This window comes from Populus trichocarpa, chromosome 15 (genome assembly GCF_000002775.5).
Source record: "Populus trichocarpa isolate Nisqually-1 chromosome 15, P.trichocarpa_v4.1, whole genome shotgun sequence".
Lineage (NCBI taxonomy): Eukaryota > Viridiplantae > Streptophyta > Magnoliopsida > Malpighiales > Salicaceae > Populus > Populus trichocarpa.
In genome coordinates this window covers 8854857-8915804 of record NC_037299.2, presented here as the reverse complement: position 1 = coordinate 8915804, position 60948 = coordinate 8854857, and the positions used below count along the sequence as shown (strand labels likewise).

The 60948-nt window shown below is 32.0% G+C and overlaps 2 protein-coding genes across 2 annotated transcripts; both read left to right on the top strand.

Moving 5' to 3' along the window:
- Positions 1–7826: 7826 nt before the first annotated feature.
- LOC18105802 (ABC transporter A family member 7-like) lies at positions 7827–14774 on the top strand. Its single transcript, XM_024586188.2, has 18 exons — positions 7827–8069; positions 8190–8571; positions 8672–8730; positions 8836–8980; positions 9311–9430; positions 9524–9645; positions 9927–10076; positions 10758–10920; positions 10997–11122; positions 11219–11302; positions 11671–12032; positions 12435–12635; positions 12993–13102; positions 13204–13288; positions 13600–13728; positions 13830–13935; positions 14023–14111; positions 14327–14774. Exons 1-18 carry the CDS (start codon positions 7986–7988, stop codon positions 14624–14626), a joined length of 2817 nt encoding a protein of 938 aa, XP_024441956.2. The 5' UTR covers positions 7827–7985; the 3' UTR covers positions 14627–14774.
- A 36365-nt stretch (positions 14775–51139) lies between these two features.
- LOC18105801 (transcription factor PRE6) lies at positions 51140–52693 on the top strand. Its single transcript, XM_006374414.3, has 2 exons — positions 51140–51727; positions 52333–52693. The coding sequence occupies exons 1-2, from the start codon at positions 51602–51604 to the stop codon at positions 52480–52482; spliced, it is 276 nt and encodes a 91-aa protein (XP_006374476.1). The 5' UTR covers positions 51140–51601; the 3' UTR covers positions 52483–52693.
- Positions 52694–60948: the final 8255 nt, after the last annotated feature.

The window sequence follows — 60948 nt, the reverse complement described above, 5'->3', positions numbered from 1 at the left end:
GGATAGTTTTTTTATTTTATTTTTCTATTCAATATTAATAAGATTTCTAGTATAATTTTTATAAATAGCACAAGTGAGATATAAATAAATAAAAATTAAATATTTTAGATATCGTGTATTAATTATACAATACTCTTAATATTTAAATGTTTTAATTTGTAACAAATTATATTATTATTAGCTAGATATATAATTGTCTTTTTATGACAAAAAAATAGATGGACAAGAATAAGACTTTAGATAGTACTGGTCTTACTTTGATTTAATTAAGAATTATTTTTGCTTCTGTCTATGTTGGTTGATATCATAGTTCAAAATTCTTTCATAATTAGTTGTTATGTGTTGTTGAATAACTAATGTTGAAAAATATTGCAAAACATGACATGTTTGTGTAAAAGTAGAAGAGCAGTTCCCAGCCTCGAGAAAAAAAATATCTAGAAACTAGCGTTAATCAATCAACCAATTTGATTAATCAATTGAAATAGTAGTGATTTTAATTATTCATTTCATTAAGTGGTTCACTAGATTAATCGACTAGCTAGGTTAGTTGATCAGTCGGAGCAGAATCATATATTTTTATAGTTTAGATAATATTTTTTAATATTTTAATATATTTTTTTGTATTAATATTGTAAATAAATTTTAAAAAACTAAAATAAAATATTTTTTAATATTTTTTTAAACAAAAAAACAAATGAATTCCGAAACTAACGATGTCACTCATGTTACTGCTTTTGCTGCTTGTGTGCGATTAGGGTCAGCCGAAGTTGGGAAGCGGGTGGCAGTTACGCAGAAAGTCCAGAGGTGGCCTCAGATGTTGGTGACCTCTGCGGACGTACTACGGACAATGTATTCTATGTTTGTTGTCAGCTGGAAATCAAGACCACAGAACTTTATTCAAATTTATTTTTTCTACTAGTTTAGCAGAAAACGGTGTTTCGTTGACGGTGACAATTAATTAAGAAAAAATAAAATAAAATCTTGAGTCCTCCACCAGAACAAACTGTGAGTTTCTAGCGTTAAAACCAGGTTTATCTATGAAGTTTCTCTCACAGTCAATGGATATCAAGCTGTTGAATAATCCATAGGTTCCTTAGGTAGACACACCAACAAAACTTTATTTTCCTCCCTGTTGTTTGCCTTTAAATTTAAAAATTCGAACTCCTGAATCAACGAAATTTCCCTTCCACCTGCAGCTCAAAATCAAATGAAATAATAATTTACTTTGTTAATTCATTTCTAGATCTTACACAGTTTATTTAATCAATAAGTTAGTCATGCATCTGAAAGGGAGTTTCTAAGCAGCAACATTCTTATCTATACTTGATAGTTGAGAATAATAGGAGGTTTAACCCATTAGTTAACCAATATTTTCTACTTATATATGTAGGGTAATATATAATAGTTAATGTAAAGATTACAATACAAGAATAATAAATCTTTTCTAAATATATACAAGCCTTTAATACGTAATATACTATAACACACCCCCTCAAGCTGAGGGTGGATATTTAACCCAAAGCTTGAACCTAAAAACAGTAAAAGAAGCAGTTGAGAGGGGTTTTGTAAGAACATATGTAAGCTAATCCTTGGAAGAAATAAAGAGAACTTGAATGACCTTTTCAGCAACTTTGTCACGTATAAAATATTAATCAACCTCATCATGCTTAGTACGAGCATGAAAGATAGGTTTGGCAGACAAATAAGTAGCACCCAGATTATCACACCAAATCATAGGAACAAAAGGAGTAATCTGTAGATCTGACAATAAATATTGAATCCATATATATGACCTCAGAAGTGCCATAGACTAAGGCTTTATACTCAGCCTCGGTAGAATAACGAGCCATGGTGCATTGTTTCCCTGCCTTCTAAGATATCGATGTATGTCCAAAGAAAACAAAATAGCCACTCGTAGATTTATGATCATCAACACTACCATCCCAATCAACATCTGTAAAACCATGCAAGGAAAATGAAGAGCTACGAGTAATATGAAGACCAAAGGAAACTGTACCCTTAAGATAACGCAGAATATGTTTAACGACAACCCAATATGTATTTGCAGGAGCATGCATATACTGAAAGACTTTGTTAATAGCAAAACAAATGCATGGTCTTGTAAAAGTGAGATATTGAAGAAAACTAACAATTTATCGAAAACATGTAGGGTCAGAAAACAAACAATCAGACACTTTATCAACCTTTGATATAGAAATAAGAGTATCAACAGGCCTGCAAGAAGACATACTTGCCCGGTGAAGAATGTCAAGAATATACTTATCTTGCTATAGCATGATACTCATAGTAGTAGGATGAACCTCAATGCCTAAAAAATAATGAACAACTCCTAAATTTCAAAGCTTAAACTCCAAGCTCAGCAACTAAATCAATCGGTGAACCAAGACTGAATTGCTACCAGTTAACAAAATATCATCAACGTAAACCAAAAGATAAAAAATATCATCACCCACAAATAAAATGAATAATAATGTGTCAACTTTATAAGCATGAAAGCCAATAGAGAAAAGATAATCACTAAGTCGAGTGTACCATGCCCAAGGATCTTATTTTAAGCCATATAAGAATTTATACAACTGACACACATGAAAAGAGAGATTAGAATTAACAAAACCTAAAGGTTGTTGCATATAGACCTCTTCATCAAGTGTCATATTGAGAAAGACATTATGAATATCAAGTTGATTAATTTTCTAACCATGTGACACCACAACTGTGAAAATTAACAGAACAGTGACTTCCTTAACAACAGGATTAAAAGTTTCAAAGTAATCAATACCTTCCTGCTGACTAAAACCTCTAGCAACTGATCGAGCTTTATAGCAGTCAATGTTGCCGTCGACACAACGCTTGATCTTATATACCTAATGACAACTAACAACATTCATCGAATGATGAAAATGAACTAAGGACCAAGTTTTGTTGGAACGCAATGCCTAGATTTCAACCTTAATAGCATCTCACCAAGCCTCATACCTGTCAGCACTAGAAAAATTAACAAAACCTAAAGGTTGTTGCATATAGACCTCTTCATCAAGTGTCCTATTGAGAAAGACATTATGAATATCAAGTTGATTAATTTTCCAACCATGTGACACCACAACTGTGAAAATTAACCGAACAGTGACTTCCTTAACAACAAGATTAAAATTTTCAAAGTAATCAATATCATCCTGCTGACTAAAACCTCTAGCAACTGACTGAGCTTTATAGCAGTCAATGTTGCCGTCGACACAACGCTTGATCTTATATACCTAATGACAACTAACAACATTCATCGAATGATGAAAATGAACTAAGGACCAAGTGTTGTTGGAACGCAACGCCTGGATTTCAACCTTTATAGCATCTCGCCAAGCCTCATACCTGTCAGCACTAGAAAAAGTAAGTGGTTTATAGGTAAGACTAGAGACTTTCTAAGATTTATGACTGTTAGAGAAGGCTAAAGAAGCAGTCAGATTGACTGTCTTTGGGAACCGTGGACAAAGAACTATATGATGATGACGACGAGGCAAGGAGAGCCGAACTCTGATGATGCTGTAATGAATAAGAAGAAAGGTCAACAACCAAATTTAATCTAGTAGTAGAGGCAAACCGAGAGGTAGAGGTTGCAACAGAGGCATCATTATCAAACATTAGAGAACTAACAACGGGAGACCTGAGACAACCAACAACAGTAGACCTATCATGTTGTAATTTAGAAGAGGGCGAACTTGTACATGTAGTATGATTATTAGAGAAACATGTATGTGGTGATGTTAAAACAAGATAATGGGCTTTTGTGAGGTGGCAGAAACGGAAGGCTAAAAAGCTACAAGTGTAGGATTGTGAAAAATTTATGAGGCGAGGAAATTGGGCAAATTGATAGAATTTTTAAGAGAGGGAATAAGGGCTGGTTGTGCAATCCTTTCATATTTATCAAAAGAAAACACTTGTTCATGAAAACAGGTATGACAAGAAATATAAATTCATTGAGATGCGAGGTCAAGACAACGATAACCTAGATAAGAGGAGCTATAGTCTAAAACACACATGGAGAGGAACAAAAATCTAATTTTTGATTATGATATGGATTCAAAAAAGAAAAATAAAGACACCCAAATATATGCAAAAAATCATAATTAGAAGAACGTTTAAAAAGACAGTCAAAAGGGGACCTATTATCGAGGACAAGAGTAGGCATGCGATTGATAAGATAAACCAAGGTTTCAAAAGCATAATTCCAAAACCATAATGGTGCTTTACACTGGCCAAAAAGAGCAAGACCAATTTCTACAATATGCCTATGACGGCATTCAACTATGCCATTTTGGTCATGAGTATGAAGATAAATTAAACAATGATGAATACCAATTGTCTGAAATAAAATATGTAACTTGTGGTATTCACCACCTAAATCAATCTGAACAGATTTATTTTTTAGCAAAAATTAGAGCTCAACCAAGGTTTGAAATTGATGAAAAACAAAGAAGACACGAGACTTCACAACAAAAGAATAATATCATATATATTTTGTATGCGCATCAACAAAAATAACAAAATAACAAAAACATTAGAAGAAAAAAGAGGAGTAGAGCCTTAAACATCACTAAATATTAAGTCAATAAGAACAAAAATTTTGTGGCCCATAGGTCCCAACAACATATACGATGACTTTTCTAACAGACAAGCTTCAAATTAAAATTGAAAACATCTAAAGGTATAAGCACTTTTATTTCTTGATTCTAATAAAATGAAAATATAGGAAGTAGGATGACCCAATTGATGATGTTATAGGTTAGCAGAAGTAGAGATGCAAAGAGACCAATAAACTTGAGAAATTAACATGGCAGAAGACTCAGACAAAACATAGAGACCATCTTTACTCTGACCGGAAAGGATCAGTGCCTTGGTGTTGACATCCTTAATATAAAACACAAAAGAGTGAAATTGAAAATAAATATTATTATTAAGGAAAAGTTTCTGAACAGAAAACAATGACTTTTGAATATGTGGTACATGGAGAACGTTAGGTAAAGTGAAGGTCTGTTTTAGTGTATGTAACTTAGTATGTCTAATATTAAATATGAAAAAGCCCTTGCCATCACTAACATGAAAATGATCATTACCGAGATATGGTTTGAACCCTGTCAGATTTGCAAGATCAGGTGTGACGTGTTGATTTGCACTAGTGTCGGGAAACCAATCCACATAATTTGTTGAGACAACATTATTGAGCACAAGATTGACATTAGGCTGTTGTCCATGACTTTGAAGTTGAGAACAATGAGGGGCTGAATGATTGAAGGTTTGACATAGCTAGCACGAGACATTAGACCACTATGAAGAGCTATTATTTTGTTGGTTTTGTTACCAATTACCCTGCCTCCAGTTGTTGCTTGAAGAGCTATAAAAACCTCGAAAATCAGACCATACATTAGTGTTGTTATAGTTGCTGTTATAATTGTTACGCCAGCCTCTACGAGATCATTCCCTACCACAACTAAAATTATAATTGCTGTTATATGAACTAGAGGGTTGACGTTGAGCACCATGAGCTGATGGTGGATGAGTTGACATAGGCAGTAAAAAAGCAGTGGCAACAACACTCATAGAGTGAAGAGAGGTCTTGTGAAGGAACTCATGAGTAAGAAAATGACTATGAAGCTCAGGTTACAAAAAAGGTTCTGCCTTGGTCACGAGAGTTCTTACCAAGTCCTTGAACTCACTCCGAAGACCACGAAATAAATACAAATTGAAGTCCTCTAGTGAAACTGGTCGGCTAGCAGTGGCCAATTTGTTAAACAATGTCTTTGTTTTTTGCATAAATATAGTGACCAAATCATCACCCGGATTCACGACAGCAATAGAGAAAGCTTTCAAAGCAGAGAGAGAAGAAGAAGTTTGCACTGTAGGCTGGGATAAAAAGTCCATTGGAGAGAAGTAAATATAGTTTTAAAGTTTAATGACTCTGATACCAAGTTGAGAATAATAGAAGGCTTAACCTATTAGTTAACCAATATTTTCTATGTGTGTATGTAGGGCAATGCACAATAATTAATGTAGAGATTACAACATAAGAATAATAAATCTTTTCTAAATATCTGCAGTCTTTAATATGTAATATACTATAATATTAATATTATTATAAAATGTTGTTGGAACTATATGGATTCAGTCTTTCAATCTTTTTTATATATATATATTCGAACTGATCGTTCGTTGTCTCCTAGAGTAAGTAACGATTAAAAAAATGTGGAGGAATTAATGAAGCAACCGAGTTATTGTGTAAGAACATTTCAAATTCAAACCATGGAATAATTAATTTGTGCTTAATCTTTTGGATGGTCAATGATTTGTGAATTGCTGCTTCGTTTCAGGAACATTTCATTAATCACCTGTAAGGCTTTCTCAGAAATTAATTAATAAGGTTTTCAACTTAATTTTATTTCTCTTGTAATTGAAAAGTCATCACGACATAATATATAGTAGTATAAATATCTTTCTCTAGCTTTGATCCTTGACTTGGAAAATATCTTTTTATTTATTTATTAAATTTATGAGACAAATTGCGGTTATCTTGGCCTTGTCTCTACCTTAATATTTTTCCAACGGTTCAGACATTTTCCATGACTAATATCATTAAGCTTCTGACAAGTGTACTTCAATGGAGATGGATTGACTTTTTCAAATATACTTAATTGTCTGTATTAGAAATATTCTTCCCATGTTTACTTCCTAGTAATTCTTTTTGCCCCCTTTTGTTAGGTAGCAATATATGAAAATATTGTTTTTTTTAATTTATTTTAATATCAATATATTAAAAACGATCTAAAAATATATAAAAAATTAATTTTAAATAATTTTTTTTAAATTTTTATAAAACACGCTTGCATCCGGACATGTAGCTACTATAATTCACACCTCCAATTCAAGAACTGTGAAATTAAAAAACCTGAATCATTTAATACCTATCAGAGCTATTTGTCTTAAATCATTATAAATAACTTTAAGGATTTAAGTTGATGGTCAAGAAGGTGTTTATATATATTGATTTCTTGAATTTTAGAGAAATATATTCTTTTTAAATTGACTACTCTAATGCAGGGGTGGATCTTTGAATCATCTAACAGATAATTTAGTTTTAATTAATATATAAATTAGGGTATGAGTTTGATAAATTAAAAATAATTATTGGGAATGCCCATCGGTCACCCCTGCGAAGAAAATATGGACCCATTCCCCATGGATAACCGTCTCTCAATTATTATATTAAAAATCCCGACACAACGCTTTTGACCCAACGTCCAATGTCTTCAAGCATCTTCTTGCCGCCTTTGATCATTTAATTCTCAAACCTTAAAATCCGAGCTCCACGCAGTTCAGTGCTCCTTAGAGTAAGCTACGGGGGTACTTTCGACATTGCACGTCAACAGCGCTGGACGGTTAAAACGCGTGAGGGGCATTACGGACAATTCAAACGAAGGGCAGTTTCGGTGGCAAGCAAGGATGGGGGGCCGCCCTCAAATCCAAAGTTTTTAATTATTAGTGGTAGTCAAAGTCAAAAGAGCCCCCTTCCATTGCCAATCCCGTCGAGTTTGTTTGTTTTTTTTCTTTGAAAATTGTTTTTAATATTTTGTTTTATATTAAATTAATTTCTTTCATTGTTTTAACACGTTAATATCAAAAAAATAAAAATAAGAAATTAATATTTTTAAACAAAAAAAATATTTTAAAAAACCACCACCTTAACCTTCCGGTAATCCAAAATATTATATTGCCAAAAACGCAACACTGTTAAATGGAAGAGCTCAGCAGCTCCATTTTTATATAAAGCTTAGCTGTGACATAACCGTTGCCATTTTCATTCTGCTGTTATCTTCTGGTGATCGGTTCATAGCCAAGCCAAACAAGGTAAAAGAAAACAAGGGAAGGTTTCTTTCTTGGCGGGAAATAAGATAAAAGCTTGGTTTTGGTTATTTCTAATGGCGGATTTGGATTCATCACCTCACACAGCAGCATTCTGGACTCAAGCTGATGCTCTGCTTAGAAAGAACTTAACTTATCAGGTGAGTTAGTATATATACAAATCTACTTTAATTTGTTCATAACATATTTCCTTCCTCTCCTTTCCTTTCAAAACCAAAAGGCAATGGTTTTTACGCAGTGCTTGCTTGTTTGTTTTGCAGAAACGAAACATTAGTGCGAATTGCAGGCTAATTTCCTTTCCATTTGTGCTGTGTATACTCCTTGTTATCACTCAAACACTGGTTGACAATCAACTAAACAAAAAAAGTAGCAAGTGTGGTTGTCAGTGTATTGATACTAATGGAGATGGGACATGCGAGACAGTCTGTGGTTTACAATTCTCAGATTTGGATCAATCGCCTAACTGTCCTGTTCCTAGTCCACTCAAGTGGCCTCCCTTGTTACAGGTTCCAGCTCCTCAATATCGTGCCGTCAGAAGTGCTTCTGATCCTTTTACAGATTTGCCTGACGAGTCTTGCAGACAAACTGGGAACTGCCCTGTTACTGTTTTTATCACTGGAACTAATCAGACACTTGGACAAAGTTTGTTTTCTTCTTTATTGTTTTTCCTGCCATGGAAATGAATAATCGAATAATATTTCATCTTAATCTTATTTTTGTATTGTAATTTTTATTTTTATAGGTCTGGCTGCGAGTATGTTCTCACCTCCTTCCCCTCTTAATTCCACTAACAGTGTGCTGGTTAGTTGTTTTTAATTCCTGCTGCTTCATTTTGATATAAATTCTTCATCTTGCTCCCTTTGACTATTTTAATAAATGCTCCTGAATTTCTCCAAAATGTTTCAGGGTTCAGATTCGGAAACTAGACAGGATAGTTTTCTTGATCCTGCTTTCTTCGAGGATTCTCTCTATAACATTCAAAGCCAGTGCACATCGAATTCTACAGCCAATGTTTCTGTTTCTCAGTCGCCATCCTTCAACTTCGTAAAGGGTACTATAAATTTACTATCGCTTAGCTGAAAATCCTGCATGTTATTTTGAGAGTATTGCTGGAACATGGAGATTCTAATTGTCACTGAAGGAGATACATGATAAGATCATTAATTATAACTTTTAGGTTCATCCAATCAACTTTTTTTTTAATTTCTTTGTTGGGAATGAGTTTTAGCAAACCAGTACAACGAAACACCAAATTATTTTGTAGTAATGCACGAAAAAACACAAGATTATGGAGCAATGCCTCGTTCTCTTACAAGTACAAAAGATTATTTTCATGTGAGATTCTGATTCTTGTTTACTCCCTTATTGTCTTAAAATACAGAGACAGTATGTGTTCCAAGTCTGAGCTTGTGGCGCAATAGTACTTCAGAGATAAACGACCAGATATTCAGGGGCTATAAAAAAGGAAATGCAGAGAGGCAGTACAACGAGATACTTGGAGGTTGGTCTTCCTGATTTCTATATATATATACCTAGCGTGTCATTACAGCAGTCCTATGCTTTGAGAAATCTAACTACTTCGTTCTTTCTGCAGCCTATGATTTCTTGAACTCCAACGCCAATACTTTTAATGTGAGCGTGTGGTACAATGCCACAAATAAGGATACTGTTGATGGACAATACTACTTGGTGCGGTTACCACGTGCAGTAAATCTGGTATGCTGAGTACCTGTAGTGCTTACTCTATTAAATCTGTTTTCCCTCAAAGAAAAAGGCTTTATTTGTGTATATAATGTGTCCAAGAGTTTGCACTCTTTATAGGATTTTTGTTTAATCTAAATTATGCATCTTCTTTCTGGACTTGGAACCATTCACAGCAACTGTTATGGGATTTCATTTTTTCCATGCCCTGGTTTTTATATTTATTTTCCATCGTTTCTGAGCTTTATATCATTCTCATCAAACAATGATACAAGCTGATGTTTCTATCTTCACAGGTATCAAATGCCTACCTTCAGTTGTTTCAAGGAAGAATGGAATTAGAGTTTATCAAAGAAATGCCTAAACCTGCAACGAAGCAGAAGCTGGATATCGCATCTCTTCTTGGCACTCTCTTCTTTACATGGGTTGTCATACAGCTATTTCCTGTAAGCATATCATCCATTGCATGTCAGCATTTATTTATTTTGAGGGCTACATTTTTCTTGAAATTTTTGCTCAAACCATACCAGTCCGACACAACTAACTTTGTTGGCAAAATGGGTTAGAAATAGCTGAGGATTATTGTATTTGATCATGACAAGTCTGATATTTTAATTAACATAACTTTGTCCAGTTCAGTTTCCTCCTTTGAAAATGATAACCAATTTCTGACAGGAAGCATTTTAATCCATGTAAAGTTGAAAGACTTCATATGAGCAAAAACATTTGATCTATCAGGTTAAAATTGTCCCATGGTGGGACATGTAGTAGTCATGAACTCGTAGTGATGAAATGATACATAGATTCTTTTGTTTGCATGGCTTTTCTTCCAACAAATGCCACATCCTTAATGTGAGCTTTAACTTAGAATTTCATTTTGAAAGTTTCATTTAGAGGTTAATGGCTTGGAAATATATCCCAGATTCGTGATTCTGTTGTCTATAATACATTTTAAATCGTGGATCTTTGCAAATACAATACCACCTTACCCTGGTTTTGTTCAATGATAGAATGATCAAATATGGACATGCATTTGTTACCTAATATCATGGATGGATTATGAAAATAGCGTTTACTTGTATGTACATTTTCCTGAAGTAATCTGATCTTAATTTATTTTGTTATAGGTGGTGTTGACAGCGCTGGTTTACGAGAAACAAGAAAAACTACGAATCATGATGAAAATGCATGGGCTTGGAGACGGGCCTTATTGGATGATTTCTTACATGTATTTTCTTGTTATATCTGCACTATACATGTTCGTTTTTGTGGCATTCGGCTCACTAGTAGGTAGGCATTACTCCAATCCTCAATGCTTTCTAATTTTTGCCTTTGCTTCAAGTTACTAACATGGCTAATTTTGCAGGTTTGAAATTCTTCACACTGAACGACTACTCCATCCAATTTGTGTTCTATTTTCTCTATATAAACCTGCAAATTTCCTTGGCGTTTCTAGCCTCCGCATTCTTTTCGAACGTCAAGACTGCTACAGGTTTGATGCTAGCTGTTTGATTTGTTTGTTAAACGACATTTACTTTTAATATCACCTGGTTTTCTTGTTCCTGACAGTTGAACTTGATGATTACAGTTGTAGGCTATATATGTGTCTTTGGAACTGGGCTTTTAGGTGGCTTTCTTTTCCAGAACTTCGTTGAAGATACTTCATTCCCAAGTAAGTAGAAGAATCTGTGAAACCACTGGCCTTTTAAGTTTACTAATGGTGTTGATGGGAAAGAAACCCAATGTTCGGATTTTATGCTACTGCATGTGCTGATGCAGTTGTTTCATTATCTGAGATTTAACAGATGTGAGGAGGCTAATGATTGTTTATAATTTAATTTGTGATCTTTTTGTGAATGTAAGATACTGGTAGTAGATCAATTGTTTGCTGTGCAACCTATTATGTAGGTCTATAAGTCTTATTGTCCACCAGTTGCTGCTGTTGGTTGTCAATGCGCAATAGTTGTCTAGGTTTTACATATTGTCTGCTTCTACTCTTCGCCAGCTTTACTCTTACGGATATTGTTTCTCTTGTTACAGAGGGATGGGTCATTTTTATGGAGTTATATCCTGGTTTTGCTCTATATCGTGGTTTGTATGAGTTTGCGGAGTATTCTTCCAGTGGCACCTCTATGGGGACTGATGGCATGAAGTGGGGAAATTTGAGTGCAAGTGAAAATGGGATGAGAGATGTGATGATTATCATGCTTCTTGAGTGGCTTGCGCTGCTTTTTGTAGCATACTATGTGGATCAAGTTTTTTCATCTGGAAGTGGAAAAAATCCCAAGTATTTATTGCAAAAGTTTCGGAAGAAGCGTCCATCATCTTTTCGGAAGCCTAGTATGGGCAGGCAGGGATCTAAAGTTTTTGTTGATATGGATAAACCTGATGTCATTCAGGAGGTAACATTTCCTTTTATCTAGTTTTAATCACGAGTAATCATTTCATGCTAGTGCCCAAGTCTCTCTGTAGATTCTGTAGGATGAAATGTAAAACGTCATACGTTTGTTTTGGCTGTAAAAAATTGCAGTCTCAGTTTCAATTGCAGTTTCCCCCCCATAGTAGATTTTCTCTTCTTTCAGAAGAATCAGAGTATTTATCAAACAGTAAGTTTTTAGATGGAATGGCTTATGCCTCTAATCATGGCAGACCTAGTGTTAATACTTGATGGTGTTTTATGAACTCCAATTCACGTGTTTGTCAAATACGGAACTCTATCGTCTGATCTTCAAATACTTCTGCGTCAATAGCTCATAGTCAGTCATGTGTAGATGTTAATTTTGTGCACACCCTTTTGAATGCAGAGGGAGAAGGTTGAGCAGTTACTGCTGGAACCAACCACCAGTCATTCCATCGTCTGTGACAACCTGAGAAAGGTGTATCCAGGAAGGGATGGAAATGCAGAAAAATTGGCAGTGAGAGGATTATCTCTAGCTGTACCTCGAGGGGAGTGCTTCGGCATGCTTGGTCCAAATGGTGCAGGGAAAACCTCTTTCATTAGCATGGTCAGTGTACAGCTCTTGCTACTGTAATTCCATTGTAGAGACCCGACTTTTTTGTTACGTGTGGTTTACCATAGTTCTGTCATTGACGCTAAACAAGAAGAAGAAGAAGAAAAAAGATTAGAACTAGCTTTCAAGCACTTACATTCTTCTCGTTCTATAATAGTAAATATGTTCACGAAAGGTCTTGACCGAATAACCATCCCGGGAAAGGTTTATGTGGCCATTGTCATTCCTTCGCCATTTATTGAGTTTCTTGAGAGTTCTTCTTAACGGGGAAAAAACTTCGGTTTAACTAGTCTTCCTGAGAAAGTATAATCAAATAAATACTTATATCTCTGACTTTATTTTGTTGATTAGATGATTGGGCTCACAACGCCAACCACGGGGACAGCATATGTTGAGGGCTTAGACATTCGGACTGAAATGGATTGGGTTTATACCAGCATGGGCGTGTGCCCGCAGCATGAGTAAGCTAATTCTTGGCTCTGTTTTCTTCAAGAAATACATTTTCATCTTCAGCTGGAAACCTGACCTTTTGTTCTGTTATTTTTTCGTGGACAATTCTTAGCCTCCTATGGGAAACTCTGACGGGAAGAGAGCACTTATTATTTTATGGAAGACTTAAGAATCTAAGAGGCGCTGCTTTGAAAAGAGTAAGCCATTATCATCTCATCTTTTAGCTTGCCAAAGATCATTTACTTTCTTCAAGAAGTAGTTAATTGCTGGGGAATTTTCAGATGGAAATTGTTGTACCCCTATTCCTTGTTCTTTACAATGCATAAAATTGCCTCAGAAAATTCGAATGGAAACAAATTTAACTACTATAATTTAAGAAGTGGAATTTATAATCTTATTGCTGGGGAATTTTCAGTGGATAGTGGAATCAATGGTTTAGTTTACTGGCTCTTCTTATTTGGAAAAGTTTTAAGTCTCTGTTTTTTGTTTTACTATTCTGTTTCTCTAGGCAGTGGAGGAATCTCTTAGGAGCGTCAACCTTTTTAACGGAGGGGTTGCTGACAAAAAAGCTGGTAAATACAGTGGAGGTATGAAGAGAAGGCTTAGTGTTGCCATATCATTGATTGGAGATCCCAAAGTACGTCACCATCTCTCTCAAAACCCTTTATGCATGAATTTTTTGGATTGGTTGTATTCCTTCAATGCTCTTGCTTATCATAATTCTTGGAAATCTTGCAGGTTGTTTATATGGATGAACCCAGTACTGGACTAGATCCAGCTTCAAGAAGCAATTTATGGAATGTTGTGAAGCGTGCGAAGCAAGACCGAGCAATTATCCTGACCAGTACTACTCTCTCTCTATAATAATATTAAAAAAAGGAGATTTTACACCTTGCAGTTTATCTCACAATGCTTGATTTCTTGTTTTCAGCTCATTCAATGGAAGAGGCAGAGTACCTGTGTGATAGATTAGGAATTTTTGTTGATGGAAGCTTGCAGTGCGTAGGAAACCCAAAAGAGGTAACTCCGAGACAATCATTTGTATTTTCTTAGAGATCTCGCATGATTCTTTTGCACAGAGATGCAGTACAGAACAGAGACCCAGATATTCATTAGGTTTACTGTAGAATATATCATCTTTCCATCTTTTTTTTTTCTTCGATAGATTAGCTGTGCTTATTTCTGATTTTCCTTTTTATTTCTTTTGATAAATTCCTAAAAACTGGCTTTAACAGCTGAGGGGAAGGTACGGGGGATCTTACGTGTTCACAATGACCACATCCGTAAACGATGAGCGTGAGGTGGAGCAAATGGTTCTGCGCCTCTCCCCCAGCGCTGAAAGAACGTACCAGATGGCCGGAACCCAGAAGTTTGAGATGCCAAAAGAGGAGATCAGCATTGCAGATGTGTTCCAAGCAGTCGAGGTCGCCAAAAGCAGGTTCCCGGTTTATGCCTGGGGTCTGTCGGACACCACCTTAGAAGATGTCTTCATCAAGGTCGCAAACTCAGCCCAGCATTTCCACACGCTTACATGATTAGATGGTCATGTTGATTGTCCAAATTTTTTCATGCTATTTCCATATATTTGATTTATTTCTAGATGTAATGCCCTACTGTATTTGTGAGTAGATATGACATAAGTTTTGAGCATAAATAATATTTGGTTTTGTTTCCCAGTTTCAATATTTTTGAGTGTCTAAGGGGGAAGTGCTCTCCGAGAAATTGTAATCATTGAGACTCAGACCTTGCTTTAGTGGAGGAAATCATTAAATATACGATCACTAGAATTAATGAGAGCTAATCCCAATTTAGAAAATTCAAAGGGTGTGGTGCTGCTCGTGTTCACCCACGACCTTGTTGCCATACTGGTCCATTTCCACATTAATGAGAGCTAACCCCTTTTGATGAGGATGAGCCGTGCATATATATCACAAGCCGCCCCTGTTTCATGAAGTCTATTATAAAGCTGGTCCACGCGACGCCATTGTTTTCGAAGAAACAAGAAAAACATGACACTGTGATTATTGATTTGATTAAGTTAAATAGACCTTAAACCTAATCCATTACTTTATTGAAGCCTTGTAAAATAAAATAGAAGAAAGTTAAATTGCATTGAAATCACGTGACTATCATTTAAAGTAGTAGGATGGCTCTATTTGTGTTGTTATAAGTTATTAAAGTCATTCCTAACCTCTTAAACCTAATCTTGTATAGATTGTCCATAATAAATAAGGAATTCATATGTTGGATCCTAATACAAAATTGACTCTAACTAAAACATAACTCATTTTGTGATGAATATATGAGTCCTAACTTTTTATGTAATACTAATTAACAACTATAAACCTTGGGGTTTTCTGTTATTTTAGTCGATCACGTGAACCTTTTTTTTTATGATTGATCTCTTCATTTTGACCGATTATGTGGACTCTCTTCCCGTCGTCGGTAATTTCCTCTTGGTTGATCTCTCTCTTGTCTTCTTTGCCCTTGATCATGAAATTCTTGGCCATTCATATTATTATTGATTGATTTAAGCTTATGTTTTCATGTACAATAGTGAATAATTATTGTTTTCATGTGCTTGGCAATGAATATTTATTCTTGGTGTAAACAATGTCTCCATATTTTTCTTATTTATCAAATGAAGAAATATTTTCCCATCATATTTACACTAAAATCAATAAATTGAATTGTTTAAATGATATGATATGATAAATAACACTGTTTATCCAAAACAATGCCGATCATACTTTTATATTATCTAACATGTCAACCAATTATACAATTTCAATCAAAATGTGTTTTGTTTTTTCTTGAACAACTTTATTAATTATTTGTGCTTAATAAAAAAATCAGTTTTTGTTTACTATTATTGAGAATCAACAACAACAACAAACTTAAATCACAAATCAATAATAGCCTAAATATCATACCTTAAATACAAACAATACAATTCTAGAGTAGTTTTACACTTATGATCTCCAAGTTAATTCTTTAGTTTCTTTAAAAAACTAGAGAATGACTTGAAACATCTTAAAACTATATGTGAAGAGTTCTGTAAATACGTTTTGATCTCTTCTCTCCAATGTTTCTTTGGATCAAGAACACTTGTTTTATTGAAATCCTCTACTTGAGCAGAGGATCTCAATAACAATTTTATTTTCTTTTTTTTGTGTGTTGTCAATCATAGATCCTACACTCCTTTGCTCATCTCTTTGGTTTGTGGTCACTATATTATCGATATTTGGATTACTTAGGTGTTTTAGCCAATACCCATACTTCTTTAAGTTATGGTTAGTCACCTTGTTTTTCAGGTTTAAGAGATATTGATGATGGTAGCCAATTTTCCATTCTCATTAATGAGTTTGGATGATTTTTTTTTGTGGTTGCTTTTTATGTCATTCCTTATTAGGAGGCTTTTTAGGCTTAAAAGACCTGACCTTCCATCATGTGCTAATATACAGCTTTGCCCCTAAAGAGAGCTTGAGATTTTATCTTTTTTCTAACTTTGAGTGATTTCTTTTTTTCTAAAATTAGTATGTTTAGGGCGTGAAGGGTGGATTCTAAAGAAGAAACACCATTAATATAAGAATTTAGGGGAGAGTTTGAGAGAAAAAAGGTTGGAAGCTTGAGAGAGAAACGAAGGAATTGGGAGAGAGAATATGTGGAGAAGGATAAACTTGCAAGGGAAACCATAAATTAAGTGCAAAACAACTTGGTAATGTGTTCTTAACCAATTATTTCTTGTTGTTTTGAATTTGGGGTAATTTTGGGTGAAAACCCTAACTTTATAAAAGTTAGGGTTATTGAACAAAATTTGGAGAAAAGTGTGTTTGACTGTAGAATTGTTATAGTGACATGGAATACATGTTAGCTAGAGTTAAAATTGAAGAAACATAAAGGAATGAAAATAAATCTTATGGCCAACCATGTTGAATGTGTAAGGGAAAACGATAATTTAATGGAAAGTTGGTGAAATTGTGTGTTAACTTAAAATAAATATGTGAAAGATATATTGTGAATTAAATATTAGTCTTAATCTTATAATCTATGTTATAAGTAAGTTAAGGTAAATGATTTGCATGTTATGGACATAATGAGAAGTGTTGAATGGTTTAAAATAATAGCTATCAATTTGTAGTGTGAATGACTCCCTATGAAGTTTTGTATGGAAAAAGGTGTTGAACTCCAGTCTGTTAGGAAGAAGGTGTTGAACTCCAGTATATTAGGAAGAAGTAGATGGTATGAAGTTAATTGACTCGAAATTGGTATAAATTACAACGGAGAAGGTGAAAATCATAAAAGATAAAATGAAAGCAGCTTAGGATAAACAAAAAAACTATGCAGATAAAAGAAGAAGGTCCTTTGAGTTTGAGGTACGAGATCAAGTGTTCTGAAAAGTTGCATCATAGAAGCATATTATGCGGTTTAGGATGAAAGGAAAATTGGCCCTGAGATACACTAGTCTTTTTGAGATAGTCCAAAGGATAAGCCCAGTTGCATATAGATTGGCCTTACCACCGCACTTGTCAAAGATACATGATGTATTTAATGTATGTTACTTCGAAAGGTTGAGATGGATCCCATTCAAGTGTTGCCACAAGTTCCACTGGAAATAAATGAGGATTTGACTTTGGAAGTACATCCAATCAATATTATTAGATAGAGGTGAGAAGAAACTCAAAAATAGAAGAATCCCCATGGCAAAGATACTTCGTAAAAGTTCCTAAATAAAAAAGATAACATGAGAAAGAGAGTCAGAAATGAAGAAAAAGTATCTAGAGTTATTCCCAGATGCAAGTATGAATTAAATTTTGAGGATGAAATTTTTGTAGGAGGGAAGAATGTAAACCCCAAGATAAATTAAAAATAATAATATAATAGAAAATAGGGTGTAATGAAATGAAATAAGAAAAAGAAAAGAAAAGGAGTTAAAAAGGTAAAAGAAGAAAGGTTTATGGCTGAAAATATCCATTTTTTCAGAATAAAAAATGGTTTAGCTGTTTTGAGAAATCACTAGACTGATTTAATAAAATAGATGAACCATTTCTCTAAATGGTTAGACCGTTTTGGCTGCTATCCTTATTATAACCCGATAGTGCAACAAGAAAAAAAAAGCATTTTCATTTCTTCTTCCTTCCTTTCACATTGAAGGGTTAGAGAGTAAGGGTTAGGAGTGAAAATAGAGGATTTTGAAAGAGAAAAACACATTTACACTAAAAATCAAGAAAGATCAAAGAGAGGAAAAACAATTGAGTAAGAGAGAGAAAATGAAGAAATAAAAGGAAAAAAAGGGGAAGCCTTGGAAAATTTCAATCGGTTGATTTTCAAAATACATTTTGTAACTAGGTAAGATGTTTGGAATCCTTTTATATCAATTTGAACAATAATTAATTGATTTTGAGCAAAATTTACCCAAATTGAATTAGAGTTCTAGAGATGAAATTGGGGGAAAAGTAAATTTCTTAGAAATTGAGTTTCTAAGACCTTTGTACGTTGTTGTAGGAGTGAATTTATGTAAAAAAAAAAAAATTTGGGTTGGTAGGGAAGCCCTAGGGGCTGACCATTAAGAGGCAAAAAAAGAGGATTTAATGCAATGGTGTTATTCTTATAAGTTTTAGGCCATGTTTGTTTCCTGGAAAGTGGTTTCCGAGAAACTACTTTCCAAACTTTCCTGTGTTTATTTGTCATTAGAAAAGTTGGTCAACTGAAAATATTTTTCAGTCAAAGGAAAATTTGGCTTGGTTTTCAGGAAAGTATTTTCCTGAAAAATTTGGGCGGAAAACACTTTTCAGAAGTTGTGAAAAATTTAGAAATGTCATATTATTTGCTAATTATATCAAATTCGGTCCTCAAACTTTTGATTGCTATATATATTTTGTTTTGAATATTTATTTTTCAATTTCATCTCTTAAAATTTAATTTTTATATTAACTTTGGTCCTCATTTTTATAATTGTTATTTGCTTTTCCCTTATCATTTTTTTATTGAAATTTTTTATCTATCAAATATGATCCTTATTCTTTTGATTGTTACTTATTTTATTTGAAATAATTTATGAAATGTTAATTATTATTATTTTAATTTCTTCATCTTTTATTATTTTTTAGATTTAATCTCTATTATTTCGATTATTATTTATTTTATTTAAGATAATTTATGAAATTGTTTTTTTTTTCAATTTCATTCTCATTCAACTTTTTAATTTGTAAGATTTTGTTCCTCATTATTTTAATAAACTTGAGAAAAATAAAACATTAATAAGTTATTTTCCAGCTCATTTTCCATGACATAACGAAATACTGGAAAGTATTTTCCAACTTATTTTCCATTACACTACCAAACATCAGAAAATAATTCACTTTCCCGGAATTCACTTTCCAAAAAGAAACTACTTTCCAACAAACAAACATGACCTTATTGTAATTTTGATAATTGAATATATGGATAACAATTTTCATAAATGATTCTAATTCTATGTGACAAATATGAATTTTCGATGTTTTATGAATTTAATGCCTTTAAGAAATTGTTGAATTAATAATTAGTTTTGGTTGTGTTTGAGATTAAGGCAAGGTGAAATGGAGTTTGTATTTATTAGATGTAATAAGAACTTTTATGTGAATTAAATGAGGATATTGTAGAAAGTGAATGGAGAATTGAAGAAAATGTGAATTAGCTTGTAATTAAATTGATTTTTGTTTAATTAATGATTTAGGATATATTAATGATGATTAGAAAGGGATATATATCATTTTTCAAAGAATGATATAATTAAATTTATAAGAAAGAGTTAGATATTGAATAATTATATGAAAATCAGAATTGTATCAAATAAGTTGAAAAAAAAAGGAATTTAGTTGTGGACGAGTAACTGAGTGGAGTTATAATAGATGTTACGATGAATAAGGAATATTTTTGGATACAATAATAATTGATTTAAAAACCTATTGATGCAGGGGAGACCGTTAGGGTGATTTAGCGAGCTAGTAAAGCCGCTCATAGTAAAAAAAATAGGTAGGTACTTCGTACTTTATGGTAATGTTTTTTTTTATAATAATTTTCCACAAATTTTACTTGTGAATTAGTTAATCCATGAAAATACGGATAGTGATATTAATAGTTTATACGGAAAGAAAGATGTGTAAGTTAAGAGGATTGATTAACAACCAAGATGGGTTAACCAAATTGATGAGTATTCATTAAAAAATACTAGAATATTGGCTTACGAATAGGGAATGCTAGATTGATTGGCAACTAAGATGAGTTGACTGGATTGATGATGGGTATTTCGTTAAGGACTTCCAAATAGGAATGCCAGATTGATTGACAACCGAGATGAGTTGGCCAAATTGATTGGTATTCATTAAGAAATACTATAATATTGGCTTTTGAATAGGAATGCCAGATTGATGGGCAACCAAGATGGTTGATCGGGTTAATTGATATTCACGAAGGAATACCAGATTATTAATTTTTCAAATGTAAATGCTGAATTGATTGGTAAATAAGATGAGTATGTTGAGATAATGAGTACTTAAGATAGAATATTGAAATGTTGGCTAAGTTATAGAAATGTTGGAACGATTATTCAAGTTATAAATATTATGAGATTTGTTTACCTTTGAATGAAATTATGTAAAGAGAAATTGGATGATTATAAAAAATGAATTAAATATTATCTATATGAAAAATTGATAATTTCCTTTAAGTGTTAAATGAAATATTAACTCGTCACTTAATAAATATTATTGATTTTGTTACATGTAACTCATAGGTTCGCCAAGAGTTATTAGTAGTTGTTATTTTTATATTGCTTTAGGAAATTATGGATTATTAAATTGTATTATCAAACTTGTGGATTATAATTTTGGACACTCTATTTTGAAATGTAATTTAAATATCCTTGGATTAAATTAACAATTGTCATCAACCAATTTAGGTGACATTCAAATTGGCCGAAAAAGTAGATAAGAGCTTGAGAAGACTTTGGATCTCGGGTTGATTTTTTATTTTTTGATCGATTTTTGGAAACTTTACAGGAACAATTGGGTTTATTGAGTTATGTATGTTGTTTTTCATGTCAAAAACTGGTGGAAAAGCAAGTTATCTAGTCCTAAAAATGAAACAACAATTTCTACCTAGATTCTATTAAGTTGGACTACTGGAAACTAGTCAAGAGGACAACAAGTTATTCAATTTAGTTATTTATCTTTTTAAAATAATAAGTGGATGACATGTCATCCATTCTTTTAATTAAAAATAAATAAAAAGCAAGGTCAAATGCATGGGCCTAACCTCTAGGCCTGCGTGCACCTAGCCTGCTACTAGAGGGCTAGGAGATGGGCTTGACTCTTCTATTTCTTTTTCTTTGTGTTTTTTTGGACACTTAAAAAAATTAAAATTACCATATTTAGTCACTTACTCTTTATTTTGACTTGGACTTGGTTCTTAAATAATATTATAAATTCTTATTTGAATTTTATTAATTTGTATTTCAATTATTATGTATCTAGTATGAAAATAATAATACAAATAATAAATTGTTTAGGAAAAATTGATTCAAATTTTTTTAAAACAAATTTAAATAGATTTTGAACACTATTTTAATATATTTATGATTTCTTTTAGCTTTCAATCACATATGAAATATGAACATAATATTTTAATTTTTTTTAAACTTGTTTTAATAATTATATTTTTTTAACGGAAACAATGATTTTAGTTTAAAGTCTTAGATTATAAACAAGAAAGATGTTAATAAGAAAATTGATTTTATACTTGAGAAATATACATTTTATGATTATTTAAAATGATTTATATTTTTTTAAAACAACTATTAATTGTTCTATAATTAGATTTTTTTTCTTCTAAAGCTACATTCAACATGATATTAGATATCTTAATATGTATTTATTCTATATTTTGTTTAGATCAATAAATTTATTATAATTTATTAACACATATAATTTTCAATTTATTTTGTTAAATTAATCTTATTTGTCAATGATTTAATAATAATAATAAAGAATTCTCCGAGATGGTGATTTTTTTTAATAATCAAAAACAATTTTGGTCCCAAAAAGTCATATAAACTAGTTAAAAATTTCTTTGGGCTCCTGGACAGAAAGTCAGAGCTTCGCCGATGCATATTCCTGCGTTACAAAATTCTCAAGTGACGACATTTAGCAGAGAGTTGGTGTTGTCCATTGACCAAAATCATATATAAAGTTGAGCGAGTCTGTCTGCATTACTACTTCGCACGTACATTTGATTTAACAAAGCATAAGATCAAACATGGTCGGTGTTAAATTTCATCACAGGTGATTAAAATATCTCAATAACAAAGCCAAGAATCTCTCAACTTACAGCTTGAGAGGGAAATATATCTGATACAATTAGATCTCGAGATATATATCTTTATTGGACACTGTCAACTTGGACTCGTCTTTAAAAAAGAGGAAGAAAAACAGCCCTCTGGATGTGAAAGAATTTAAAGAAATGGGGGAACCTCGTGACTTCGAACACAGTCCTGGCTGTCTGTTCGATCAAGCTCATGTGCTGCGAGATGCACGCCGAGCACTCCTTGTGTTCTTTATTTGAATCCTCATGCCCAGATATCTACATATATAAAACCTCGGCGACTCATTATCAGTACTGATCTCACTGTCATTTCTTTTGTTAATTAATTACCTGAACGATCGTCATGAATCTTTCTTTCCCCCCCTTTTGCATCATCAACACGTATCAGCCAGCTTATTCTTTGCAATCTTGTCAGTATATACATGGCCAACTAGCTAGGTAGATCTCATCGTGTTTTCAAGATATCCAACAAGAATCCTTTCAAAAAATGGCCAACAGACACGTTTCAAATATTAACCAGCTGCCATTCATATCTCTGTCTATGGTGAAGATAAGAAATGGAGGTTTAAAGATTTCCCAACAATATTGCATTTAGTGTTATTCATCTGTGTGTCTGTGTGTGTGAGTGTGTGTGTGTGTGTGTGTGTGAAGTTGATTTTTTGAAGTTCAGTTGGGCTAAACATGGCTTCAAGAAACAGTTGGCTGAATATATTCCAATTAATCACCCTCACATCAAGTGCTACTAATATCTTTGCGAAAATATAGCTCAGTTTGTACATGATTTAAAATTGTTCCAAACAGTATTTTTTTTTAAATATTTCTTTTTTATTTTAAATTATTTTTTTTATTTTTTTAATTGTTTTGATAGGATGGTGTTAAAAATAAAAAAATATTATTTTAATATATTTTTAAATAAAAAAATATTTTAAAAAAAACTGCTATTACAATTACAGCTACACTTTTAATATTATATTGAAAATAATTATTAAATCTATAAATATGTCATTATGACAAATAAAAGAATGCATACAGGACAAGACGTTTCTCTCATATAGAGTATGTTCGTTTTCTGAAAAGTGGTTTTCGGGAAATCATTTTCCAAACTTTCTTGTATTTGTTTACTATTAAGAAAGTTGGTCAACGAAAAATACTTTCCGGTCAAAGGAAATTTTGGCTTGGTTTCCAGAAAGTGTTTTCCTTTTATTTTAGGCGGAAAACACTTTCTGGAAGTTGTGAAAAATTTAGAAATATCATATTATTTGCTGATTATATTAAATTTGGTCCTCAAACTTTTGATTGCTATATATATTTTGTTTTGAATATTTATTTTTCAATTTTATCCCTTAGAATTTAATTTTTATATTAATTTTGGTCCTCATTTTTATAATTATTATTTGCTTTTCCCTTATCATTTTTTAATTGAAATTTTTTATCTATCAAATTTGGTCCTCATTCTTTTGATTGTTACTTATTTTATTTGAAATAATTTATGAAATGTTAATTATTATTATTTTAATTTCTTCATCTTTTAATTTTTTTATTTTTTAGATTTGATTTCTATTATTTTGATTATTATTTATTTTATTTGAGATAATTTATGAAATTATATTTTTTTTTCAATTTCATTCTCATTCAACTTTTTAATTTGTAAGATTTGTTCCTTATTATTGTAATAAACTTGAAAAAATAAAACATTAATAAGTTATTTTCCAGCTCATTTTCCATGACATAACCAAACACTGGAAATTATTTTCCAACTTATTTTTCATTACACTACCAAACATCGAAAAATAATTCATTTTCCCGGAATTCATTTTTTTAAAAAAAACTAATTTTCAGCAAACAAATGGGTTCATAATCTCTCTCTTCTTTCCTTTCTTTTTCTGTCTGTGATCTACTTCTTTATTGATATTGTCATTCTTTATATAATATTAAGTAATGTATTATTTTAATTTGAATGAAAAAATTAACAAATTGTCAATTATATCCAAGGATGGCATGTTAACCTGAAATAATTTTTTTTATAAGAAATAAAATAAAATTATATACATGTATAACTTAGGGGTATTTTCAAAATAAAAATTATCATTGTGTCATTTTGAATATAAAAACTTGATTAAATGATAATAATAGAGAATTTAATACTATATACTAACATAATATACATAATTAAAAACATATGAGACATTGAAAATATTATCAATTATATAAGAATAGATTGTGTCATTTATTAAAAACAATGATTTTATATTATATACTTATGTATATCAAGAAACTTTTTGGAATAAAAAATATAATTTTATCAATTTGGTGGAAAACATAATTAAAGGGTAATTTGAGAATTAAATACTATACAATGACATCATAGATACAATTAAAAATGTAAAGACATGTCAGGCGAATATCACGGTGACCGATTAAAAATAATCTTTTAAATTATCGGATAAAAAACGGATATCTGACATCTTGTTCTTTGAAAAAAAAAAGATTTATGTTCAAAGAGTCACCACCTAGTATTATAGTTACTAGGAACCCCAACTAGTCAACAAAGATTTTATGATACGAGACTAGTTATGCAAAAGGGAAGGTGATATCATCCCTTAAGCGTTTTATCTAAGATAGACTGCATTGCTGGTCTTATCTTAAATTGCTAAAAGTTTGTTTTTCTCTTTTTATTTTTTTTTGTTATTCCTATAATGTTCACGACTCTAGCATTAGTGAACATTTACTACTTACAAATATTTTCTACACTGGCGTTGATAAATATTGCACAAACCAAAAAAATAGAATATTCCTGACTCTGATGCTAGTGAATAAGTTTGCAAGATTTGGATTTTTAATTGAAGAAGAAACAATTTTTTTTATGCCTTTCTCTTTTTGTTTACCTTTTTTTGTTTACTCTTTTTAGACAAGAAGAAAAAAATACATTGCATAAAAGATTCACATTTAACAGTAATGGTTTGTAGATTAAACATGCAACATAGAAAAACAATAAGCAAAGAAAAAAAATAAAATAAAACAACACGCGAGGAGATCATAAATAAATCAACGAAAATCCCCGAATATTTTTGAATTTTTTTGATATCCAAAAGGAGCTCGTTTTGTTAAATATCAAAACAAAAAGATAATAAAATACATGAAAAAGATATAAAGGTGTGTTTTGCCAAACACACCCTTAGCTAAAAGTAGCTTGGGCTGGTTGGGCTTGAAGCCAGACCCAGCCCACTCTTTTTCTATTTACTGGGCTAGACCTCGCAGGCTTAAACCTTGCGAAATCCGGTTACTGGCTTTTCCCTCCTTTTCTTTTTATTTCTTTGTTTTTTTACCTGCAGGCGTGCGTGAACTGTTCACGCACGCCTGCTGCAAGAACATGGTAATTAAAATGTAGGGAGGGGGAAAACAAACTTACCTGGCGAGCTTCTGCTGGGAACAAAGCGGACGGCGATGGAGGCTGGCGGGTGGCGCCCCTGCGATGACCTTCCTCTCCTTCTATCTCGCTTCTCTGTCTGTTGTTGTTCTTTTATTTCTCTATGTCTCTGTCACCCTCTCTGGTTTTTCCTCTATTTTCCTCCTTTGTTCTCCTTTGTTTTCTGTTTTTCGCCCCCCCCCCCCTCTTTTTAATCCTTTTTAGCCTTTTATAGGCGTTTCTGCTGTGGATTTTATCCTCATCTCCCCAGGATACTGATCCTTGTGTGGAGATAAGGACTTTGCGTCTTTGTGTTCATGCAGTCTCGTCCATGCCAGACTGTTGGTGGCGGTTTCCTTAGGGCTTTAATGGAGTTTTGTGGGACGAAAGAAAACCAAAAACGTGAAGTAGCTTGAATGTGTTGTTGGGTAGGATGGGGACTCCCTCATTTCTCCCTTTTCCCTTTTTGTTGCAGATGGTGCTTCCAGCTTCAGAGGAAGAAGAAGAAGAAGAAGAAGAAGAAACAGCGCGTTGTGAAAATGACGTCGTTTTGGTCCTTGAAATGCCCATTTTCAATTTGGTCCTTGAAGTTTCGAAACTTTGAATTCAAGCCCCTGATCTTTTAATTTCAAGACTTAACCCCCTTAAAATTAATTAAAAACAAGTAGGTCAAAGTTGAGTTATAACAATTGTCCCTTCTTTACAATACTTACGGTGCAAAGACATTGAAAAATTTATTTTCTTTTGGCTTTGCATAGTAAGTTTGTAAAGAAAATAAGCGTAAAAGTCCTTCCTCTTCTTTTCTTTTGATTTTTTTTTGAAAAAACTGGTCAAATTGTTCCAAATGATTTTTCAGAAAGGGTCTCATTGTAATAGGTGACCTGCCTAGGAAGGAAAAATACAAATAAATGGTCTCATTGTAATGGGTAACCTACTCAAGTGGAAAAATATGAAGATTTTTCAGGAGGAGTCTTATTGTAATGAGTGAGCTACCCAAGGGGGAAAATACATAGATTTTTTAGAAAAAGGTCTCATTGTAATGGGTGACCTGCTCACGGGGAGAAAATACAAAGAAAGAGTCTCATTGTAATGGGTGACCTATCCAAGTAAAAAATACGGAGATTTTTCAGAAGGGATCTCATTGTAATGGGTGACCTGCCTAGCGGGGAAAATACAGAGATTTTTCAGAAAGGGTCTCATTAAGTGGAAAAAATATAGAGATTTTTCGGAAAAAGGATCTCATTGTAATGAGTGACCTACCTATGTGGAAAAATACATGGATTTTTTTCGAGTGACCTAATTCTTATGGGCGGCCTGCCCAGGTCACGAATTTCTCTTGTGAAATTTGCAAAACTCATTAATCAATGTCTTAAAGTTTAGATGATATACATGCATCTTTACCTAATTTGAAATATAGGCCCCTATTTTTTCTCAATCTTCTTGTTGCTTGATTGATGAGGACTTACTATCTTTGATTTTGGTCATATTCATTGTTTGGCTTCTAACCCACTCAAGTTGGCCCATGTAAGTCTTTTCCCATATTTGTTTACACAACTCAGCCTTTATGGTGCCTATTGTGACCTATTTTGAATAATTTAAGAGGATCATTCATTACTCCCTTATCTCACTGCTAAAAACATTCGATGTCACTTGTTGAAAGGACCAAGCTACCTTTTATAAACCAAAATGCTCCCTTGTCTCATTGTAGGAAATGTTCCATTTTTTATGGTTATCTAGAAGGGATCAATTCTCCTTCTAAACATAATGTTGCCCCCTTGTACTGGTCAATGCCTCTAAGTGTGCTTTGTCAGTGACTCAGACAATAATGGTTTCGATTAACCATTCTCTCATTTCTCTCATTTTTAGTTTGGTGAAGGAATATGTGTCTGATGATATTGTCATTGGTGAAAGTACATTATGAGGTGACCTTTTATTTTTATAGGTTTCAAAGTGAAGGGCTCGAGAAAAAGCTCAAAGTTTTGTTTGATAAGAATTTATCTCTTTTTAAACACTCATTTTATCAATATGAATAATAATGAGTAGCTTGTTCTTAATGTCATGACTCTTATGAAAAAGTACTCTTCTACAAGTACGTAATGTAGTTTGTGGTTTTTAGCTATGAAAGAAAATGATTCATAAGACTCAAAAAGTGTTTCAAGGTTTCAAAGACTAAAGATCACTATTAGTAGTTTGAGTCTTTGTGTTTTTCATCTTTTTTTTTGCCACTCTTTTTTGGTTTGCCCTTTTTCATTATTTTGGCCTGGGCATACTCATTTTATTTTGGCTATAACTTTTTCTTGTGATTTGGGCACGCCCCCTAACATTTGAGTTTTTTGGGCTCCTTTCTTTTTTGGCTTTCTTATAGCTTTTCATCTATCTTTTTTCATTAAAATTTTCACTTGCCTCCCAGTGTGAGGTGTGATCCTAGTCGAGATTTTTCATGAAAGAATAATTATTCAGGCTCAGAAGGGGACCGCAAGGAATATACTTATTTTAGAATGTGAAAGGAATAACAAAGATGACTTTTTCTCATTTCAAGCACGAACAATTAAGATCAATAAACTTTGACCTCATCCAGTATGATGGTTTATACATTTGCAAAGAAATTTATTTCATGAGTTTATGAGCAACGAGTTCACTGCATACTATTATTCATACATTTAAAATACCTGGTTCAAAAGTCACGAAGTGAGGGTGATGATTTATTTTTCTATTCGTGTTTAGAGTTTACTCACCTCAATGAAGGTGTTGCTTGATTCATGAGTCATTCTTCAAGTAGAATGTCAAAAATATCATTTTAAATAAACATCAAATCATTTTTAAAATCAAAATGCAAGTTTAATTTTTCAAAATTCCACTTGGGGAAAAGATTTTGGTAAAAGAAATGAATCGCGTCTATGAGATCACGGGAAGCTTCAAAAGTGTGTTTGTGAGTTCTTAGAGGGAACACCTTTTAGGATATTTGGCTATAAATCAAAGGAAAGTACACAATTGAAGGACAAATTCATTATTTCTTAGAAAAGAGGCTTAATAACAAAGATTGTATGCTAACATCTTGAGCTATGATACATAAAAGGGCTAAACACTTAGCAACCATGGATTGGAATTTATGGAATCTTCCAATCATCCCTATCCTACGAACACCTTAATAAAGACACCTTTTCAATAGTCAATTGAGGTTACGCATAGACCAGTCTTGGCCTAATGACACTATGGCTTCATCTTCTGGACGATTGATCTCTAAGTGTCTTTATTTTTGTAGTTCTTTCTCTCGCCTTTGTAACCACTTTTGATATTGTGAACCTCAATTTCTTTTTTTTTTTCTTCCAGTGAAACTTTTCTCCTCAGTCGAGTCAACAATCCTTCCCAACCGGATGGCTTGTTCAATCCTTTCAGCTATAACAACCAAGTTATAAAAATATTGTGCAAAACTTCTAACTAGGTATTCAAAGTATGAGGCCTTGAAAGTGTTGTCAAACAAATTGATCATCTCTTTTTCCAACAAATGAGGATTAACCTGTGCGACCATCTCACGTCATTTTTGGGTGTATTATCTTATAGACTCCTTGTTGTCCTTTTCCATTATTTATAAGCTTGACCTATTAAGACCCATATCCATATTGAACTTATATTGCCTAATGAAGGTATCAACTAAGTCCTTCCACTTTTTTACCTTGGTATTTTCCAACTGCATATACCAAGTAAGGGCAGCGTCACTCAAGATGTCTTAAAGGAAATGAATCAACAGTTTCTCATCATTGACCACCTTAGCCATTTTAGTATAATATGTTTTGACATGAGTTACAGGGCATTGAGTTCCTATATATTTGATGAATTTAGACACTCTAAAAGTTTTGAGAATGATCATGTTGGGCACCAAACATATTTTTGTGGCCTTTATATGGTCGTGTAGGCTAGTTCTCTTGAATGCCCTCATCTTTTGCTCTAGGGCAGCCAATTTGTCAAGGTCATCTTCTTTTACCATCTTGTTCTTTTGAGATTCCTTCATTCTACGGTCAATGGTAGATGATATTTTTATAAGATATGCTGGTTGAGCAATTTGGGAATATGTAGCTGATTAAGATTTAAATGACCCCTCATTTGCCCCTAGATTCTGTGGGTTTAAGAGCAAAGTTTCAGGTTGAGCTATAATTTTTGCTTCTCCAGATTTAGATCTCAAGGCCTGCTCAAGTAGACTAGTAAGCCTTGTGACTTCTTCTCTAAGACTTTCCAACTCCTTTCAGTGTTGAGCTTCCAACTGAGCTCTTTCTTTGTTATCCATTTGTCTTTTTCACAGTCGAGTGTTATAGGTGTGTTTCAATGGGGAACCTATATTTCAGTCTAGTAAATGAAAATTATGCAATCATGCGCAAGTGATGATGCTATGAAAAAGGAAAATGTGGATTCAATGTGGACTCGCCCTTCACAGGGTGGCAATGGTCGTTTATTCATGGATTTTAGGGACTTGAGCCATCATCATGCCAACGAGGGGATCCTTGTCTAGTCTTGCTTAAGTTTGAGCTATTGATAAACCTTTCAACTTTTAATTCAAGTAGGTCCGTTTTTTGTTAACTATAACAACTCAGGCTCTTGTATCCTATGTGACGACCATTTTCCACCTAATGGTCTTGGAATTCAAGATGTCGCATGTTGGGCTAGCCATAATGAGATTACATAAGGTATAACCTAACAGGTCGGTTCTAGTTGTTAAGTGCATCATGGGGGTAGGTTACTATCTAGCCTCAAAGGGTATCTCGGATGCTCAATGATCGTCCTCGAAAGGTCGATATGAGGCTTACAAGTAGTGTGAAGATAAAAGCCCTGAATAATATCAGATTGACATATCAACCACCATCGAGTAAACAATCAAATAAGAGTTGGATAGTTTCACGAATCTTACCCAGACTAAAATCATTGGGGTATCGTTATTGCTCCACATATCCTAAATTTCAAGGTGTGTGCTCTTGAAGTGATGCATGACAATATAAACATAGATACATACTAAAGCAGTAAAGGCAATCAAATAAATCGAATAAGCACAAAAAATGAGATAGTAATAAAAAGACAAACAACAAAGCTTAGTCCTAAAAGTTCCTAGTGGATTCGCCATTCTATCACACCCAGACATCGCGACGATCAATTAAAAATAATCTTGTAAATTATCGGACAATGAACGGATATGTAGCATCTTGTTCTTTGGGGAAATAAAGGTCTATGTTCAAAGAATCGCCACCTAGTATTATAATCACTAGAAACCCTAATTGGTCAACAACGATTCTATGGTACGAAACTAGTTACGCGAAAGGAAATGTGCTATCACCCCTTAAGCGTCCAACCTGAGACAGACTGCATTGTTGGTCTCGTCTTAAATTGCTAAAAGTTTGTTTTTCTCTTTTTCTCTTTTTGTTCTTCCTATAATGTTCCAGACTCTGGCGTTAATGAACATTTACCAACGAATATTTTCAACTCTGGCGTTGATAAATATTGCACAAACCTAAAAAGTGCGATATTCCTGACTCTAACACCAGTTAATACGTTCGTAAGATTTGGATTTTTAATTGAAGAAGAAACAATTTTTTTGATGCCTTTCTCTTTTTGCTTACCTTTTTATTTACTTTTTTAAAACAGAAAGAAAAAAAACATTGTATAAAAGATTCACATTTAATAGTAATGGTCTGTAGATTAAACATGCAGCATAGAAAAACAATACGCCAAGAAAAAAAATAATAAACAACACGCGAGGGAACTATAAATAAATCAATGAAGATCTCCAAATAATATTAGATTTTTTTATATCCAAAAGAAGTTCGTTTGGCTAGATATCTAAATAAAAAGGGAATAAAATACATGGGAAAGGCATAAAGGTGTGTTTGATAGAAGGTGTCGATATTTCCAAATACACTCTTAACCAAAAGTAGCTTAGGCTAGCTAGGCCTGAGGCCCAGACCCGACCCATTCTTTTTTATAACATGTATGTAATGTAATTAGGGATTGTTTGATAGAAGGTGTTGATATATGATTGGTGGCTATTTTGACAATGTACTGGTGCACAATTCATGGTGGTTATGATAATGTGTTGGCATGTAATTAGAAATTGTGTTTGTCAATATGAATGTGCAAGAAAAGTGGCTGTTGAGATGGTATAAAAGTAAACGGCATAATCCCTACACTTTAGCAAGATGAATGACAAAAGTTCCAAGTAAAGACTCAATTTTACCTCTGAAGATCCATAAGGGATAGTGCTATGAAACTAAGTAAGTAAGAGATAAACTGGTGAGTGGGGGCTTAGAAAGATAAGTTTCTAGGGTGGATTCTTGTATATAATGATGCCTCTATATAAGTTATGTGTCTACCTTACGATATAAGATGACAAATATATAGTATATGAGACCATGGGTGAGGGTTATAAAGAATTAAATGCCTATAAAGGCTTGAAATGAAAATTAAAAAATTTATATTGGTAGGTGTATGGGTTACCATATGTGATGTATGGTTTATAATATTTGTAATTAACTCGTTTTACGTGTGAGGTCTATGACATGAACTTTATTTATTCATAAAATGGAAGAGTTAATATAAATATTATATTTTACAGGGGTCTTTATGCACTCTTACAGGTTGATAGATAGGCCAACCATATAGCTAGTACTCAGAAGGGATATTGTACTAAAATGGTTGTAATAGACAAAGTTTTATGATTAAATTGTATTATAATTGTCGCGGGGCGATGTCGGGACTGATGCGCTGAAATGTGCCTGCTAAGAGATGTTGTTGGGAAAGGAAAGAGTTTTGGATATAATCATAAAATTATAACTATAAGATTCAAGAGTCGCCACCTAGTATTAAGGTTACTAGGAAACCTTATGATCTACAAGACTCCGAGTAAGGGACTGATTGTGCAAGGGGAAGACACATTGCTGCTTGATTGTTTTTCTAGATCAAGTTTTTATTCGTTGGTCTTTTTCTAAGATTTAAGATAGATCTCCCTTAGTGAGAAAATTGCTACCTTATCGTGTTTAATTCTAACCATTCTAAAGTCCAAAAATTAGCATGGCATTTATTTTACACTTTGTATATTTAATACCTAAGGGTGTACTCTATTTTGTAGTTTTACACCCCTAAATATTAAAATCTACATCTACCATAATATAAAATGAACAAAATGATTGATAAAAGATTTTTGATATTTAGGACAAATCCTAACGGATAATCATAAGCTAGTTATTATATCAATTTTATTTGCATTTTTAAAACTTGCGAAAGATACAATTCTTGTTTTTTTTAATGAAAATATGCCTTGAAAAACTTTTAGGATTTGACAAATTTTTTTAAAGGACTTTTAAAATCATTTTGAATTTTTTTGTTTTTTTTATGATATATAATATATAATATTATTATATTATATTATATTATATTATTATTAAATATATAGCTTGGGCCTGACCCAATCAACTAGGTTGAACTTGGTCGGGTATAGTTAGGCTGATAAGCGGCCCATCAAACTTGGCCCTTTTTTTTTCTTTTTATTAGGCTGTACCCGGCCCACCATCCAGGCTGGGCCGAAACAGATCCAGCCTAACTCAGTCGGGTTAGGTCGACTGGCAGCCCAACAAGCTCTCATTTTTTTGTTAGGTGGGCTGGACCCGGCCCAGTCATATGGGCTGGGCTTAAATGGGTCTAACCCACGACCCACATGGTTGTTGGCTCGACCTAGCTACCATGTAATTATTTTGAGCGCTGCATGCAAAATGAATTCTACATACAGTGGCCATGAAAGGGAAGGGGCGAGAAAAGGAAAAGGAAGAAGAAGGAGAGGAAAGTTACCTGGCTTGGATGCTCTGGCTATGAGGAGGAGGTTCGACTGGTGGTTGTGGAGGCGTTGGTGGAGGGGTTAGCCGCTGATGTTGCTGTTGTGTACGTTGTTGGAGTTGCTGTCACTATGGCTAGTGTTGGAGTTGCTGGAGTGGCTGAGGAGAGAGTCGTCGCCCCTACTACTGTTAGAAAGATGGAAGCTACTGGACTAGGTGGTGGCTGCTACTACTACTACTGGGTTGCGGTGGCAGAGGATGAAAAAGAAATAAAGCGATAATGGAAGAAAAACTGGGGGAAAGGATGGTTTTTCTCCAAGTTTGGCTTCAAATTTCTTCATACCCAGACGATGAAATTCACCTCTATTTATAGGGGATGGAAAAGGGACATGATGTTATTTATGATGCCAAATCTTAGTCCTTGATTCGACCCCAAAGGATCCCAACCATTGGTTGAAAGTGGCTATCATGGGCTGTCAGATTTGTTGCAGGAAAGGGATGGTCGAGTTGGCCACTTTAGGGTTGTGCTATAGCCATTGTTGTGTCAATAGTCAAGAACGGATCACACTGATGTGTAGTCAGGTTGTCATTTTTGTAAAAGTTTTGTCAAATTTGATGGAGAGATAAAGCATTAAATGTCTTAGGAAGGAGGTCACTCGAGCAGCTTCTCTGGAGAAGATGAACAATCAACCCTAAAACAACGTTATTTTGATAAAGTTCATTTTAGTCCTTTAATTTCTTATTTCTCTCGATTAGACCCCTAATTGGCTTTAAAGTTTCAATTTTGTTCAATTTCCCCCCTAGCGAACTTCAATTTCAGCCCTGGATTTCAACTTCTTTTTCATTTTGGTCATTGGTTTTGGATTTCTCCAGTTTAACCCCTAATTGGCCATTAAACTTTCAAATCTCTTCAATTTCACCACTGATTTCAACCAATTAGGTTTCTAGAGTTTGGTACATGTTCCAAAATAATCCTTGGCTACAAATTTCTTTAATTTCGCCTTTAATTGACTCAAAAACTTTGATTTTCTTGTAATTTTACTCTCGATTTCAATCAATTGACTTGGTCAAAATAAAATTTGATCTAATAAAATTCTAATTTTCTTAATTAAGCCCAAATTAGGCTCTCAAACTTAATTTTTCACCAATTAAGCCCCTAATATAATTAATTTGACTCATTTAAAGTATAATTAAGTCTGTACACCTAATTAAATCCTTTAATTTGGCCCATGATTAAATTAAATCAGCCTATTAAAAATCTAATTATGTTATTGTACTTAATTTTATGCAGATTCGTCTGATAATCATGTAACTTGACCTTGAATATGTATTGTCTATTTAGTTTTGAGTAAAATAGGGCACAATTATGCTCTCGATTCCATCCACAATTACAGCTTAATTTTTTCTACATTAGAAATCTTCATAGCTTACTTTTGCCAAAATATCAATCTTTATAATGCTTGCGATAAAAAGTCTTGTAATAGACTTTAGATAGTAAGTTTTGTATATAAGAAAAAGGAATGGTGATAATAGATTCACTAGATCAAGAAATGGTCAGTCCTTCTAAAAATATTTGAATTGAGGGCTCAAAAGGGCACTCAGAGGAAAAATAGATAGAGCTAGAGAGTGCACTCGAAGGAAAAAGAGATAAGGTTTGAAAGAAAAAAAGATAATCTTTATGAAATACTTTTTGAAGTGGTATGGTTGTATCAGACAACCTATCTATTAGTGAAATTCAAAGATTTTGAAATGGTTGAATTGTCATGCGTGATTAGCTTAGATGAAAAATACGAAGGTTTTTCCAAAATGGTCTCATTGTAATGAGTGACTTACCAAGGTGGAAGAATGCAAAGATTTTTTTGAATGATGAAAATACAAAGATTTTTCAAAGTGGTCTTATTGTAATGGGCAACTTGCCAAAATGGAAAATGAAAGATTTTCGAAGTGATGAAAAATGCGAAGGTTTTTCAAAGTGGTTTTATTGTAATGGGCAACCTGCCCAAGAGGAAAAAGCAAAGATTTTTCAAAATGGTAAAAACTGTGAAGATTTTTCAAAGTGGTAAAAAAAGTGAATGATTTTTCAAAGTGGTCTTATTGTAATGGGCAATCTGCCAGGAGAAAAATGTGAAGATTTTTCGAGTGGTGAAAAATACGATGTACCTTTATCTGAAAGTTTGCAAGCTCTGCCCTACATTTTCTATGTTTCATAGAAAGGAAATTATGGAGCCAACCTTATTATATGTTTTTTGGATTGCCCCACAACCTGATCATACCCCCAAATGTGTCATTCGAGTTTTTTTTTGGGATGAGGCCGTGTGAAAAAAGATTTGGTTATTAACAAGAAGTTGTTTTGATAGAGAAATTTTTTAATTTCAAAGCTATTCCAAACATGAAAACCATTTTAATGTTGGTTTAAAACAAATTTGTTCTAAAGAAATTTAAGTGATTCCTATAGACAGATATTCATATGCGTTGGAAATTTTTGTTTTGCTTTTGGTGGAAATATGAAATGATATTTTATTGGTCAAAGGGTTCAAATTTTAATTTGAGGGTTTTAGAGAACCATTCTACAAAGCATTCATTTTATTTGTATGAATAATGGTGCTTATTTCTCATTGGAAAGCATTGTCTGCCGATCCAGATTGCGTGCCTTTGATCAGAAAGGGTTTGATTGGGCACATAACATAGACTTTGACTCTTGATTATGAAGAAAACAAAATGATATTTGTATGCTCAAATAGTGTTTAAGAGATTTCAAGACTAAGGATCACTAATGCTTGTTTCCTAACCTCTATTGCTCTGTGTATTTCTAGACCTTGCAAAATGGTCGATCGTGCCCCCTAGTATCGGGCTTGGGCTTTTTCTCTTTGTTTTTTCTTCATTTGATTTTTAGCATCATCATATTAGTTATTTTTTGTGGTATGCTCAAATCTTTTTTATCCTTTGGATTACTTCATGCCCCTTAGTTTTGTTTTGACACTTTTAATCATTGAGGTTTATTTTTTGTTTATCTCTCGCACTTGCCTCTTAGTGTAGAGTGTGATCCTAGCCAAGGTTATTTTTCAAGAAAAATGCATTAGGCTAAAAAAGAGGATTGCAAAGGATTTTTTTTAGTATTGTGAATGGACTATCAAACATGGTCTTTTCTTATTTAAAATGCATGCATTTAGAACCGGTAAGCTTTGCTTTCTTTCATGCGAATATGCAATATGGTTTCTCATTATTAATTCAGCTAAAACTCAGCTTTGAAGTTACCTCATGGTGTTTAGGTTACTCTTCAGGTTTTTCTAGGTGTATGACCACTTTCCTATGAATCTATTTAATTTTTAAAACTCGTGTTAGAACAAACACTAATTTGATTTTTGTTTTTGTACTCAAACCTTGATTTTCCAAAAATCCTTGTGAAAACATGGGATCATGCATAGTTTTTGGAGAGAAAAAAGGAAACACACCAAATAATTCTTGGTGCAATAGTTTCGTGAGTAAAGGGTGTGCTCATTTAGGTGTGTTATTTGAGTTAAACAATAAAAAAAATGAAGGTACATCATGAACATAAGAAAACAAATGATCTTATTAAAAAGGAATGGCTCATTTGACAAAGAAAGTCTTGTGGCATTATGAATCAAGTTGCTAACAAGACTAAAATAGGTTGAAACATGACAAAATCAAAATAATTCTACAAACATGTTCAAACAGAGGTAATTATTTTGGACATAATAAGGGCAGGCTCCATTTTCCAGCTTTAATACATTTACCCTTCGGCCAGCCTCCCTACAAAAGCTCTTGCAGGCATTTTATCAATGATGTGGATAGAAAACCACGAACACCCCTTTAAATTCGAGTCCCTTAATAATTCATGCTGCTTTCTTCGCACCCTGATCTTACCATTGGTACTTTTAATTTTCCTGGGCATTCTGCTTCTAGTGCATTTACTGATCAACTACCTCAAGCATGATTGGGTAGAGGGTTCATACTTACATTTAGAGTTTCTTTGAACATTATCCACCCAGCTTTAATCAATTACATGAGCTTCTTCTTGAAGGCACTACAAGTATGAATGTTATGTCCTGTAGCACTAGTATGGTACTTGCAAGTGAGGTCAGGTTTGTACCAATTAAGGTAAGGTGGTTGTAGAGGCGCAAATGGTTTTGGAGCTACATGGCCGATGCTAAACAGTTTCTGGTACATCCCATTTAAGGGTAGCGGTAATGGGGGTAGCTGTTCCAGAACTCTTTGAAAACTCTTAGTTTGGTTTTTGATTTGAGGCTCAGGTTTTCTAGTAGGAAATGAGGGATTGAAATTTATGTTGGCAATTTGAGGTAAAGTGTGGTAATTTTGGAATTGGTATTTTTTAACCCTATAGTCACCTTCAACATGGTCGACCTCCCTCCTTTTACCTTTGAAGCCTTTTTTCTCAGTGGGCGCATAGATTTTACCACTCCTGACTCTTTGCTCTATGCGTTCAGCTACTGCCGCAATGTTAGTGAATTGTTGTGCCGAACTACCCATCACATATTCGTAGTACGACACCTTGAGCAACTAGATCTCTCCATCTCTAGGCATATTCCCTTATTCTTTCTTTGTCCTATTTGTTTAGATTGGACAAGTTGGTTCTGTCATGAGCAATATTCATATTGTGCTTGTACTGCTTCACAAATACATTCACCAAATCTTTCCATCTGCAGATTTTGGTGTTGTCTAATCTTATGTACTAGCCCAATGCTGCCCCACTTAAACTATCCTGGAAAACGTGCATCAGTAGTTTCTCACCATGTACTACTTCTGCCATATTATTGCAATAGGACTTGAAATGAGTCATGGGGTATTGTGTTCCAGTGTATTTGATAAATTTAGGAACACAAAACTTTTTCGGTACAACCATATTCGGGACCAGACATATTTCCACAACCTATACTAGGTTATACAAGTTTACCCCTTCAATAGCCTTGATTTTGGCTTCCAGTGTTGTCATCTTATCTTGATCAATGTCATCAAATGACTTGGTCTTGTGGGACTCGTTGGCAAATTCATCTATAATTACAAGGGCTGGCGCTGGTGTTGCTGACTACACAAATGCTGGATTATGTTGGGGCTCCTGACCATGCTCGCCCATTCTTTCTTTGGGCTGAGCTATTATCGGGGTCTGAACTGTCTAGTGACTACTTTACATGTAGATAGTATAGGGGTTTACAAGAAATGGTTGGGGCATAGTGTGACCATCATTACCAAGTAAACACTCAATTCATAGTTGGATGTTTTACAAATTTAAACCCCGATTAAAATTTATGAGGCAGACCGCTACTCCCCACCTAGCCTAGAATTGAGTTTATTTGTGAAATTAAAATGCGTAAGGGCATTACTCCATACCCGATGTATTTATGCATGAACAAGATGTAAACATGCTAAAGTAGTAAAAATACATGCCAAAATTGAACAAAACAAAACAAATAGACAAACAATCAAACAAGCAAAGCTTAGTTTAACCAGACAAGGTGTTCCCCAGTGGAGTCGTCATCCTGTTGCGGGGTGACGTCAAAACTGGCGCACTGAAATATGACTCGCTCGAGTTAGGCCGACTAGCAGCCCAACAAGCTCTCTTTTTTTCTTTTTTTTGGTAAAGTTCGTTCTACTCCTTTGATTTTTAATTTCTCTCAATTACACCCCTGATTGGCTTCAAACTTTCAATTTTGTTTAATTTCATCCCTAACGAACTTCAATTTCAGCCCTGGATCTTAATGTCTTTTTAATTTTAGTCCTTAGTTTGGATTTCTCCAATTTAACCTCTAAATGACCATTAAACTTTCAAATCTCTTCAATTTCACCCCTGATTTCAGCCAATTGAGTCCATAGAGTTCAATGTCTTTTCTAAAATGGTCCTTAGCTGTGATTTGTTTTTAATTTAGCCCTTAATTGACCCAAAAACTTTGATTTTCTTGCAATTTTACCCCTAATTTCAATCATTTGACTTGGTTAAAATTAAATTTGGTCTCGTAAAATTTCAATCTTCTTAATTAAGTCCAAATTAGGCTCCTAAACTTAATTTTTCACCAATTAAACCCATAATAAAATTAATTTGACCTATTTAAAGTATAATTAAGTCCTTACACCTAATTAAATCCTTCAATTGGACCCAAATTAATTCTTAAATATAATTAAACTTTATTTTAACCCATGATTAAATCAAATTGGCCTATTAAAAATCTAATTATATCCTTGGACTTAATTTTTATGCAGATTCATTTGATAATCATGTAACTTGACCTTGAATCTGTATTGTCTCTCTAGTTTTGGGTAAAATGGGGTACAATTATATTTCCAATTCCATCCAAAATTACAGCTTGATTTTTTCTATATTTGAAATCCTGGGCTTTTGCCAAAATACCAGTCTTTATTACGGATAGACACTTTCTAACCAGGTCCACCCATCGTCGGCTTCTTCGTCTGATCTTATAGGAAGTCTAAAGGCGGAGAGTCTATTTTAAATTTATTTTTTTGAAAAGAAAGAAGATGAATTTGGGGAATAACTCAAAAATGAGTTATGACAATAATAAAAGTACTCAAAAGAATTAGTTGAATATGAACTTGTAAATTCTATATTTGCATAATTGACCTTTAATGTAAATCATGTGTTATGATTTGGCAGATTTTATGAATATTACCATGTATGCCAAAGTGATTTGGTTGCTTGAGAGGCATAGGGAATAATATTGAGAATGAGATTAATGCGTTGTTGGATTCGTATATCCATTGGTTGATAAACAAGTGTTCTTTATGAAGAGAAGAACTATTTTTGGGACTCGAACAGAGGAATCTCTGTTGAAATTCTATTAGAAATTAAAAGATATAAATCATAATTGTATGATTGGAATAATGACTAGAAATGTGTTAAATAATGTGGTAAGAATATAACCATGTGGATAAAACATCAATAAGATTTATTGATGTTAAGTGTTTAAAACAAATTGACCCTATGTTTCATTAAATTCAAGGCTCAAACCATCATTACAATGTTGAGAACTACGGGGTTTCACACGCCAAATAGGCATCACATCCCTTCCTCATCAATCTCCTTGCAGTCATCGTTGAAATGATGAAATTTGGTACTACTCGTCTTTCACCCTAAATTCAACTTCTTTCCTTGTAAGTACCTTAAAATTTATTGTCTTTCTAAAACAATCCATCCCTAGTATAACATCAAAATCATATATCTCTAAAGGTATTAAATCCATTTTCATACAATAACCCCTATAAGTATAACACACTCCTCATATACATCATTAATATCTATTATTTCTTCTAAGGGTTTACTAATCATTAGCGCTTTAATTGATTTCTATTTTGGTATATTTAGTTTACTAGCAAATTTATATTATACAAAGGAATGTTGGCTACCTGATCTAATAAGACATGCACATCTTGAGAATTAATTGTTATCATACCTACCACCATATCTAAAAAGGTCTTAACATCCCCTAATTCATATTATAGATCTTTTTTGGGTCCTCTAGGCTTGCACTCAAGATCGACCTCTACTAACTCTCGCTCTTAATTGAGCAGGTTTTCTTGGCTCCTTTCATGATTAATACTGACTACTATTGAGTCTTGGACAGGATACAATTTAGACAATCTCTTTTAAGGTGCCCTTGTTCTCCACATATATAACATTCACTCTCCAGGTGTTTACAATCTCTTCAATAGTGCCTTTCATATCTACAAATGAAACACCTTAAAGTCATCACTATATAATCACCAGGACGGCTAGTTGTAGAAGTTACACTATAGGAAAAAAGACATCCCATGGGATACAGTCCCTGCTGAACTCACTATTTAACTTGCCCCTAGATTGAACCAATTTACCCACATGTAATGCTAACTCTTTTTTTTTTCACACCATTTGTTGTTCGTGATCCACTATTTCTTGTTATTCCTTTTCCAGCACTGCTTCTAAAGACTAAGCAACCTCTGCTAGCTCTATAACCGTTACTAGTTTGAAAGTGTCCAATCCATTTCTGATCTTCTATCTAAAACCATCCATTATCCTTTTTATCAGATGTTGTTGTGTAGGCATTAGAGTAAAGGAAAAGATAGAAAGATCCTAAAGGTAGTACTCATACTCTAGTACCATCATATTCTTTTTACTTAAAAGCAAGGAATTCCTACTCCTTACTCTTCATCTACTATCAGGAGTGATATTTATTCTCAAATTCTATTCAGAAACTAATCTAGGATAGTATTTTTATAGCTTTTCTCTACCTAATAGTCACCCACCAAGAGTGTGTGCTATATGAAAGTAATTGTGCCATATAATTTACTTGTACAATTTTGGCATAGGAACCTGAATGAATGACTCTTCCACCTTCCAGAGCCAGTGCTTGACTACTTCAACATATTCTTCCCCTAGAGATAGAGAGCACCTCATCTCCCTCATGTTATTCACCCATTGCACTAAGGTGAGGGTTATATCTCTGTCTACACTACTGTACCCATATTAAATAGGACACCACCACCCTCAAAATTTATGCTAGGAATGTTGGATCTTGTTATGGAATTGATGCTATTGGTGGCACCATAGACAAGGTCTACTAGATTGTCTACAATATCAAATAAAATTGATGATAGCATTGCCACTGGAATTAATGAGGAAACACCTTTAAGTTGTGATACCTCCTTCTAGGCTGACTATGATGGCATAGTTGGTTAATGAGATGAAGTGTTCTTTAAAGGGTTTTTTTTATATGTTCCTCTCTAATATCAGCAAACTTATCCCTCCTTAAATTAGGAGGTGGATTTGTCTGAGTTCCTCTTACCATTCGAAACTGGTGAATAATATACAATGTCTTCTAAGAGGTCTTCTGTTTATTGCTCTCTAACATTAGTGAACTTATCCCTCCTCAAATTTATAGTTGGATTTTTTTAGTTCATTTTCTTATTTAAACCAACATGTAATACACATTGTTCATTAGTAATAAAATTCAAGTTTATAAAGTCTATTGAATCATAACCATAAGCTCTAATACTAACTGTAATACCTCAAGCCTTTTTAATATAAATTAGTTTTTTAAGATAATCATGTACATGAAAAATGGAGTCATTTTTTTCTTTTTATAAAGGTGAAGTCTTCCTATACAAAGGCCATCCCAATTGACATATCAGAACATGTGTTTTATTATACATATAAATATTAAACATGCTAAGGGTTTTCCATTTAAATCAAGGATTTTATATAATTTGACAAAATCGCAGCAAAATCTCCCCTATAAAGAGCCTCATATAAAATTTTATTTTGCAATTTATACATGCTCGAACATGAATGCAATCAAAACCATATTTGGTCACACAACCAATGCTTTTAGGCATCCTTAAGCAAGCCACCCAACAATTTATCAATTATAATTATTCACCACTTGAATACACAAATAGAGTTTGTTTTATTTTGTGAAAAATATGTAATCTTACAAACATATGTATATGCAATGAATCCAAAATGATTAATAACCTATCTTATTACTTGTTTACAATCTCAAAATAAAGGATTTACATACATATTAGTTTATATACATATTATAAGATAATAATCTACTAAATTCTACCTAATACAAAATTGATAGAGCCTCAACAATGAAATCACTACTATGGTGGTAGATATGATGGACCTGCAGTACATAATAGTTTAAATAATAAATATAAGCATGTAATGTACCATAAACACAATGTCTTATATTAAACCTCAGTTACAAACACAACTATAATAGTTCACTTTATACAAATTGCTTTTCTTTTGTTTCTCTTTACTATAAACTCCATCATTTTGACCAATTCCACCATTAGTCTCCACTGGTGCGGGCTACTTTGATACACATTTATATCTGGGATCCATCCATACAATTGATCTTTATATATCTAAATGATTAGTCTCTGTCCAAACATCTAATTTTTATATATATGAATGATTAGTTTTCGTCAAAACAGTTGACTTTAATACATAATAATTTAGTCTTCATCCAAACAACCGACTTTAGCTTATAAATAATTAGTCTCCGTCCAAATGACCGACTTTCTTTTATCAAATTCTTTATTTTTGTAATCCTCTCCAAAAACATTTCACAAGGATATAGAATCCTAAAAAAAATGTATTTTTAAATAAACAAGTGAGGTGACAGGCACTTACCTAACACTTCAGTTGTATGTGCTCCGTCAATTGCGAGTCTAACCTCGGATGCCCCTCTTGATGTTTAAGGAAAACATCCCTATTAGTACCCCAAATGATTTTAAGTTATTTATCATACTTAATAAAATGTTACATTATTCTTTTCATACCACTTATTGTATTTCAATTACAATTTCACCTTTTCCCATATTTCCACTTTGTGTTCAGAATAGAACTTCACATTCCTAATTATCATTATGTATCCAGCCTAGATATTTTTCACAATTTTTATTTTACCACTTGTCAAACAAAACATTTCACAATGTAATGTTCTAATACATCTCAAACATTTACAACATCAATGATCAATGCAATTCAATCCAATTTCTTATTTTCTTTATTTCCATACATAAAACAATAACTACTCTTTAGCCATACACATTACAATATTTTCAACAAGTCTTAAATCTTTCACAGAAAGCATGTTTTGCAATATACATCTTATAAGTAAGTCACATGTTTTTTTTTTCAAATAGATAGGCCAAAAAATGTTAACTTACAACCATTGCTCATTCTATTTTAGGGCAAGATATTGATTTTCTCCTATTAGACTTGCAGATACTATGAGCTTGGTTCCCCTTGGAAAGGTATAAAGTCAACCATCCCTTTTTTTTTTTCTGTAATCCAATGGTTGGTGATCAATTCAATCCCTTTAAGTAGAAATGTGGACACACATCCACTTTTTCACTTCAAACTAAACTATTTTTTTCTTATCGCGGTGATGGCAATCGCAACATCATTAAAACATCATCAATAAACTCAATTTAAATTAAATTTCTAAAACCTCCAACATTCCCAATCATGTTCATCCCTAAAGTCTTAAAATTTCCCCAATATAGTTTCAATTTCTTCAATTAGTTCGTTATTCATGTCATTTAACCTAAAATCAACTAATAATTAACAAAATCTCACAATTTCATTCACAAAATGCATAAACCCTAAATTTTACCATTTAGGGCATTTAATGAAGAAAAACCGCTTACCATAACTAGTTAATCCAATCTAGGAAGATTTTTGAAATTAATTCCAAACATGCCTTCCTTTTCTTCCAATTTGATTAACTTCTCTCTTTATCCCTTGACTCCCAAATCACTCTCTCTCTCTCTCTCTCTCTCTCTCTAATTCTTTACTTGATTGAGTTTTCTTTATAAGATTTCATTTAACTACACCCTTCCCATAATTAAGAGGAAATGGAAGGATTTTAGGAGAGAAAGAACCAAATTTTCCTACTTCCCTCTCCCTTTACCGTCGTCTGGATTTAAGAGGAAAAGGGGAATTTTTTTTCTTTTTATTTACAAATGTACCCCTTGTTTAAGTCCCACTAGTTATTTTTGTTAAATATTTGATCATAGGTATTTTTTCTATAACAATTTATTTTTGTTTCATTTGAGTTTTTATACTATTTAATCTAAGAATTTTCATATCATGTCATACAAATTTTCTTTTTATTTATTTATTTATTTATTTATTATTATTATTATTGTTAGGATATATCCACTATATCCTTATTTTTAGTTTTTGTCTCTTTTTTTTTTAATAAAAAAGACTCTTCTATATACTCTCCCCATCAATCGTCTTCTCAAAATCTATACTCTCTACTTCTACCTTTTTTTTTCTTCTCTCTATTTTATTCCATCTATTTTCTTCTCTACTCTATCTCGTTCTCTCTTTGCACCCCTCCCTTCTTGTTTTTTTTTTTTGTGATTGTTCTTATGATTGTTATTGTCATCGTTCTTTTTGGTTGGAGGTTTATATAAGCTCCTTGGAACATTCTAAAACCTCTTTTGAGAGCCATTAAATTCTCCAAAACCACCATAGATAACTTAAAATGTACTAGGATAAAGTTGATAAAGTAGATTGGCTAGATAGAGGGTTTTGGCATGGTTTAGTAGAGTGTTTCAAAGCTAAAGATGAGTAGGGAATGAGTTGAATGAGAATTACAAGATCAAAGATGAAGGAGGAGCATTTTTTTTTGTTTGAACCAAATCAAACAAAAAGGGGAAGAAGGCACAAAAGTTCCTCATCATATAGGCTTGAATCTCGGTGCTTTTTTAGTTATAATCCTTGGTTTTAAAAATTCTTGATTTGGCTTCCAATTTCTCTTTTAACTTTGAATTTATTTTAATTTCATCCCTAATCCTCTCTTATTTTCATCCTTAACTTTAATCACTTCTTTTATTTTGGTCCTTAGCCACCCAATTTATGCAACTTTTCCTTAAATTGCAACTTTAATTAAACCCCTCATTGAATGAATTGGACTTCTAAACCCTATCATCTTTTCCATTTTGATTCTTCGTCTTTCAATTACTTCAACTATAACAAATTTCAACTTTTTTCTCCAATTTGCTTATCAACCTTGGATAGGAGATAATTCAGTTGTCTTTAATTACTTGCAATTTTAACCTTTCATGTGATTGTTGTAGCCTAGTCCTTGCTTTTTGAAAATTCATTATTTATCTTATTTTATCTTCAATTTTTTTTGATATATATATATATATATATATATATATATATATATATATATATATATTGTCATTACTTTCCATCTATTTTTTCCTAAAAATTCTATCAAATTTTGCCTATAAAATATAGTAATGCAAATCCTTTTGTTTTTAAAGGGATGAAAATTGGGTTATAATAACTACTATCACTATTGCCATCACTACCATCGTGTTGTCATTTTAATTCATCCGTTTTATCTTATTATTTAAATATATAATATTATAATTTTTCATATTTTAACCAATAATAATTTAATTTTTTTTCATAAGTTAATAAAATCTATAAAAAAACAATTTTCAGAAACCTATAAACAATAAACAAGAAATATTTTTTGATTTTTTTAAAATTAGAAAAAAAGAGAGGAAACGGTACCAAACGACCCTTAACTTTTGAAACTGGAAGGTGATTCTTTTAAGATTTATTAGATTTAATTATTTTTCTTAGATGAAAAGCTAAGTATTTCATTATTTCATTTAAAAGATAAAATAACCTTTAAAAAAATTAATAACAAATATATACTGCTTTTATGAGTCTTTAACAAATTATACAATATATTTCTTTTTTAAAAAATAAAAATAGTATCACGTATTAACTCTTGTCTTTTCAAAATGAAAAAAAAAAAAAAAAAAGTACAGAAAGTTGCAGCGATATAGTTTCAACATGAGAAAGTAAAACAATGTGATCTTCCAAAAGTAGAAAAACAAAACCTGATCTATAGAAGAATAAGATTAAAAAACAATTCAAAATGAAACATATTATTTTTTATGCTGCAATTACCGTTATTATAGTTGGATAAGTGTCAAAGGAGAGTCATTAAATTGTATATTATTTCTATTTTCTTAAAACCAAACCTATATAATGTTTTAATTTTCCTTCTATTTTTTTAGTTAAATTATTTTAAAAACTTCATTTAATCAATGAAATAATTTACATTTTCAAGAATTTTATTTATTTTTAATAAAAAATTTAAATCTAATGTATATCTTTAACTGTAATTTAATTCCAACAACTTCGTTACAAATTATAAAATAATTAGGTAATTTTAGTATAGTAACGGTTGTTTTTAAAGTATTTTTTGCTCGAAAATATATCAAAATAATATATATATATATTTAAAAATATATTTTTAATAATAGCACATTAAAACAATTTAAAAATATATAAAAAATAATCTAAAAAAATATTTAAATTTTTAAAAAATATTATAAAGAACTGTGATATCACTGGATACCCTTTTTGAGGTAAACCATATAATACCACAAACTTTAAATACAATAAAATATTAAAGTAGGAAAAAATACATGTATAGAATATTGTGGTTACAGTTAAAAAATAAATATATCTATACCGCGTAACCGGGTTGGCGTAGCGCTTGGGATCCGAGACACCACGTGTGGTGGTGTGCCTGTGATCTGGGCAAGAACATGGTGTGCTGGCTTAGCTTGCTTTGCACTTTTGACCAGTCAACCTTTAATTACTCCTATCCCCTCATTAATTTGGCTGTTTCTCAAACAGTGAGGGCTCGTTAATCATAGTAGTAGAAATTACTGTTGAAAAGCTAGAGCTATTAATTCGTCTATTTATTTTACTAATTCATTGGTGGCTTGTGATTTGAGCTCTATTTTATGATTTTAATTATTGCGTTTTGTTGATATAAGTTGAGGCATTTACGATGGGACTGGTTGGTTTGTGCAAAACGAAATGCTTCTCGGTTCTTTATAAATGTTTACACTAAAAAAAAGATAAATATATTTACCAGTAGATAAAATAAAAACAGTAATTGCTTACAATAAAACAGGAAAAAATAGGCTAAAAAGTTTATTTTAAACGGTAAAATCAATATGGTTTTAAAAAGATTCAGAAAAATAAAAAATGATTAATCAAAGAAATTAGAAGTTATGATCGTCCAATAGATAAAAGACGATATAAACTAAAAACAAATAACCAAGTTTATTTTAAACTTTAATGAATGCCAACAAATTGGTGCTATCTATTTGTTAAAATAATAACAATTTCATAATCATTTCATTTAAAAAACAAATGAGTAAAAATGTCATCATGATGACTAATGAACAATTAGTAAGAGTAATTAAAAAATGCCTATTACATGGTCATGAGGAATTTGATAGTCAATTTTAGACTAGGAGGCTAATTGAGCAATCTCAATTAGACAAACAATGTGATAATTCTTCATCATCTAAATCTTCTTAGCAATAAAACATTTCATATGGAAGGAGTCATAGACCTCCTATATAGTTTATACCTCTATTATCATTCCAAATATTATTACCTTAAGCAGTTTATAGAGAACGCGGTGACACCTTTAGCCCAACCTCACCCATACTCATTTCAAGTACTTGATTGTGTAGTCAAATAATCATAATCACTATATCTAAATTTCAATAAGCCACTAATGCCTCCTTTTGAAGGATTATGCTTTTATTATAAAACAAAATTATTCAATACTATTATAAGAACATCTTGTTAGAGATAAAAAAACATAACAAACATGATTCACCCTAATAATATTATGATATTTAATAAAACTATGCATGCCATGATAGATTAACTTAATCAAATTTAGAATAAGTTAATGTATAATTGATCTCCCATGCAGAAACTTGAAGGGCAAGTACTAGGGTATCTTCTACTAGGAAACACTTTAATAGGAATATATAAGAGATTATTTAAGCTAAATACAAACATCCATGTGTTGACTATATAAAAATAGTAATTATTCACTACTAAATAAGAAAAATAAGGATAAAATTGATTGTAAATAGTAAATAGACTAGGTCCAAGTTGAATCCAAATCGATTGGGGGAAGATAGGAAACAATCGACATAAAAAATCAAATGTCATAATCATCTAAGAGAGCTAAAAGACATGATTAATGAGAATACGGTAATTGACCATAAAGAAAAGGTTTCACGTTATTGACTAGAAAAACCAAGCTCTGCTATGAATAAGAGTTTATAATAGATTACACTGGCATAAATTACAAGTTAGGTTGGAATCATATGTCTATTAGGAAAGAGACGTGCTAATAAAAATATGAATTGTATTAGGATTTATGTTGTGAGCTCTTGATCTGCTATGGGCAGTTTATATAGAGTTAGGAAATGTGGTTTTCATAGGATTTCATCTTTGTAACAATATATTAAGGTCATCCAGTTACTATAAATGATGATTAGCTCCATATACACATTTTATTTATGCAATTTGCCTTTCTTCTATCATTTTTTCTTCTAGTTTAGTTTTGTTGCATTATCTTTCTAGCTTGTTAAAATCAAGTAGGATTCCTTATATTTCATTTGTTTACGAGGCTACTATTTATCTCGGCTCGGAATTTAGTTTTTAATTGTGGTTATTTCTATCATATGAAAGAAAAAAAATTATTCTAGAAATTATTTGACTCATCAAAAATAAATTAAACATGGTTGATGAGCATACCCCCTAATCAACCACGGCTTTAAGAATCGTATGTAATTGATTGTGATAACAACCATATAATCATGTTTAGAAAAGAAAGGATTCCCAATTAAAAAAAAGGAAAGAAAAATAATATATAGTTGACATAGCTTTAATCACAAATTTGGTACTTGATGACCTATCTTACTGAATCAAGAATTAAATATGCTTTAAGTCCTACTTAACCTTTTAAGTTTCAACCATTTATTTTTCTTTTGATTTTTATAAGCATGGAATAATTTATTTTTAATTTCTTTTGGGATATTTTAACTAACAATCATCTTAAATTACTACTCCAAGGTTCTACTTTTGATTAGATGTGGTTTATAAGTATCAAAGAATCATCTCATCTCAATAACTTAAGTTGTTAGGTAAAGTCCCAAAATATGATTTATATTTTTATCTAACACACCCCTTCAAGTGAAAATTATTTGAGCTTGAAACTTGCACAAACCCACATTAGCTTGTGTTTAATGTTTTTCAAATAAATAAGAATGGTGAGATACGAACTCGTGACCGCTTGGTCATCAAAGCTATGATACCATGTCAAAGAATCATCTCAACTCAATAACTTAAGCTGTTAAGTAAAATCTCAGGATATAATTTATATTTTCTCTAATAATAAGTGATATTAGGAGAATGAGCTGGCTACGTTTGATATTTAATAATAAAATATATTAAGAAAATAAAAACAATTACGTGAACTATTGCTCTATTGAGATATTGCAAATTCAGAACAACTTCTTAAATAATTTGATTAAAAAAAAACTAACTAGCTTCAAATATTCTTTGAACTATTGATCAACTTGAACTTATAATTTATACAAATTCTCTGCAAATATTAACTTGAACTTATAGTATTTAATAAGAATTTGTTGAAGGACTTATCCCTGCCCTCACTCCCTATTATTTAAGAAAAAAGAAAGTAAAAAATATACTTTCATAGCTTGAATTTTAAAGATGATCTATAATTATGAATTATTGATTAAAATAATTAATAAATATAGAGTGCATAACATTTTTTTTATTCGATGATAAAAATATTTTCAGACTAATTTATATATTAATGGAGACTTTTTTTTTTCAAACGTTCACCTCTCGTATCTGTCTTGCTATAGTAAAAGAATTTAATACATTATATGATAATATATAATAAATCTAGTCAGGTCGGAAGAAAAACAATGTTAATTATGGAGTTAATAAAATAAGATGGTATTGGGTAGAGGGACTGACGTGCTCGCTGGCTCCGAGTGTGAGATTCGAGTAGAGATCAAACTCCGACCTGAAAACACACCCTAAGGAATACAGTTTGGCGTATCTCTACAGACTTGATTCTTTCTCTCTCTCTCTCTCTCTCTCTCTGAAACCCCTATTTAAATGCAAGCTTAGCCCACTGCTCTCTCCCATGTATTAATTTGTTTTCTCCACCAGCTCCGACGCCACTGCTTGTGATCTTGTTCTTGCTACCTCTCTCTTTCTTAATTTTCTCCTTCCAGTGCCTCGCTTGTTTCCATAACTTGTAGTAGTAATAGGAGTCTCTTCACTCCTTTTCTAGCTATAAATAATTTCCCACAAGTAAATTCCTTCTGTTACTTGGTGCCTAGCTATATATACATTTTACTTGGTGCCTAGTCATATTAACCTTGAATCTATATATATATAATATAGACTACTATTATTTCTTCTTTAATTATATATCTTTAATTAGCTAGCCTTTGTTTTAATTACAAGTTAATATAAATTTCAATAAGATATGTCTAGCCGGAAGTCGCGATCAAGGCAATCAGGTAGTTCAAGAATCAATGATGATCAGATCCTTGATCTTGTTACAAAGTTGCAACAACTTCTTCCCGAGACTCGAAATCGGCGTTCTGAAAAGGTAATATAGTAGGAGTCATAATAATATATAAAAAACACTTTTCTACTTATCTCTAGCTATGTATCAAGTCTATTTTATAACTAGTCGTCGTATACTATATTTACCACTAAACGATTGTTACAAATTGTAGCCAGGAGCTGGATGATGACGTTCCTATTAATTTGTCTGGTCTCAAACAAAAATTAAACCAAGAAAAAATAAAGGGATCGGATGTGCATGGTTTACGAGCGAAAAACAATTCTAATAATTGGTAGAATTATTGAAGATTGATCGATTCCATCATATATATATATATATTCATCATTTTCCTTTAAGATACATAAGCGTGAGTGGAGTTTCTAGCGCATGTGCTTGCTTTAACTTCTTCCTCTACTTATCCATGGAATACCCACAAAGACACATGAACTTTAAGGATAAACTTCCATGTAACACTTCTGATATTCAAGTACTGCAATTTCTTGGAGTACTGAGCTGCTTACAGATCTTCTGTATATGCTAGCTATGACGTTCACTCTACTTTCTAACTAATGTTAAGACCTTCTGTGTATGCTTGTGCTTAATTTCCTAGATTTCAACTTAAAATTGGATTTTGTTTTTCTTCGTAGGTCTCAGCTGCCAAGGCCTTGCAGGAGACATGCAACTATATTAAAAGCTTGCACAGAGAGGTTGATGATCTTAGCGAGCGGCTTTCTGAGCTATTAGAGACAACTGACACTACTCAAGCTGCGATAATTAGGAATTTGCTTATGCAATAGGGCTAGTTAAGGATTAGTACTTGTTAGCCTATGCAGTAGGATCGTGTGCTTGTTTCCCTCTCTTCCTTTGTTTTTCTCTATCTTTTAATATCTAGATTTTAGCACTAGAATCAATCCGTAATAATGCTTTTCAGAGACTAGAAAATCCTTTCGCAAAGCTATGTCAAGGAATATAATAATAATAATAATAATAATAATATTTGCTGGCAAATGAGCTTATCAATCTCTGCACAACAGCATGCATGGCACTTTTGATTAAAACAAATCATTGCCATCGTTTTATCAAAACAAACGTATGGCACGTTCTTTGCTTAACTGGATCTACTAATTAGTGCTTACATGTAGAAGACCATGGCTATATATGGACTTAATTATTAATCCCCTCTTACGAAAAAAATAAATAAATAAATAAGGGGAGAGATCAGTGGACGGTTCTTGGAATCCTTACAAATTTTGACTTTTAATGAATTAAGGTTAGATCTAGATTGGGTCACTATAATAAGCTTTATATTCAACAGTAACACACTTAAGATTACTGAAGAAAGTTCATTTTTTTTATTGTCTGCTTGCCAAGCCCATATATATGGGTGTGTGTGCGTGCAGGTTATTTTGGTTAATCTTTCACTATAGTGCGAAAAATATATTGTTGCCCTAATATGCAAGGTATTATATGATCAGAGACGGAAGTTCGTAGGGTGGTGGTGCAATTTTGTTGAGATGGGAAATCACATTTTCAAAACGGACGCGTTCATCATGGCTTGTGAAACGCCGAAAGGGACATACATGTGATACACGCCAAAAGGGACATACATATGAAGTCGGCTAAAGATTAGGAAAGGGACATAGATATTTTTGTCGGCTTTGAATAGTTGTATCAAGATGAAATTACAAACTATTTAAATATTTTATTTTTAATGGTAATTCATATGAACTATTAGTAAAAAATCTCTTCAACTTTTAGAAGAAAGGAATTGGTATATCTTTAAGTATTAACTCTTTTTTTTGTGTTTTAAATATTTTTGTACTGTACTATACTCACATCACAAAAAATAAAAGGCATAACTTTCTATTAATAGAGAAACCTAAAAACCCAATAAATGGTAAAATAATAATTTGTCCCTTAAATAATATCACTTATATTATTTTAGGTTATTTTAGAAATTTATCAAATAAATTTCTTACATGATTGTTTCTAAGTCTAGAATTGTAATTTCATGTAATAATTACATTTTAGTCATTGATTTCTAAAATTTATTTACAATCAAGTCACTTGAGTAATCATCCCATTTAATTTTTGACCAATAGTTCTTATGTGTGTGACCTATTAGGCTCCTTAATAAGTTGACCTAAATATAAATCATAAACCTAATTATAATATGATTAAATAAATTAAACAAAGTAATGTATTATCAATTCAATAATTGATTGATTTATATTTGAAAATCAAGTTCAATGTCTAGCAACCTATTATGATCTCTCAAATGTTAGGAAAGTCATGAGTGGTTTGACTTAACCTTTTAATGACCAGTTTATTAATATAATTATTATCTCTTCATCAACAATGTTCTGGTTTAGACATTATAGCATATAATGAGTCTACTATATCAAGTCATGTTTATTCTCAACACCATAGTTATTGATTCTTTGAATAAGATTTGAAACTCTTTTCAAATCTCATTCCACCTTGCACAAGGATTTACAATCAATACTATTTGAAAATAGATAAAATATTTTTTCTAATTCACTTAGAGTGATGAATCCTTTCTTGATTACTTAAATACCTTCATATAGTTAATGTTATACCAAATATTTGTCTATATGTTACTCTTGATTATTAGGACAACATATAGCAAGATCAAAACATAACACTTTTTATATAAGATAACTTAGTAATCTCAAGTCTAAGGATTATTTACACAATCATCATGTTAGCCTTTTCATAGACACAAATGATCTCTCCATATAGAATTTTCTTGCGAGTTAGTTCAATGTACATGTCATCCAATAAGTACCTCCATATTAGTTCTAGGTATCCCTCATACCTCAACTTATAAGAACAACCACTTTCTTTTATAAAGGAAATAACATAATATGTATCAGTTTCAACAACTATAACAAATGTTCAGTCTTAATGGAGCATTGACCAGAAACATTTATGAACAATACTTTGATGCAATAGGAATCTCATAATTATAACAACTTCATAGTTTTCCTTGCAAAACATTTTTGTTCTAAAAACTTTATCTTTACCTTAGATTCATTAATAAAATATTTGATAAATATTAAAGATAATTATCTTTAATTAATTAAATAAATATATTTACATGAACAATATCAATGTCATGTGTAACTAATTAATTGGCTACAAAGCATATACACTAACAAAAAAATCAAAACACCATACAACATCATCATTATATATACACAATTCCTGTGTAATTATCAAGTACCATAAGTTTTCATGTCAAATATTGTGTTTATGCAAGCATAAGAAGCTTAAATGAAAGAGCCTAGACCTGCAAAATCTAAGATGTACTGAATTGCAGCAACCCTAACTTGCAAGAACCAAAGGGATTGAGGTGCAAGAACCAAAGGGAGTGAGGTGCACCAAAATGACCCAGGGTTTAGCCATCAAGTGATAAATATATGTGAAAAGTGTTGGTTGTTTTAAATAGTTCACACCTTGATTAGTTGGAGATCGAGTTTGCTATTTATACTTGTAAACGTATGGAATTTGTTCATGGTCACACTATTGGGTTTCCAAATATAATACACACAACGAAAATGATACAACAAAATTATTCGAGAGTCCCTAGGATCCCATTAGACAGATTTAGAGTTATTTAGGGATTTATTACCTGAAGATATTATATTCATCAGTTTTGAATAATTCTTTAAAAACTGAGTTGTCATAAACCATAAGTCGCTCAATTATCCAGCCTCCAATGGTAATCCACATGAACCACCAGTAATAAATCTCCTAAATCCCTATTTAGAAGAGAGGAATTGTTATGCCTAGAGTGCTACCTCTTTATTCTGTGATTTATGTAGTTGTTTTATCTTACACACAACTTATTAAAAATAAGAGGTATAACTTACTATTTATATGAAAATTTGAAAAACACTATAAATTAGTAAAATATCAACTTGCCCATTGAATAATATCCAAATATTAATTCATGACAATTTTAGAAATGAACTCAATCAAATCCTTACTTGATTTTTCTAGGTTTAGAAATATAATCTCTATATTAATTATATTCTTGTCCTTAATTTCTAAAATATATTTTAATCAAGCTATACTTATTAAAACATCCTAGTTTAATTTCTTACTAATAGTTCTTAATGTGTGTAACTCATTAAGTTTATAATATGTTGGCCCAAATATAATTCATAATTATAATTAAATAAATTAAAAATTTTAATTTATTATCAATTCAACAATTGACTAATTTATATTTAAAGATCAGGTGCATCGTCTAACAATGTGTCATGATATTCTAAACATTAGAAAAGTCATTAGTGGTTTAACTTAACCTTTTAGTGACTGATTTCTCAATATAATTAATATCCTTTCATCAATAATATTCTAATTTAACATTAAAGCATGAAGTATGTCTGCCATGTTAAATCATGTTTGTTCTCTATTTAATAGTCGTTGTTTGAATAAGATTTGAAACTCTTTTCAAATCTCATTCCACCTTGGCCAAGTATTTCCTAGTCAATAATATTTGAGAATTAATGAAATATTTTTTCTAATTCGTCTACGGTGATGAATTCTCTCTTGATCACTCAAGTACCTTCATATAGTTCATGTTATATCCAATGACTTCCCCTTTGTTAATGTCTAGTATTTAAGAGAGCGTCGACCAGAAACATTTTAGGAAGAATGCTTTGATGCAATATAAATCTCATAACTATAACAACTTTATAATTTTTTTTGTAAAACATTTTTGTTCCATGAACTTTATCTTTGTTCTATATTCATAAATCAAATATTAGATTTATTAATCTAATATTATATGAATACTAAAAATAAATTAAGTTTTTATTGATAATAAATATATATTAATAAAAACATAATAATACCACGTAAAACCAACCAAACAAACAATTGAGTCCTTTCCTTGCATTCTCTCTCCTGGTTATTTATATATTATTCTAAACTCTAATTTTCGTGTATCTAACAGATCCCTATTCTAAATAACATCTACGTGGATCAGTGTCGAGCGAAACACCTTGATTGGGGCTTTTGCTTATAAAGCTAAGTCAAGGATATGTGATATGGGACCTTTGGCAATATTTAGGAAATTTTGATTTGATAGGCTTGAAGAAAGGCTCCTTATTGACTCAGTGTCACCTTAACATTTCTTGATAGTTTTAAAAGAGTTCAATCACGTGCTCTACAAACACGTGGCATCAATCCAGCCCTTCAGAATAAAAGAATATTAAAAAGCTCATTAGGGTTGTCGCTTATACACAATTGTTCTTTTAAGGTCAAATCAAACACCCTTTTCGTGAGCCTTAGTAGCAAAACTCACTAATTTTCATAACCAAAATGTCTGTAGTTTCCTTGAGAATGATGGCTAAGAGATTTGTCTGTTTGGTACGTGCGAAACTCACTAATTGTTCACTTTATATCACTAATCAACCATTTATTCAAAATTAGATCTCTTCAGTCCCCTTATAATGATGGCGCTCTCTTTCTCTTTAATTATCTAGGAGGTGATCCAGTGGTAAAAACTTAAGATCAAAAGATTTGTTTCTTCTGTACTTTCAGATTCGAGCCCTGTGGTTGCTCATATGATGGCCACTGAAGGCTTACATGGTCGTTAATTTCAGGGCCCGTGAGATTAGTTGAGATGCACACAAGCTGGCCCAGACACCCATATTAAACTAAAAAAATAAAAATAAAAAATTAGATCTCTTCTTTAGCAGGTGAAAACACAGATTAATGTAATATAAATCCTTCTTTCTTCAAGCTCATATATATTTCAAACTTCTTAACCAGCCATTTTCCTGACATATCCTGTAAGAATACTTATCTTCATCATCATTAGAAAAAGAAAATATCGACCAATCAATTTAAAACAGAGTCAAAAAGTTCAAAAGATATTAAAATAGGTTATTTTCACGCCTGAGCCTCTAATTAAGAACTCACATAACAAAGACGCATGACTAGTCTTTCATGTTTTTCTCGTTAAACACATTGTAATAATTGAATTACATGAAAGTCAAGAGAAATAAACTAAAAAGACAAGCAACAAGATAGTGCCTAGAAATTACAATATTTGAGAGAGAAAAGGTACAAAAATTCTGCTCGCTTTTGGATGCTATGCTTGTCTAAAGTATCAGCTACCCTGTTACTTTCCCTTAGCACATGACAAAAAGGTAATTCATTTTAAAGTGTTAGCTAGGGAAGAGGAGCTGATTAAAAACATCTTAAAGCACGAATTGCATCATTTTTATGAAGCCAATGAATTGCATCAGACGAATAAGACTCCACAGCCCAATCTACTAGCTTGGAGAACTCATTAGAGCTGTTAATCTAGCTCTAAAGCTATTGTAATAGCTAGAACCTCCGGTTCTTTTAATGTTTGTAGGAGATGAAAAACAAACATGAAATGCCCCAGGTGGTTCCTCAAAACTCCACCAATTCCTAATTTGCATGGCTTACCAAGAACAATCCATCAATTATTTTTGTGTTGCCGACCCTTTCTTTTTTAGGCTGGGATTTGGTTTTATAATTCATTGGCCTATAAAGAATTATTTTTTCCTATCACATTAGTGTATCCAAGCTCATGAACAAAGTCTAATTAGTTTTTTAAGTAACCTTAATATTTTTGGACAACTTTTTAACTCAAAAACATCAAATTTAAAACAAAAAATATCAGATTTAAATTTAATTTTATGTCAGGTAATCAAAGATAATAATGGAGGGAATTAATTGTGGTAATTACTAGAATTAATTCTATATCAACTTTGGTTACAAATTCCACTATAAAAATAAGGCTGAATGAAGAGTTTTTTTACATATGTTTACATAGATTTTACAACTCTTTCTTACTTAAGTTTCTGGTATATTCTCCTATGGTTTTAGCTTTATTTTAAGCTATTTTCCCCCTCTCAATCTAGAATATAGGTTTAAACTTTGTAGAGAGATACTTGAGTCCATTTCTTTGTATTCGTGGATATTGTTTAGAAGAACATTTAAATAAGAAGATGTTATTGGAATCTTAGAAGGTTTATTGCAAAAATCATATTTCGATCAAGTGAGGAGTAATAAATCCTTAAAGATAAATTATTAATCCTTATCAACAATACTTTTCATCTTGATAAATTTTTAAGTGCTTCAATAAGTAAGTATCATAAACTAGTTTTGTTCATGTATAAATTCTATATATGTTTAGTATGCATATTGTGATAGTGTTTTAATCTCTTATGTAAATTTAAATATATGTTTAGTATGCATACTTGAAACCTTATATGATTTTAGCTATAATTACAAGATTGCATTGATATTTTATATTGTATGTTTATAGATTAAACATGGAAAACTAATTCAATAAGTATGCTCTTTTAATGATAAAATAAGCTATCTTATCTAATCATTTAATTTTTAGACAATACTTTTAAGACTTTATTCTTTATTAGTATTGTTTAGTTTATATATCTTGTTTTATGTCTTCTCATTTAATTTTAGATGGTTGTTGGATACCTTTATTTTAAAGCTAATAATTTATAATAGTTTATATTCATACAATTTGTATGAATTTATGCATATTCATATATCTTTTTGAACTAAACTTTTAAAAAATTTGTTTGTTTAGTTTATAATTTTTTTTTTCAAACTTGTTTGTATGTTCATGCATTTTATTTGATTTTTTATACAAAATTATAATGATATCATGTATGTCAAAAAGTACTGAAAGAATATAAATTATTGCTTTTCTAATATTTCTTAGTTGGATAAATTTATTATTTTAGCCTTTTGTAGTTGTAATAAGATTTCATCAAACTTTGATTTATTAAACTTTTGTGTTTCTTCTTTATATTAGCACTTTATACTGTTACAGGATCAAGGCAACACAAACATCAAAGAGAGGGGTGAATTAAGTATCCAAGGTAAAACTTTAAATTAAATTTTTTTTACCTAATAACATGCAATTCTAAACACTCAACCAAATACGGAAGCAATAAACAATATAAATGCGATAATTAAAAAGTAAGAGTTTAGAGAGATTGTACCAACATTTATAAAGGTTCGGCGAACCGTCTACTCCTCCTTGAACTTCTATTCAAGAGTTTCATTATCACATATCAGTCTTCTTAGCAGGTGAGACCAAACCATTACATAATATTTTTACGGGTACAAGATCAAACCCAATCCTTTTATAGGCTTAGAATCAAACTGTTATCCCTAATATTTTTATGGGCTAAAGATTATAAAACTTTTCACCAATACTTGTTGAAGCAGAAGTATTAAACCACTCATAACTTTATCTTTGGGATACTTTTATAAGTTTTTAAAGTGTTACTTACACTTTCTATAATATACTCTCTTAGTAGAGTTGATTGGAATAACAATTAAGCTTTTTAGGAGGATTTTAACAATTCACACCTAACCTTACTTTTGGATGATTACAAATGAAACAAGGGTGTTATAGATTGTTTTTGAGAGGGGGTATGCTTAGATTTTTATCTTAGGAGTTCCACTCTTGTTTTGGGCAAGTAAAAGGCTATTTATAGGCTTAGAAAAGAAACTAGCTGTTAGATATAGTTTTTTGCTTGTTGGCATAATCAGTTAGACCATTTTGAGAATCGGTAAGACCCTTTTAGAGTTGGTCAAACTATTTTTGAAGAACCCCATTAATTTTTAGAAATTTTCCAGAAATAGACTAACTGTTTTGAGAGATAGCTAGACCAGTTTGAAAAGCTGTTAGACCATTTCTTAAAATGATTGGACCATTTTGGCTACCTTATCGTTTCCAAAATGGTGAGACCGTTTTGGCTATTGTTCAGATTTTGTCTCATTTTTACGTTTTTGGTATTTTCTTGGTTTTCTTTGGTTCTTTTGGTTTTGTTTATGTTGTGTGAGTATTATAAGGTGTCCTAAACAAGTATGTGTGTGTGGCATATTAACATATCCTTTTTTATGATATTAATAATGTGATATGCATATTTCAAACACAATGTTTTATTATACCCAGTGTTTATTTTATCATCAAAACATATAATTAAATTATTATTATAGTCATGAGGCTAACACTTTCATACTTATTTTTTGACGAGCCAAATGTTTTATTTATAAAACTTTTCTCATTGCTTTATAGAACTTATCATGACTTCAAATTAAGAAACAATTGTTACAACTAATGTTGCTTCAACAAGTATTATATCGGTTATGAGGTTTCTACCATCACCCACTTCGGTGCATGATAAGAAACCTGAAAGGTTTATTGTATT

What these genes read in the sequence shown, in the direction of transcription:
- LOC18105802 (XM_024586188.2), top strand. Translation starts at nt 7,986, where the DNA reads ATGGCGGATTTGGATTCATCACCTCACACAGCAGCATTCTGGACTCAA. An exon ending in GAAAGAACTTAACTTATCAG is followed by an intron (nt 8,070 to 8,189) that starts GTGAGTTAGTAT and finishes TTTGTTTTGCAG; the next exon opens with AAACGAAACATTAGTGCGAA. An exon ending in CCGAGCAATTATCCTGACCA is followed by an intron (nt 13,936 to 14,022) that starts GTACTACTCTCT and finishes TCTTGTTTTCAG; the next exon opens with CTCATTCAATGGAAGAGGCA.
- LOC18105801 (XM_006374414.3), top strand. Translation starts at nt 51,602, where the DNA reads ATGTCTAGCCGGAAGTCGCGATCAAGGCAATCAGGTAGTTCAAGAATC. An exon ending in GAAATCGGCGTTCTGAAAAG is followed by an intron (nt 51,728 to 52,332) that starts GTAATATAGTAG and finishes TTTTCTTCGTAG; the next exon opens with GTCTCAGCTGCCAAGGCCTT.